This window comes from Malus domestica, chromosome 17, assembly GCF_042453785.1.
Source record: "Malus domestica chromosome 17, GDT2T_hap1".
In the NCBI taxonomy this organism is placed as follows: domain Eukaryota; kingdom Viridiplantae; phylum Streptophyta; class Magnoliopsida; order Rosales; family Rosaceae; genus Malus; species Malus domestica.
The window spans coordinates 27,407,309-27,479,397 of NC_091677.1; the positions used below are offsets into that span (position 1 = coordinate 27,407,309).

The window sequence follows — 72,089 nt, forward strand, 5'->3', positions numbered from 1 at the left end:
CGAGATCCAGCATGATCTCCGCAGACTCCTTCATGTATTTCCCAAAGGATAGTTTCCACCTCTACATGCGTAAGGCATCTTAGGTATGGTAGGTTAAAACCCCGCTTGTAGAGTTGGTCATTAATGATCAAGTAACGAGTAGCCTTGTATCGAATCTGCTTAGCTTGGACTTTGTCATTTGGAAGGGTGCTAGAGCAAGGAATCTATAAATTGGGGTAATCCAACTATCTCCTTGTTGTAAGTTACACACTTTCGCAGCCATGGTGCTTGGTGCTGCCAACAATTCGACCTGAATTTTTCTACCAATCTTGTCTTCCACTGCTTAGGCGAGGCGAGCCAAAGCATCTGCATGACTATTTACCGCTCGAGGAATTTGGGTGATCTGGTAGTGGAAGTGTTTGAGCAACAATTGTGTTTGTGCCAGATATGTTGTCATGGAGCTATCCTTAGTGTCAAAGTTGTTGGTGACCTGGTTAACTACCAATTGTAAGTCACTGAAGATATCAATTCGTTTAACCCCAAGGTGTTTGGCTAAACGTAAACCTTCTAGGAGGGCTTCATATTCGGCCTCATTGTTCGACGCCTTGAATTTGAAACGAAGAGCATACTCCATCACCACTTTGTCAGGGGTCATAAGGACTAGTCCTGCTCCACAACCCTGTTGGTTGGATGAGCCATCAATATATAAACTCCATGCTGGGGCTGTTGGTTCTATTTTCTGAGTTTCCGAAGGTAATTAAACCACTCATTTAGGCGTAGAAACAATGTCAACAGGATATGTGAAGTCAGCGATGAAGTTTGCCACTGCTTAGCCCTTCTCAGCTGGCTTTGGTTGGTAGCAGATGTCAAACTCACCCAATGCTATCGCCCATTTGATCATTCTCCCGGAAATGTCAGGACTTTGGAGTATCTGTCGAAAAGGATGATTGGTAAGCACGATGATGAAGTATGCTTGGAAGTAAGGGTGAAGTTTTCGAGCAGACATGACCAATGCTAGAGCCAATTTCTCAATGCTGGAGTATCGTGTCTCCGCATCTTGTAAGGCCTTGCTAGCGTAGTAGACAAGCCATTCGACATTACCATCATTTCGAATGAGAACGGAACGAACTGCTGAAGCCGATACCGACGATAGATAATGAGAGTGTCACCAACCTCAGGTTTGGAGAGCAAATGGGCTTTACTTATGTAGTCTTTGAGGTTCTTGAATGCCTCAGCACATTCATCAGTCCATGTAATGTACTTCTTACTTCCCTTAAGTGTTTTGAAAAAAGAAGCACATCTGTCGGTAGCCTTAGAGATGAACCTAGTTAAGGCTGCCACATTGCCAGTAAGGCTCTAGATGTCTTTTGAAGTTACCGGTTCCTTCATATCGAGGATTGCTTTGATCTTCTCAAGATTAGCCTCAATGCCTCGTTGGCTTATCATAAAGCCTAAGAATTTGCCAGAGCCTACGCCGAAGGCACATTTGTTGGGGTTCAACCTCATTCGATACCTCTTCAGAATGGTGAAAGTTTCAGATAGGTTGGTGATGTGTTGGTCAGCATGTTTGCTCTTGACTAGCATATCATCAACGTAAACTTCCATGTTTTTCCCAATTTGTTCGGCGAACATTGAATTGACCAGTCTCTCATGACTTTATAGTAATGTAGTCCCCTGTCAGTAGTGAAGGGTATGTGTTCTTGGTCCGGAGGGTTCATGATGATTTGGTTGTTTCTTGAGTAAGCATCCATGAAGCTCAGGAGTTCACACCCTGCTGTAGAGTCTATAAGTCTGTCTATGAGAGGAAGATGAAAGCTATTATTCGGGCATCCTTTGTTTAGTTCGATGTAATCGACACACATTCTCCACAAGACCTTTTGGAGCAGGTGACTTTCCTTGGTCGGATTCTTTTTAACAAGGACAACATTTGCTACCCATGTTGGATAATTGACTTCGCAGACGAAGCCTATGCCTTTGAGTTTTTCAACTTCTGCCTTCATTGTCTCATACCGTTCAGCGTCATAAGATCTTCGCTTCTGTCTCACTGGCTTGGTCTTGGGTCAATACTTAAGCAACGACAAATTATATCTGGCGAGATGCCTGGCATGTCCTCATATGACCAGGTGAAGTCCTCAGTGTTCTTTTGCAAAAAAGAGATTAATGCCAACCGAATTGGTGGTGACAAGGTGGTACCAATCTTCACCATGCGATCCGGATAATCTTTTGAGATAGAAACCTTCTCTAACTCTTCAGCGGGTTGTGCTTGCTGGGTGAAAAAGTCATCTCGAGGATCGTCGGGTTGACTGTTGCCACCGTGAAGATCCAAGTTGGCTTCGTCTGGGCTGGTCTTTATGACTTGGTCATGTATATAAAGGGGTTCCTTGGGCACATGCAAGTCCTGTTGCTTGATCGAAGTGTTGTAACATGATCGTGCACTTAGTTGATCTCCTTTGATGTAACCATTGCCATAGGGGGTTGGAAATTTCATCAACAACATATGTGTGGATACCATGGCCTTAAGATCATTGATGCATGTGCATCTGAAGATGACATTGTATGCCATTGGGCAATCAACCACCAGGAAGTTAGTGGTAATGGTAGCTGTGTAAGGGCATGTACCAATGGTGAAAGGTAAGTGTATGCTCCCCAAAGGTTGCACGATATCACCAGAGAAGCTTATCAGAAGGGAAATCGAGCGATCGAGCAAGTGTTCAGCTACATTAAGTGCCCTGAAAGCTTCAACAAACATGATATTGACCGAAGCCCCCATCTTTACCAGGATTCGTCATACTTCAAAGTTGGCTATGTGAGCTTCCATGATCAATAGGTCGTTGTGAGGGTAGATGATACCTCTTTCTTCCTCAGGGTAGAAACATATTGGATCTCAGTTAGGCTTTTGATACTTACCTCCCCTGTTGGAAGATTTAGATATGGGTGTGCCACCACTTATGGAATATATCACATTTACTTGGAGGGTAGATGATACCTCTTTCTTTCTCAGGGTAGAAACATATTGGATCCCAGTTAGGCTTTTGATACTTACCTACCCTGTTGGAAGATTTAGATATGGGTGTGCCACCACTTATGGAATATATCACATTTACTTGGCGTTGGTTACGGTTACCCCTTAGAGGGTGAAAGAGGAATTGATCAATTTTCCTTCACGTGCCAAAGCTTCAATATGATCACGAATGGTGATACACTTCTTACTATCATGGCCATTATGCTCGTGGTAGTAGCAAAACGTGACCGTGTTCTTCGTGGGCTTGTAATCCGGGTGCCTTGGTTTTGGCTTCGGTATCAAGTGTGCTATGCTGGGGTAAATGGCCACGCATATGGCATTCAAAGGTGTGTATGCCTCATACCTCGGGGTAGGGGATGTCCTGACACGTGCTTGACCCACTGTGTTGACTGCTTGGGGTCGGGGATTATCATGGCGATACCTTTGGTTATCGCGGTAGTGTCCCTTACTCCTTTTACTAAAATGAGATTGGTGAGGATGGAAATCTTTCCTTTTGCCCTGAGATTGATATGTATGTTGACTTGGCAAAGTATTAAGTAAGGCAGAGGGAGGCACCGCTGCCATTTGGAAGGTTGAAGTCTTCTCATTTGGTTGGATATGGCTTCCACTCCCTACTTGTTGATAAGAGGTGGTTGTGGGGGGTTTCCCTTGATATGTCTTTGCCTCAGCGGAAGCATGGTTGTAAGCCTGTGCCATTACCTCAGAGTAAGTCTTCCAAGTGTTGGCATTGATCATGTACTTAAAGAAACAATCACGTAGGTCTGCCGTGAAGGCCTTGAGGGCGGTTTTGTCATCTGCCTCAGTACAGCGAGAATACTCATGGCTGAAACAACCAGCATACTTTCGTAATGACTCGTCCGGCTTCTGGCGAATAGTGTACAAGTCATCTGCAGAATGCAAGCGATAGGTCTGGAAGATGTGTTGAAAGACAAGCAGTTTCCTTAATTACTCAAATGAGTCTACTGTCTCAGGTAAAAGACGACAATACCAGTTTAGAGTTCCGCCAGAGAGGGTGGAGGGGAAGAGAAGACATCACTCTTCGTCGGTGTGCATCCGATATGCCATGGTGGACTCAAAGAGGTTAAGGTGTTCAATTGGGTCCTCCATTCCAGTATAGAGTTGTGAACCAAGCTTTTGTTTTGTCTTCGCTTGAAGGGGGTGTCGAGGATCCTCCTTGTGAGAGGGCCATGCCTGGGTTGGTTCCAGTCAGGTATCTCAGCCTGACGTTCGGCCTTCAACTTATTTACTTCCTCAAGGAGCTGTAGGATAAGGGGGTCTTGAGTGGAGTCATGTACCACTGGGATTTTCTTTCGTAAGTCTCCATCGCCTTTTGGAAGTAGGAAAGTTTGAGTAAGGGCGTGTGATTTTTCCTTGGACTTGACATACTGACTTCTAGGGCGAGTCTGTCAGAATACCTCAGAGTCCCCTGTACCTTCATGTTCCTCTAGGACATGTCGTTCCTTCCCTAGATTGGCAGCTGGCTTAGGTCGTGGGAGGGGACCGAGTCTTTCAGAAACCCTTGGGTCATTGATCTTCGAGCATATGTGGAAGGGATTCTCTCGACGGTGCCTTAAGAAGTCTCGGCAGTCACGATAAACGGCTTTCGATCCTTCCAACCCTTCTGCAATGAGGTGTCTTCCTCCACTTCTCCTGCTTCGGGTCGAAGCAGCTGGGTTGAGAGAAGTCTCATGTTGATCTCACTCCTCATCAGGGATACCCATGTCGAAGAAAGATGACCTTCCGTGTTGGAGGGCACCAGATGATGGTTGATGTCCACAGGGGCAACAAGCTCGCGTGTTTAAGTACGCATAGTTTCATGGAGCGTCTCAAAGAGTTTCTCATACTACTCCTGGAGGACCTCATTCTTCATTGTTATCTTGTTGTTTTGAGCTTCTAGCTCATCTACTTTAGCTTGAAGAGCAACCCTCTTTCCTTCATTCTTTCATTGCTTTGCACTAGGTGCAAGATGGGTGTCATTCTGTGTGTTGTGGCTTCTTTCGCTCCCCATGTTGGAGAGGGATGCCTGGTCAAAAGAGAGTGTACGAATGGTGGAAACTAGTTTAACAAAGCTAAAGAGAGTGGGAATAAGTGTCGTTTCCCACAGACGGCGCCAAATGTTAATGCACAAAATTAGTGAGGACTTTGGTACAACAGAAAGTGTTAAGTTTATGACCTTCGCTAGATTGCTCCGGTCACTAGTGTGGATAATTATGTAAATGGATAGCGGCAGGGAAGTAAACACAAGATGTACGTGGTTCACCTAGATTGGCTACGTCCACGGAGTAGAGGAGTTCTCATTAATTATGAAGGGTTTACACAAGTACATAGGTTCAAGCTCTCCTTTTGTGAGTACTAGTGAATGATTGAGTACAAATGACATTAGGAAATATTGTGAGAGAATGATCTCTATTTATAGAAGAGAGTTTCTAGTTTCATTCTGACATTGACACATGTTGTGTTGTGATTGGCTTCTGATGTTGACACATGTCGTGCTATGATTGGCTTCTGATGTCGACACATGTCGCGCTGTGAATGGCCTCTTGGTTGGAGGGAAACTCTTTTGGATCCTTGACGGTATAACGTTGACCGGTACTCAGTAGTTTTGGGATTGGTCAAGTATGGTACAAACAAACTCCGTAGAACATGAAACTAGATAAAAATTGAAACATAACCATAATTTTGTAAATCATGTGATAAAAAAATTTAAAATTTCTAAAAGGTCTTGAGACTTACATTGTGGTTTGTGCTATTTTCCACACCAATGGACGTAATTGTGAAACGACATCATAAAGTAAGTCTGATGGGAGCTGGTAGACAATTGGTAAATGATTATTGCTTGCAAATGTAAAAGATTTTACCTATGAGGTCATAAAGTGAAGCATATAACTATAAACTTTGCAACACATCTTTGTATACCATATTTAAGTATAATTGTCAACATTGTTTTCTTCATTTGGTATTAAAATTTTTAAACCTTCTTTTAAAGTCACTCTAGACAATGCAACATACAATTGACCATGAGTAAAAACAGGCTCAGGAAGATACAATCCAACTTGTTTCAAATATTGACCTTGACTTTTGTTAATAGTCATTGCATAACATGGTGTAACAAGAAATTGACGCCTTTTAAAAATGAAAGGTCATTTAGTTTCAATTGTTGTGAGAGATTCTTGGTATAAAAACTTTGTGATCAATATTGTTTCCAGCAAGTATTTTAGCTTCAATAATTCTATCAAATAATTGAGTAACAATTAATCTAGTTCCATTGCACAAACCTGAAGACTGATTTAAATTTTGTAAGAGCATAATTGGCATCTCTATTTTTAAAATTAAATTATGTGCAAGTAAACCATTGAAGTTAAGTGAATTTGAAAACTCAGTAGGATACAATGTTTCAAGATTTTCAGTATTTCCATTTGAAGAACACAAAGAATCAAAACTTAGAAATGTATGTTGTTCTCCAGGTACTAAATTGATCACATAATTATTTTTATCTGTAACAGTTGTATTCCGAGGTGTTATAATAGCACGTTCCCTTAAATAAACAAAATTGTCAAAAGAATTTTCAAAATCAGGATAAGTTGTAAAAAATATTGAAGAAATTGGATCTGTGATACAATCAATTACTAAATCTTTTGGTATTTTCAAACCATTCTTTATCACCACCTAATAATCCCAATGATTTACATACAACATGATATAAAGAATGAACAACACCATTAACTGTTTTTATATCATCAAAATTTTGGGCATCCTTTTTTCCAAATTTAAACGCATTCTTAGATAATATAATTCACCATATGCAGGATGCACATATGCTATTCTACCAATTCATCCTCTTTATTTCCTAGGTTTCCATATTTTGTTTCGTGCATCAAACACAAATTTTGATGGAATTTGTGCATAAGTTAATGAACGTGCTTCACTATAAATTTTGTTTGTTTGAAACCAAGTTGTTAACATTGTATGTTCAAAATTTTTTTAGTTGATAATTAACTGCAATGATTGATCATCACTGAAAACTACATTTTGTTGTAATGATAAATGGACTGGTAATCTTTTAATACAAGGTTCTCTATTATGTATTGAATATTGAAACAATATCCAAATTGTTTCGTAAGGTGATATGTATCTACAATTTAGGTATGCTAATATTTCATCATTTGAATCTTGTTGGAGAAATAATCATGCTTTGTCCAAATCTTTATTTACATATTTGAACAAATACTTTATGAGCATTGATTGACAACAACTTTCAACATTTATATGGGCATTGTATCTCAAAAGCAATTCAGCATTATATGGAACAACAAAGCTATTATCAATTTTTACTCCAGTTTTTATAACATAGTTTGTATCATCATCGCGTTGTCAACAAATTGGGAAACCATTAGGCTCAAAAATTGTCTCATTTTTATGCGGTTTAGAAAAGTTTTTAGAGCATTTATTTTCCTGCTTGCAAGAAGACTTTTGATTAATGTCCACATGGACCATGAATCATAAATTGATTAATAATATCATAAAGCTCAGGATTCACTAATTTGTCTGGCAACTCAACTGAAATAATGAAATCTATATTCGATGAAACATAACACTTAAAAATTGATTTCAACCATATTAACATATGAGAATGAGGTAAACTTTGTTTTTGAAACTCAATCGTACAAACATCTGTTTCAAAAAAAAAAACAAAATTAAAGACAACATGCAAAAAAACCAAAAAATGTAAAAAGGTTAGTTCATTGAAAAAGAAAAGGAGAAAGTAAAATAAAAAGATAATAAGTTTTTGGAACTCACTTGCTTCAACTTCTCCAAAAGGTTGTCAAGATTTGATAAAATGTAGCATGTCATCAAATTTCATTTTAAATATTCTAAAAATTATATCAGGCATATCCTCAGGTTTAAATTCCTTTTTTTTTCTTTTTCAAATTCTCTTATAATTTCAGGCCATTTCACATTATAGGTAAATAAAATCAGGATGTCCATATTCTTTACAAATAGTCATAGAATCTTGATAGTTGTTAATCATGTATCTAGGACTTGCTGTATAAGAAGCAGGCAATACAATTTTTTGGCATTATTGTCACCCCTTGATGTAAATTCCTTTGCAAACTTCGCTTCTCAAATTTTTCTGATTTTGTCTAATGTAATCCAATCTATCTTCTTCAAGTGTTGCACAAGAGTCTACCAAATACTGTTGAAAAAGTCAACCACCTTTTAACAATGTAGTTAGAGATGGTTCTCACTCTTGAATTTGATAAGCTATATAGACTCTTATAGGTATTCTTTGTCTTTTTGTTTTTGGACCTTTATGATTTTCATTCCATTTTAAATCCAGTTTATACCCAACTTCACCATATGAAAAAAGATAGAATACTGAAATGCCATAAACTTTGGATTCAATTTTGTAATAGGTTTTAACCTTTCACTTCTAGAGTCTACAATGATATCTATGTTAGAATTAGAGAGGCCTATATCACTAACAATTAAACCACCCATTTCATCACTTGTTGGTTGGTCATATTGTTTGCTATCATTTGGCTGCCTTCCTAATAATGTCAACTTATAATAATGTCAACTTATAAGAAATGAGACCATCAGTTTCAAATTTATCTCTTGCCATCTGAAAAAGTATGACCAACTTATTTGATTCATCAAACATTTTAATCAAACCTTCTACAATTTTTGAATCAAGCTTTACATTCTTTCCATCACAATCAAAAGCATTTACACGATTTTGCACTTCATTATATGTATCATAAATATAGAACTGAGCAAATTTTGAAGATTCATTATCAGCATGGAGAAGAGATCCCATTAAATGACAAACTTGACCACTAATTTTAAAAATATAAGGGCTTGATCCATCATTGATTGAGTGATCAACTTTTGCTCGCATTGAGCTAAATAAAAACATAGAGTTGTACGCCCTGATATTTTCACGAAATGTTAAACTTTTTTTACTTCTAGTTGGATCAAGTAAACGGTCCAAAAAAACTGGTGTTGGTTTTGGAGTTGAAAACTTAATTTTTCCTTGCTCTTGTCAACCAAGATATAATCTTTTGGAACCCCTACAAAAAATAAACGGATGAAAAATAAATAAATATAATATGGCAATTAGTATGTAATAAACTAAATGTGAAACTTAAAACCCACCATAAAAAAAATAGAACCAAATTGACAACGCACCGTTTCTATTTTTTTGAAAATACGCTTGACCTTTGCTCATAAAGCTCTGATCATCACAATCAAAAGGTTGATGAATTCTGTTTTGAGCACTATTTGACAAATCAACAATTTTTTTCCCTTTTTGATTAGAAGTGTATTTTTTTAACTGCAGTTGTATTTATTCGTTGATCATTGTGAAGACATTGGGTAACACTATTTTGTAGAATATGTGCTTGCAGAACAGTGACAATTTTGCTTAATGTACTGTGCTCATAATTTTGGATATAACTGGATCTACAAGCCATTTTTGGTTGATGATTATATTCAAACATTGTATCATGCATTATCAGTGATGGTTTGTTTTCGTTTGATACCTTTATTTGTTTCATCATTTAGGCATTTAAGCCTTTTAATTTCTGCACACCAATATAAAGAAAGCTCTATTTAAGCATTTAAGCATTTAAATTTTTGTAACAAATTTAATTAAAAAATTCATAAATTAATTTAACAACTGATAAAAATGTGTATCTTCTTTGCTTTCATCCTTTTATCAACTAAAGAAATCATGAATTCATCAAATAGAAAACAAATACGATAATTGAAATTGATACCAAAACAGTAATCATATAAAAATGGTATGAATCCAAAATTGCATCTATGGATGCAAATTTCCACCGTCTTCTTCTTGGACAAAATTGCACCTACAAAACAATTAACATCTTTGGTCAAGGCCAAGAACCTCACCGCGCCCACAATGAATGGGGGGAGCTTTGGCCGAAGAACCTCCGATGCCAAAGTTAGAATTTAGAAAGAAAAAGTGTTTAGAGGATTTTTGGGAGTTTTGCAAGAGTATCAACTTAGCTTTTTAGAAGAAATAGGGTCATATATATAGGGAATGAGGTGTTATTTGGTGATTCAATTAGCAATTAATATATTAATTAGGTATAAATATATTAATTGGCTAATTATCATAATAAAAGACATGTTTTGGGAGTTTTTTGAAGGTTATGGAATGAGAATGGATGAGACAAATTTGAACTTGTTACCTATTTTGGGTACTCCTGATTTGGTTGGTGAATGATTCTCCACTACTCGGGTGTAGGAGACCTGGTATGCCTCGAGGGTAAATTTGTCATCTTCACCCAAAAATACACGTGTCGCTTTGTGATAATTTTTGGCTCCACAAATGCCCATACACATGCTAGGCTGCTCGTAGGAAAGTGCAGCAGGTGTAGAGATTTTCTTGCTCTAAGAAACTTAGGACTGCTTCCTGTTTTGATGTAGATTCCATCTTTAATATGAAATTAGTTCCTTCTAGGAAAAGGAAATAAATTTCTCTCAAAGCCTATTTAAGTCCACCTTAAGTGGGTTATTAAATCAACTTTGGAGAGTGATTTATTCTACCCAAGGTATTAAATATCGATAATATCGGGAGTCCAAAAACACGAAAATTTCGATGGAAATATCGGGATATTATCGATATCGATAAAAATTGAATAAAAACCACGGAAATTGTAAGAAAAACTTGGAAATTTTTATTGAAACTTTGCAGAATGTTTATTTAGTCAATTATCTATTTGTTTCTCACAAAAAATGGAAGGAAATGCATTGCATGATAGATATAACTGATTTAAGTTGATTATATAACGAGTTGGCAAACATTGTGAGTGTAGAAAATATGTAGTAATTAATGAAAGAAGTTTAAACACACCATAATCATTTATATATAATGAATTAGTACAATACTTTACACTTTATACATTGCATGGTAAGATACATGAGTGACTTAGCAAGGTCTAAAATATTGATGATATCGAAAATATCAGTAGTCCAAAAACACGGAAATTTCGATGGAAATATCGGGATATTATGGATATTTTAGACCATGATTCTACCCAACAAGAGAAAGAGAGCTTAGAGGATATTTGTTCCCCCTCCTTTAGCAATCTTCTACATCTTGCCCGTGCAAAGGATTGTCTTTCGTAGCTTTCTTCGTCTTCTCCATGCCGCACTAAAAAACTTAATTTATTCTTGTCTTCTTCTTAAGTGGTCTTGTCACGGGGCAGTCGTCGGGGTGATGCAGCACGTTGGCTGGTAGGGGCCAGGAGTCGTCTTGGCATGGGCCAAAGAGGTGATGTGGCATGGGCCATTGCTTGAGCAACTCGGCTTGATTATAGCCAAGGATTGGTTCGGCTTAGGGCAAGGAAGTGGTGTAGGATAGGCAATTGTTTGGGTTGCCACGTCTGGGGTGCCTGCTGAAAATGAGGAAACTGCTTGAGTTTGATTTTTCAACATTTGTTGCTTAGTTGATTTTCAAGCATTTGATGTTTTGAACTATGTGGCCTTCTTGCACTGGAGAGCTTACCCAGATGAGTGTTAGGGATTTAGTTTACCCTCTTACATTGGAGAGCAATTAGTTTACTTTCTCGCACTGGAGAGCAATTAGTTTATCCTTTCGCACTAGAGAGCAAACCCATATGGGTGTCGGGGAATTGGTTTACCCTCTTGCACTGGAGAGCAATTAGTTTATCCTCTTGCACTGGAAAGTGGACCATTTTGTGGCTTAGTTGGTGCGAGAAATTGCACAATCGCTTGGTCATGAGCCTTTCTACTTCTTCCTGAATTTTCCTTTGTTGGGGGTGGCAGAGCTCTCGACTGCCCCAAATCGTGATGTGTTGGTCTAAGCTGTTATTCCATATGTTCGGCTCGTCTATGCCGCGGCTGCGGTGGGTGTGGTATTTTCCTAGCAAGCGAGCGTGTAACTCATAGGCTGCTGGTTGGACTTGAGCCTGATTGAGTGACTGTTTCTTTCCATCTACTGTGCTACCTTCTCCGATGTAATGTAGATGATACTTCTTGTGGGCCTAGCCGTGAATGAATACTTCGCTTGGAAGGCTGCTCATGTTGATTATCGGAGTACGTCCTCAACCGTGAGTGTATGCTCATCCGTGGGCCTAGTCGATAGTGCACGCTCTTCCGCGCACTAAGACGAGAGTGTACGCTATCTCGGGGGCCCAATCGAGAGTGTACTCTGCCCAAACGCTTGGTTCGTGAATGGTCGAATGGCTGTTTACCGGGATGCTACTAGAGAGGTTTTTCATCTATCTTTGTCCTACTACTTTGGGACACCTTGTTTGGGGTACGTTGCATCTTGGTGCGCTACAAGAGCTGGTTCACCAAGGTCGTTTATTGTGCTAGGGTGCTTGTCAATTCTATGACTTGTCGAAACCAGTGTTGTTTACCATTTAGATTAGAATAGCTTAGAAGGAATGTGCCTCCTTAAGCAGTGGAAATGTGGTAAACTCCGAGAGCGAGATTTGAGTTGGGAAATGTCAAATCTACGAAGAAATGTGGTGAGAATGCCCCCGGTTTAATCGTAAGCCTAAAAATTTGAAACCAGGATGGTTGAACTAATCTTTGACTGATTTGGCTACGAGAGTGGGCTACTCGTCTGGAGTAGGCTGGGCCATGAGAGTAGGCTGCTCGGCTGGAGCAAGCTGGGCCATGGGAGTGGACTACTCGTCAGGAACAGGCTAGGCCACGAGAGTGGGCTGCTCGGTGGGAGCAGGCTGGGCCACGAAAGTGGGTTGCTCATTGGAAGCAGGCTGGGCCACGGGAGTGGGCTGCTCGTCGGGAGTAGGCTGGGCAATGGGAGTGGACTGCTCGTCGGGAGCAGGCTAGGCCACGAGAGTGGGTTGCTCGATGGGAGCAAGTTGGGCCATGTGAGTGGGCTGTTTGTCGGGAGCAAGTTGGTCCATGATAGTGGGCTGCTTGGTAGGAGCAGACTGGGCCACGAGAGTGGGCTGCTCGGTGGAAACAGGCTGGGCCATGGGAGTGGGCTGCTCGTCGGGAGCAGGTTAGGCCACGAGAGTGGGCTACTCAGTGAGAACAGGCTGGGCCACGAGAGTGGGCGACTCGTCGGGAGTAGGCTAGGCCACGGGAGTAGGCTAGGCCACGGGAGTGGGCTGCTCGCGAATGCGAGTCTTCAGCTCAGTTTGGCAACACATACGGCTCGTGTTGGGCATGGAATGACATGGCTCGGGCTGTGGTGGTGGAGTCATGGACCTTGTCGTGGGTGATTGCCATGGTGGCCACCGCAGTGGTTGCCATGGTTAAGCCTTGTGGTGGCGATGCCGCTCCCCCTAAGATCACATTTAGTCTTGTGGATCGCCGCGGTCCCATTTCTTGAATATTAGCACTTGTGGAATTTTCTAAATTTCTAGCCATTGTATTTCTCTTTCACGTTTTATCAAAGAATCTTTGCAAATAAAAATTTCTAATAATAAGAACGTACGAAAAATACAAATGGACTAGTAAATAGAGAAAAAACTTTTTTGTGCGAGAGTCTTCTACGAGTGTGAATCTCAACTCTCAATGAAAGCACCAATTTGTGGATGCAAATTTCTACCTTCTTCTTCTTGGACAAAATTGCACCTACAAAACAATCAACAACTTTGGTCAAGGCCAAAAACCTCACGCGCCCACGATGAATGGGGGGGGGCTTTGGCCGAATAACCTCCGATCCCAAAGTTAGAATTTAGAGAGAAAAAATGTTTAGAGGATTTTTGGGAGTTTTGCAAGAGTATCAACTTAGCTTTTTAGAAGAAATATGGTCATATATATAGGGAATGGGGTGTTATTTGGTGATTCAATTAGCAATTAATATATTAATTTGGCTAATTACCATAATAAAAGAAATGTTTTGGGAAGTTTTTGGAGGTTATGGAATGAGGATGGATGAGACAAATTTGAACTTGTTACCTATTTTGGGTACTCCTGAGTTGGTTGATGGATGATCCTCCACTGCTCGTTTGTAGGAGACCCGGTATGCCTCGAGGGTAAATTTATCATCTTCACCCAAAAATCTACGTGTCACTTTGTGATTATTTTTGGCTCTACATCATCTACTTATTTAATACTTATATTATCACCAAACTGTTTTCTGAATGATTTCTTCTTCATATAGATAGACATAGGATTTATGGAACAATTACTTAAAAATACAGTTTGTGGTTACGCTGGATCAATATTATCAACAATTATCCAGCAAACAACAAATACTGACTAGACTTATTATTGTTTGAGTTTGTTTATCTCGTTAAAAAAAAAAGTCTCATTTCTACATCTGAGTTAAACCCAACATTTAAAAGGAACGAAGGATTTGTGAAAACAAAGGGTGGGACAAAGACAGCAAAAGCACAAATTAGCAAAGCATCACAATGAAAACCAAAGGTAAAGTGAAGAAAAAGGTAGCTGAGATAGATAGATTAAGGATGAAAGACACGTTGCGAGCATGGGCAACCACAACTATATATAAAACATACTTGATAAAGCATGTAATCGCTTTAACAACATCATTATAAAAAAAATCCTTGGGCGGCAGCTAGAAGGGTGCGATGTTTCATTAGCGCATATAAGCCAAAAAATTTATCCGCTGTGATTATTTGTAACATCATCATTTATTTAGAATTCACAAATGCATGAAAAAAACTTATAGGAACATAAAGAAGACAAAAAAAAAAAAATCAATAAGAGCACTGAGATGCACAGACCAACAAAGAATCAATCAGATATAAGATGATGTTATGGATTTAGACAAAACTTATTACAAACAGTTGTTATCGATTTACTTCATACAATACATTCACAGTTATATTCACCAAAACGCATTATAAAATTAATTCTCAACAGTTATCATTGTTTAAACACCAACCTAATCGTAGCTATTACCTTTCTTGTCAAGTATCTCTATAAGTATTTTAACCATAGCTCCAAACAACAAACAAAGCAACTGAAAGAATCAAAGAAACAAAAAAACCACGCGATGACCTAAAACGAAACAAAGTTTGATGTATAATTTAAACAGTCCATAAAAGCCTTTAACAATTTTATATTTTACCAATACTTTTTCAATCAAATTTGTTTTCTGTTTAAGCTTAGCTACGTCATTTATCCATCTCTTGGAATGCATTTACAATCAGATTTGCCAAATGACACTATAAAATTAATTCTTAATACTCACCATACTGAATTATGATTTATAAAGGTCGTACCCAGTGCACAAGGCTCCCGCTTTACGCAGGGTCTGGGAGAGGTGAATGTCGGTTAGCCTTACCCCCATTTTATGGAGAGGCTACTCCCAAGTCTCGAACCGGAGACCTACCGCTCATGGGCGAAGGAACTTGTCATCCCACCAAGTGCGACCTCCACTTAATTATGATTTATGATTGGACAAAAATTTGATTGAACTACATTACTAAAATATCAATCCCTATAATTTGGATTGAAAACCTAAATTAGTATCATTGGGATAAGTTGACCAATGTGACAACCCGTCCCTACTTTTACAATTTTATTTTTAAATGAGTGAATTGATGAAAATGCGCTATTGGTGAGATTTTTTATTTTCGTTGACCGTTATTTAGTGACGCGTGTAAGTTACCAGTATTTAAAATAAAATAAAACAAAGGAAGAAGGATTGGGCAGAGCTGCCTAATCAGAAGAGAGAATGAAGGAGAAATCATGTCGATTGGGGAAAAACGAAACGAATCAGAGAACATAAAGGGGATGGACGAATTGAGGAAGGAGAGAAGGAGAGGATGGCCCAATCAGAAACAAGAGAAGGGGGAGAGGTGTGGCATACCGGATCTTATTGACCTGTACACCCCACCCTACTCCAACTCGTTTTCTGGCGACTTTCTGACACCATTTTCGTCGAATTTCCGGCGAGTTGAAGCTATCCAACACCATCACCAGACTCATCGATGCCCTTTCTTACCTTCCCATACAAACCCAATTGGGTTTGACCTCAGTTTTGTGATGAACATCACAAGTGGGTGCGACAGACATCCGACGACGATTCGTCAAGTTTGCTAGCTTCAGTGACAACCACCACCTTAATTCAGGTTCTCTCAACCTCAGGAACAAGGCCCAGACAAGATTGGGGGTGTTGGAGTTCGAATTGGGGACGAATCAAGGGACACCTATTTCTAAGGTTCCGACGGGTTCGTGGCGATTTGAGGCTTTTTTAGGCTAAATTGGACTTGGCCATAGGTATAATACTTTCTCTACACATTGAGATCTTCATTCCTATAAAATTTGAGAATTTTTGGAATTAGTTGAATTTTCTTGCGAGTCGGGACGGCTGGCTGCTACGTGCGGCGGTGCGTACGACGGCGTGTGGGCTGAGACCCCAATGTGCCCTTCCTAGAATAATTTAGATACCTTGAATCCATATGTGATGTCCGGGTTGAGGAAATCTCGTCATATGACTATAGTTTTGCTAGAGACCGCCACTTGATCATTATATAAATCAACGATCCGACCGTTGGATCGTCACCAAACGTTAATGTATTATAGAACGTAATATTTGAGGATATTAGAAACTTATGGATCGGGAATCCGACGTATAAATCTTCCCAAATTGGATTTGTAAGCTCGTAAAATAAAACGTCGGCCGTCACTTAATTTTAGCAATTGGCGAAGATCCAACCGTTGGATCGTTTTGAAACTTAAGAATGTTGTTCTAGAAGCTTATTGAAAATCTTGGAAAGTTACGGATTGGAAATATGAGATGTGGATCTTCTAAATCGAGTTACATAGGATTGTGGACCCTACAGTCTATCTTTGATCGACGGTTGACTTTGGTCAATGAGTTTCAAATCATTCTAGAACGTCCTTAGGGATGTGTTTTATGTAAGTTATGTGTTCTATTGATAAGAATTTTGAGACGTGATATGATATTTATTCGACGTGACAATCGTTTGTGACGCCTCGATATTCGTGCTAGAGAGTTGTAGTGCAAACTCCAGGTGAGTGGGTCTTTTCCTTTTTATAGTGTGTGTGTGTGTGTGTGTGTGTGTGTGTGTGTGTGTGTGTGTGTGTGTGATTGATAGTTTCCATTTATGCAATTGAAAAAGAATTCCTTATGTACGTCTGGATTTAACTAAAGTTTATAAGAATTAGCGAAATGAAGAGACTTATGAAATATGCTACAACCTACGGGGTGCACATGTATGGTATGATTATTGATGTCATAATTATGTTTACAACTATGAATGATAGTATGTTGATTAAAATTATTGAATGGTTATGGCATGCTTATATTCATACAGTATGCTCATCATTGCTACACCCAGGTGTTAGTGCTCAGCCAAAGGCCAGGCTAGTCTTTCACGTGTTGTTCACATCACCATCGCATGCTCGCCTTGGATCCAAGTAGGTGCTAGTCCTGTCGTACAGATTGCAATACGTAATTCCGACTCGTATGTAACAACGAATAGCGCTAGTTTTCACGTGATTGTAGCATTAAAGCGTATATTATATTACACCTAGTCTTGTCATACAGGTGACATTAAGTGACTTTGACTCGTGAATTAGCATAGATGGATGAGCAAATTAGTTTAGTCGTATAGGTCGCATTAGGCGACTTCGACTGGTGTGCTAGCATAGATGGATAAGCAAATTAGTTCAGTCGTACAGGTCGCATTAGGCGACTTCAACTGGTGTGCTAACATAGGTTGTTGAGCACCTGTTTTTACTTATATTACAGTTGAAATATTATGCAATAATGAGTTCTTGAAATTTTGCAAGCTACAATAAGTATTTTTATACTATACGTAATAAGTATATTATGGAAACTATACTTGTTTTACGGTGAGAGGTTACGATGTTTTCAGAAAAGTTTTTATAAAACTTTATTTTCAGGCCCACTTAGCCTTGTTTTTCGCTCCTCTAGGTTTTAGTAGTTGTGCTCTCATGTCGACAATGATTCTTGGAAAATCTTGGTATAGACGATTACCTTTGATAATATAATTCTCACATGTACTTATGCTCTGACATCACGTGTGAAATGAGTTCATTTCCGCTCACGGCGCACTCTTATATTTAGGCACATACTTAGGTTTAAATTTATTCACATTTTTCACATCATTGCACTTTATGACTTTGTCACCTTCCAGGTATCAGCCAGCACAGCTCAATTCAAAATCCTAATAGACATTCCGGGTCGAGATGTGTCAACCAACATCCATATAGGATAACAATCCAAGTAATATACTAAGTCGTGTTCAAAATCCTACTTACTTTGACTACCCCAGAGAAGAAAGTTTGGAGTTGGGACCGGGCCAGATATACACTGTATGCCAAATGTCATGCGCTTGTTGCATGGCAGCATTGAAATTAAACATCCGTAAGTTATAAAGACGGTCCACTTTTACCAGTCAATTGAACGGTTAATACAGAAACAGATACAGTTGTTGTGTAGTGGCGTTCCAAGCTATAATCCAACCAACGGGACGCCAACAGTTTATCAAACACCAAAATTAAATACCAATATTCTAATATCCCCATCAATTGAACAACAATTATCAATTCTAAATAAGCTTGTAATTCGATCAAACTTTCTATCAAAACAAAATTACACAAAATTAAATACAAAAAACAAAAACACAAACTGCACCGATCTGAATAAGAAATGCATACAGAACTGGAAAAAACTGAAGGCAAGGAGAGCATAACCAAACCAACAGTAATGCTCCAGCTTCTGCGAATTCTCAGACTTCTTAGTAGAGGAAGCCAAACGTTTTAGCTGGCAAATTCTCAACAAACCGCTACAAATCAACACAAAACAAATTGTTAGGGTTTCTTTCGAACGAACATAAATTCGAAACAGAAAATCACACACAGTTATTTTAGAATATACATAAGCTTAATACAATTTGTCAGACGATAATTTGAAGAAAGGACGCGCTCAGAGTTGGCTAACAATTTGTAAAAAAGCTGGTCCCTACTTCGAGACCGCCAGCAAATATAGAGACAAACACCCTGAAATTCTTGTGCCAACGATTGCAAGATGAGGATAAAATGTTCGAAACCTTTACTTTAAATTCTTGTGCCAACGATTGCAAATATAGCTTTACTCTAAAGGCCTTTTTTCATTAACCTTTACTTTCTTGTTGACGTGATTACTAGAGTTGAGCACTCTATGCATGATACTTATATTTAGGATAGGTCTTTACGTACTACTGCTAAAAATGCTTTTCTCTTTGATTATACAGGAACGATTGTACTCGAGCTTTCTCTCTTTGAATAAATTTATTTCTCCATAAAAAAATTAAAAAAAATGTTTAACAAAAATAAAACATTTTGCTTATTTAAAATAAAAAGATTTTTAGACAACAACTTCTATAATAATAATAAAAAAAAAAGCGGAGTTTAACCAGCCTTACACCCTATACCTCCACGATTGTTGTTGCTATCATCACCACCATAGTTGATGTTGTCGCCCCTACTACCTGTTGACTTGTTGTATTACTATTAGGATCCTACAATTGTGGGATTCCTACCATATTTAGTTTCCTAGTTTAGAATGTAATTATTCTTTCCTGATTTATGATAGGATTGTATATGGTTGTATATATACCTTTGAATATGATGAATACAATATCATTGAAAAGCATTCTTTCTTCTTGGTATCAGAGCCGAGTTGAAAAAGAGGGAAAGAACCGAACCCTAACTGAGTTTGTTGTGCCCAGCACAATTTCGATGTGCGTCTAATCCGAAGGTTTTTTGTCTACCCGTCCCTCATCAATTGCAACGAGCGACACTGAGTCGTTGCTGCCCAGTTTCTGTCAATTTATTCCCATGTCAATTGCAGCGAGCGACATCGAGTCGTTGCTGCCCAATTACTGTCCGCCAAAGTCAACACTTCAATGCTACCCAATTTTTTTTGTTGCTGTTCAGATTTGACGCTGCCCAGATTCCCCCCATAAAGCCGCAATTTTTTGTGCTACACCGACAAAAAAAAACCTATGGCTGAAGAAAAAGGGACCGGTTCAAAGATAGTTCCTGTTGCTGCTCCAATCATGGTGCAGTCTGAGAATTCAAGCTTTAATATTGGTATGGTATTGGATGAGAAGAACTATGATTTATGGGCTCCTCTCATTCAAATCCATATCGCTGGAAGGAAGAAGATGGGATATCTTCGTGGGTCTATCAAGGCACCTGACGAAGACAATCCTAGATATGATGATTGGTTCTCTGAAGATCAAAAAAATTAAGAGTTGGCTTCTGTCTTCAATGAAGCCCGAGATTATGAAACGGTACATTCGGTTGTCTACTTCGAAGGAAATTTGGGACTCTCTTAAGGCAGCCTACTTTGATGAGAATGATAAGGCTAGAATTTATTCGTTGAATCAGAAGGCATCACGTCTTCGTCAGAATGGCCGATCGTTGGCTACCAATTTTGGGGAGCTAACTGAGATTTTCCAAGAATTGGATCACTTTAATAAAGTATCCATGGAGTGCGAAAACAACATCAAAGTGTTTCACAAATCCATTGAGAGACAACGAGTCTATGTGTTTCTTGGTGGTCTTGATGATGTGTTTGATCAGGTTCGTGGAAAAGTGTTGAGGAAAGATCCCCCGGTCGGGCTTCAGGCTTCTTATGCATATGTTCGTCGAGAAGCCGATCGGAAGGAAGCAACGAAGACTGAGGTTGACAAGAGTGAACCTGCTACCATGGCAGCAAAGGCCCATGGATCATCCTCTTGGTCGAATCGAGACGGGTCACAAAACCGATCAGGACAAACCCGCCCAAGCCAGACAAGCAGGGATCGTCCCCAAGGTAAATGCCCACACTGTGGCATGACAAGACACTCTAAGAGTCAATGTTCTGAGCTGATTGGATATCCTGAGAATTGGGATAAGACCCGTGATCCTCGGTGCAACAAATCTCGAGCCTCCATTGCAGAAACCAAGAGTGATTCTGACCAGATAGTGGACAAGGCATCGGCCATGATTAATGCGGTAGGGGTGATGGTAAGGCACTAATTACCTCTACTTTTGTTATGACTTGTGATTCTAGACAGGTTCCATCACTAAAAACCTCCATACAAACCGTAGTCAATGTTGCTAATGGTAATGTCGTCCCTGTTATTGGGGAAGGCACTGTTTCCTTTTCTGATACCATGAAACTTGACACTGTTCTTGTGGTTCCCTCGTTGAATTATAATCTGTTGTATGTTGCCCAAATAACCCTTGCCTTACACTGTTTGGTTAATTTTTTGTGCCCTATTTTTATGTTTTTAAGGACATTCGGACGCGGAAGACGATTGGTTATGGTATTAGATGAGGGAAGTTGTATTACTTAGAGTTGATAACCAGTTGTTCTGGCCTGCTGACTCAAGCTCTTTCCGTTGATGATTCTCAAGGGGATATTAATAAAGTGTCGGACATCTGGATGTGGCACCGGCACCTTGGGCATGCTTCTTTTGGTTATTTGCATAAGTTATTTCCTAGTTTGTTTGTCAAGAATGATGTTTCTCAGTTTAAGTGTGATGTTTGTGAAATGGCTAAGAGCCATCGAACTTCATTTCCTTCAAGTTTAAACAAAAGCTTTGTTCCTTTTATACTTGTGCATTCTGATGTGTGGGGTCCGTTAAAAATAGCTACTCTTAGTGGTGCTCACTGGTTTGTCACTTTTATTGACGATTGTACAAGAATGACTTGGGTTAGTTTGTTAAAGTCGAAAGGTGAAGTTAGTTCGGCCTTTCAAAAGTTCCATAAAATGGTTGATGTGCAGTACAACAAGAATATCCAGGTTCTTAGAAGTGACAATGGTGGCGAATATGTTAATATGGAACTTCATTCCTTCCTTGAACTGCATGGTATCGTTCATCAGACCATGTGCCCGTATACTCCTCAACAGAATTGGGTTGCCGAACAAAAAAATAGACACTTGTTAGAAATGGTTCGTGCTTCGCTCATTGAAGCGCATCTACCTCTACATTATTGGGGTGAAGCTCTTACGTTCGCGGCCTATCTTATTAATCGTCTTCCTTCTCGTACCATCAACTTCAATACACCATTTCAGGCTCTCATGTCTCAGACAAGCTATCCATCATCGACTCCAAATCTTCTCCCACGGGTTTTAAGGTGTGTTGCTTTTGTTCACCTTCATTCTCCTCAACAGCATAATAAACTTGAGCCTCAAGCCCTTCGTTGTGTGTTCTTGGGTTATGCTACTACCCATAAAGGATATCAGTGTTATCATCCTCCAAGTAAGAAAATGTTTATCACTCAAGATGTTATTTTCCATGAGCAGGACATGTTTTTTGGATCCTCCGCGTCCTCACTTTAGGGGGCGTACCGAGAGAGTGAAGTTCTGACCCAAGATAGTGATGTTCTGACCTTTGATTATTTTCCCGTGGCTAGAAATTAGCTGCAAAAAGAGCAACCCTTGCAGTCTGCACAGTTGGAGCCCACGGCATCTGGAGAGCAGCAGCGCGAGCCTATGGCATTGGAAGGGCAGCAGCCCATGTTTGGTGATCAGTAAACAAATGTCAGTCAATGGCCCAGGCCCACTGAACAACAGTAATTAATTCAGGAGGAGGACCAACCCACGGGTTCCACAGGTTTTGGGCTTGAGAGTGAGCCCACGAGTTCCACAGGTTTTGGTCTTGAAAGTGAGCAGCAGCCTGTGGTTGTCAATATGACCGAGCAGCAACAGCCCATGTTTTTCAATGAGACTGAGCAGCGATTGTCACAAGATCCTTCTTAAGGTGTCATATCAGGTCAAGGCACAAATTCATATTCTATTAATTCTCATAACCAATCGTCTTCTACACTGGATGCACATCCACTTCGTCGCCTTCCAGAGCATGTTAACCGAGGTATTCCCAAACCCACTTATGAGGCAGATCCTGAGTGTAAACACAAGTATTCCGTGAGTGAACCAAATCCAAATTCAAGAGTGAGATATCCATTAAACAATTATGAGTCTACCTGTCACCTGTCAGAATCAAATAAGTCATTTGTATATCAATTATCTACTGTATCTATTCCTAACAGTGTGCAGGAGGCCTTAGCAGATTCTCACTAGAATGAATGAGGAATTGAGATCGTTGAAGAAGAATGCTACCTGGGAAATAACTGATTTACCAGCTAGAAAGAAACCTGTGGGATGCAAATGGGTATATACAGTGAAATATAAAGCAGATGGAACAGTGGATCGCTTTAAAGCAAGATTGGTGGCAAAGGGGTATACACAGAAATATGGCATCGACTACACTGATACGTTTGCACCAGTGGCGAAGATCAATACAGTCCGTGTTCTACTGTCCATAGCAACAAACCTAGATTGGCCTTTGCAACAATTCGACGTAAAAAATGCATTCCTTAATGGAGATCTAACCAAGGAGATTTACATGGACCTTCCACCAGGGTGTAATGATCTGGATATACAAAAACAAAAGGTATGTAAGCTCAGGAAATCATTGTATGGATTGAAGCAGTCTCTGAGAGCCTGGTTTGGTAGATTTACCAAGTCCATGAGAGCATTCGGTTATAGGTAAAGTAATTGGGATCACACGTTACTCCTGAAACGCCAGAACGGAAAGGTTACAGGTCTCATTGTATATATGGATGACATGGTGGTTACTGGTACCGGTTGAACAAGCAGTCTTGAAAAAATATTTATCCTCGGAATTCGAAATAAAAGATATGGGTTCTTTAAAATATTTCCTTGGGATTGAAGTGTCAAGATGCAAGTCCGGGATATTTCTATCACAGAGGAAGTATGTTCTTGACTTGTTAGAAGAAACCGGTATGTCAGGATGTAAGCCGGTAGCTACTCCGTTGGCCGAAGGGATGAAGTTGGGTATCGATCAAAACCAAGTACCGATTGAAAAAGGAAGGTACCAAAGGTTAGTAGGAAGATTGATGTACTTGGCCCATACTAGGCCAGATCTTGCTCATGCATTAAGTGTGGTTAGTCAATATATGCATAATCCCGGAGAACAACACATGAGTGTCGTTATGAGAATATTGAGTTACTTGAAAGGAAGTCCTGATAAAGGAATTTTGTTTCAAAAAAACGGACATTTCAGAATTGAGTGTTATACAGATGCTGACTGGGTAGGATCGACGAATGATAAGTGCTCGACATCTGGGTATTTCACCTTTGTTGGGGGAAATTTAGTAAAGTGGAGAAGCAAGAAGCAAAATGTTGTAGCACGGTCAAGCGCAGAAGTCGAATTCAGAGGTATGGCACTAGGTATTTGTGAAATCTTATGGCTTAAGTTTCTGTTACAAGACTTGGGGGTCAAACATGGTCAACCAATCCAGTTATTTTGTGACAATAAAGCTGCTCGTGATATTGCTCATAACCGAGTGCAACATGATAGGACCAAGCACGTAGAGGTAGACAGGTTCTTTATTAAAGAGAAGCTGGAAAGTAAAGTAATTGAGGTTCCTTCCATAGGAACTGAAGATCAAGTAGCATATATTCTCACTAAGGCTGTTTCTAGTGACAAGTTCTCGAGGTTTCTAGACAAGTTCGGCATGTGCAATATCTATGCACCAACTTGAGGGGGAGTGTTGACTTATTACTATTAGGATTCCTACCATATTTAGTTTCCTAGTTTAGAATGTAATTATTCTTTCCTGATTTATGATAGGATTGTATATGGTTGTATATATACATTTGAATATGATGAATACAATATCATTGAAAAACATTCTTTCTTCTCTACCATTGGTACCTTTACACCCCTACCTAGCACACCACAGTAGTTACCTAACACTTTTACATTTCTTTGTATACTAAAAAATATTGACACTCAACTGTTTTATTTTACAGTTGATTATTTTGAAAACGTTTACACTTGTTAAAGTAGATTCGATTAGGGTCTGATCCGATGTGAATCTAAAGTTTATCGCACATAAGCAGGCAAGTTAAATTTGATGATCCAAATATGATCCGAATCCATTACTCCGATTACAAACGGATCCGAATATTGATAAAGTTTGATTCGATTTGAATCCAACCCATAAACATGTCCAATATTGAAAATTAAAATTAAAATATAATTAAATACACACAATTTGTTTTTTCATTTAATAAAGCAGAAGACTAGGAATGAGCCCATAGTAAAGCCATTGATTGTTTTATGAGCAAACCTTGGCTGCTGCATATATAGTAGGAAGTCCTGCTATATAGACCATGTACATTTTAATATGAACAATATTTGCCTACACAAAGGAGTAGGAGTTCCTACTCAAAACTATTCGTTGTCAAATTATAAAACTCGGTGTTTATAATCAGAACCGTTCATATTATAAATCACTATATAAAAATCTCCTTAGTAAAAAATCAATTAAAACCAAGGTCGTTTAGTCATCGAACTGTATAAAAACAAATGAATAGAATTGGTAAAAGAATTATGAACCGTTTATGTGTGACAGCCCGTCCCGAAAGATATTCCTTGATTATGTGAAATGTCTAGAATACCCTTGGATGTTCAGTACATTGTGTGTGATGTTGTGGTTTGAGTTTGGGTTTTAGACTAATTTAATTAGTTCCTAAGTTTTTGGAACTTAAAATTAATGGTTGTTGTTTGTTGTTATTGGTTGCAAACTGGACCACACACATACACACCAAACCATTCCCAATCCCGTTGACCCTCTCTCTCTTCTCCCTCTCTGTTTTTCTCTATTTTCCGTACAATACGTATGGACAAACCTCAAACCAAGCAATTTCTTCACAGATCGAGGTTTTTGAAGTCATCTTTGTGTTCCTTGTGAGCTCAAGAACACATCTATACCATTTTTAGATCGTGAAGACCTCATTTTCCCGAGAACCCAGTTTTGGGTTACTGTTCATGCACTCGTGATTTCGAAGTTTTTAGGAGATTTTAAGCTGCCACGAAACTTTAGGACGTCTTCGTGAAACTCGGAGAAGAAAAAACGAAGTGAAGTGGACGTCGGGAAATTGAGTCTTACAAGTTTCAAGTTTGGCCGGAATATCGAGGATCCTCCGGCGAAATCCCGTGGAATTCAAGGCTTGAAAGTTGTAAGGATTTGTTATTCTAGTAATAAGCTTCATTTTGGTACAAATTTCATGAGTTTTGGTGGAAAAATGAGTGAAATATTGAAGTTTTAAAATTTCCTAGTTTCTGGCGATCGCAGCAGTAACCAGCACCAGACTTCGGCGAACCAAGGAAGAATGAGGAGAATATTCCATCAAAGTTGACGGAATATTCTGACGCCGTCAGGTAACTTTAACGGCATATCTGATTTTTTACTGAATATTCCCTAACGCCGTTAGGGAATCCGTTTGGTGAGCCAGGCACGTGAGCCGCGCGTCTGGCCAAGCCTTGGCCGGTGCGTGAGGGCGCGTGGGGTCATGAAATTTTTTTCTAAAAATATGGGGATGTTCCTGAGGTTGAGTAGGTCATGGTGGTATATTTAAATACCCCATTTGAGTATTGTATGAGAAGTTATTTCCTAGTTTTGTGTATGTGCTTTAAATAACGTTTATTTAGTTATTTTGCATATAGGTGAGACCTATCCTGAGGACGAGCACCATCAATCGAGGTTCGGGGGCTATGACCCTTCGACATGCCAGTTAGTGGGCTTTTGGTTTTCCATATATACCTATATACTTGAGATTTTCCCAGAAAATGAATTTGAATAATTATAGTTTTGAAATGCCATGCAAAGTATTTGCTTATTTTATTTATGCATTAGTAGTTGCATATATTTATGATTGGTGTTGCGGATGCACAGGTAAGTGCTAGGTAAGTTCATAAATTAAAGATGTGAAATTGCTTTAGTTATACGAGAGATGATGTGATGTATTGAGAGCTCATAAACCTACACCCCGGTGTTAGTGCTCCCGCCCAGAGTTAGAGCACAGTCTTTCACGTGATGTTTACCTCCCGCACTATATGCTCACCTTGGATCCAAGTTAGGTGCACAGGCTTGTGGTACAAACCACTTTAGGTGGTTCCAACTCGTAGGTGACCTGCGATTATTTGCACAGTCTTCATGTGATCGTAGCACTAGAGCATATTTATTTCACACCTAGTATTGTCGTACAGACCACTTTAAGTGGTTCCGACTCGTGTGCAAGAAATGGATTTGATTTAATATGATTGAGATTGATTATGAGCTATAGACTCAGCCGTACAGATTGAGTTATAGGGATTTAGCTGATGTGATATCTAGCACTGATATATTTTGTCTGGGCTACTTATGGCATTGCATTGAGATACTTTGGCATGATATATTTCTATGGGTTTTCATCCTGAGCATGATTTCTGTTATAGTATATATATTTTTCTAGGAAATTATATAGGTTTTATGGCGAGGGGTTAGAACGTTTGAGAAATGAAATGATTTTGAAAAGCTTTGTTTTTTCCCACTCACACTTTTTGTTTTGTACCCCTCCAGGTTTTAGGTAGAAGTGCCTTGGTGGCTCACGGGGATTTCAATGGTGGTTCTGACAGAACATCATAAATGTAGGATCACCCTTGAGTGTTGTAAATTAGTACTTGTCCTGCTTGACTGCACTTAGACTATTTATGCTCTGGTTGTGTATTTCATACTTAATCTCGTTCTAGCACCTTATCTTAACTAGTACTGCTAGTAGTTGGTTTTTATTTACCCGTATTTCTATATATCATTATTGATTCTGCACTGTGCACATGGTTACGTCACACTCACGTGACGGCCAGCATGCCATGATTTAGGTTGGGGTGTGTCATTATGTATTTGCTAAAATAGATTAACTAAACGACCTTAGTTTTAATTCATTTTTTACAAAGATGATATTTACAATGTGATATATAATATGAACGGTTCTAATCATAAACACAAAACTCTATGATTCGAATACGAAGAGTTTTGAGTAGAAGTTCTTACTCATCTTTAAGTAGCCAAATATTGTTATTTTAATATTGCATAAAAATTTTAGAAAAAAAGAAAATCATTGGATTAAACTGGTGAGCATCCATATGAGCTATTTAGCACGACTTCCTGCTATATGTGCAGCAGCCAAGCATTGTTCTTGTTTATTGTTCTCTCACGTCCCACACGCTAATCCACATAAATTTCATATTGCAAGAGAGAATCTTTTGGTGGGGTAATGCTAGGAAGACCATCAATTTAAACTATTTTTTTTAACTAGATAATGTGGTTATTGATGATGTGATTATTTTTAAGTGTTGATTAACATGTTTAATTCATATTAGTAAACATAACATAGTTTGTAAATTTGATATGAAAAATTGATCTATCTAGCAGTACTCATTTTGATAAAGACATAATACATCTAATTAGACAAACACTAACGAATCCTGACCATTGAAAGCTACTTTTCACGGTGGCCTATACATAATCTGACTATTAGTAATTGGTGTAGTGGTACTATGGTAATACTAGAAAGACCAGATTTCTAAACTAAAATTGGTAAACCAAATGATGTGAATATTGATGATTAGATAATTATTTAAGTATTAATAAACGTATTTATCTCTTATTACTAACAAATTGTTTAATTTGTAAATATAATTTAAAATTTTAATCTATCTAGCATTTTTTTATATTAAAACTAAAAAGTAGTAATTTAATTGGGATAACCCATGGTTTCATTTTATATGTGTTATAAAGTCTCATAAATTCTGGCAAGAACCAAAGTTCCAGATTTAATGTGGAACGACTTAGTATTTCTTCATTCATTCTCATCCAATTCAAAATGGGTTTTTGATTGTATAAGTTGATTTTTTGATCTTGCTGGAGTGAAAAAGGGGACGTTATTCTTGATTAAGCTCCCATAACGATAAAGGCCCGAGCTCGTGGCCATCGTAAGTTGTACGCACTTTGCCGGTGGTTGATATTAAAATAAAAAGATGCATGCAGGGATAGTGAGACCCACAAATAATCGTTTGTTTAAGTCAAAGGTGCCACTGTGAACGAATTCAATGAAATGGACAGTTGTACGATAAGCTTGTAAAGGCATGGTGGGGTCTACGAATAGCATCGTGCATCTGTACTTTGGTGTGTGGTGTGGCTTTGAAGTTACAACTTTAGATTTTGTGCCAGGGACGAGTTGGATAACTAATCAACGGTTGGTATTGTCCGTGAGTCACATAACAGGTATATTCTTCATTTCACGTATACATTGTCCTATTCCCTATTAATAAACTAATATTCTTCATTTAGTGTACAGCTACTTTTGTCCAAGACAGCTACTATTTTTAAGTGCTTTTATTTTGAAGTGCATTTTTGCTAATTATCATTTAGTGTGGTAGATATTTACTATTTTATTTATCACTGTTAAATAAGTTTGAATATTAAAATTTATGTCTATTTACTATACGAATCTTAAAATTCAAATTCATCTAACAATGATAAATAGAATGATGAACATACATCATACTAAATGATGATGATAAAAAATACTCCTTTTATTCGCTCGTTTCTATTTTTAGTTTTATTCGCTCGTTTCTATTTTTATTTTTATTCGCGAACCATGACAATGTGTGTGCTAGGGGGCATCAATTAGACTACTATCTATAGTGTATATGCTTCTTTTGAGGCAAAGAACTTAGGCCGTCTCTAGTTAAGGGATGTAGGTTATTTTAGCTTGAATTTGTGCAAAATATGTTATTAAGGCCATTTTTAATTAAAAACAAAGGTTAAATATAGCCTAATTCAGAACTATAACCATGCAAAAAAATTATTTTAAATTGAACATATTCATATAGTATCTCCAATTGAAGGGACTAAATATAACCCATTCAATAATTTATTATTTTAAGTTTCTACTTTAAATTTATTGGTTAATTTAATTAAATTACTATTATATGTTTTCAAACCTAGCCATTGAATTTAAATCAATTATTGTAATAGATGAGATGTGCCCCAAAAAACAGGCTAAGATGAGGCTACACTTGGCCAACCTGATGCCCTTTTGACCAATTAACCTTTGGTGGACTTCATAGAATTATAGCCCAATTATCCATTGGAGATAGATTTTTGGACAAATCAGACAATTTTTTTTGCTTTGGATCTCTAGCCTCTTCTATTGAAGATGACCTAACTAAGGGTCAAAATGAACATGCAAGAAAGAGTCCGAACTAAATTTAGTCATGGGCTGATTGCATACAACAAGCCCTCAAACCCTTGGTAGACCCAACATGTGCATCCCAAGCCACGAAGAAAAGATTTAACCCTGCATGAAGGAAAAATTTAACTGTACAAATATTCTTTAAAATTTAATTTTTTTTAGAAGACAAAATATAGCTAAGGGATAAATTTAGCCCTTCAAGACTAGAGTTGGCCTTACCCAGTAGCGGAGCCGATGAGGAGCATAAGGCAGATGAAATAAGGACCTTTAATCAATATTTGTTTTAATTGACACAAACTAAACTACATCATTCTGTTCTGTTTTAATTAAAAAATAAAAAATAACTTGAGCACGCTAACTTCTTTAACACGCTGAAGGCTTTGTCAAACGCACACAAGGCATTCTCCACGCCAGGCTCTATGACTCCTCCACCTCCATGACAGACTCCATATCCTTGATCCAATTCCAAGTTTCTCCACTGTTCGAGTTCGATCAGGCACACCCGCTGTAGTTGGTTGTACTCTTAGTTAATTTAGTTTGACTTTAGGAGTAATATGTAGTAATTATAATTTGCTTTATATGGTTCATGATCATCCAATTTAGATTGCTTGAATACTAAGCTTTAAATGAATATGATAATGAACTGAAGACTGAAGTGTCGAATTAAGTTCTTCTATTTTCTATTGAGTCTATGGTTGTTAATTTGATCAAACTTGTATTATGTTGACTCTTTGTCTTTTGTATTATTTAAAATAGTTATTGAGAGGTATTTTAAGAGTAATTCAACAGAAGATACTCTTTCACCCTCTACAACGAATATTCTTAAAAATTCAAATGAAAGTGACATAGAAAGTATACTGACAAATCTTTCTAGAAATCTTGGCCTTCAACTTCGAAAATCGGAATACGAAGAACTTTTCACATAGGGAGTTGTTTCAACCTCGAAGCCATCAATTCCACATATGTCATTTGCAGGAGTATAGCGAGTTATCATTTGCCGTAGTATGTAACAACCCATCCCGATTAAATTTACGAATTTTGGAACGAGGGCATTTTGGACATTTCACCCACCCACACGGTGGAAACCCTCGCACCAACCTCCTTTCTCCACCCCTAGCTACATCACCCACCCACATGGTGACAATGATGGTAGCACCACCACCATCACCCACCACCAGTGTCAACCTTCTCCCTTCCTCCTTCTATGGGAAGCACAGAGGCTACCTAGCCCCCTCCAGTGAGTTTGACGGCTTTGAGCCATTTCTCAGCCACGGATGGACCTGAAAAATGGTAAAATCCTAATCTACTCTTGGTAGTCTTCATTTTGGTGGGTAGATCGCATGCTAGGGTGGAGAATCAAAGTTGAATGGAGCTTGGGAAGCTTTGGCTTCCTCTTTCACGAATCTAGCCTGAAAACCGGGTCATTCTGACCCAAACCCAGAAACCCAATTATAACCTAGGCCTTTGGGCCGTGCAAACTAGGGCCTTCAGCCCACTAAACCCAGCCCAAGTCTAATAGCCCTAAAGCCCAAACCCAAGGCCTCCAGCTCTATCTGAACCCAAACCCAAACCTAAGCCAAGCCTAAGCTTGCAGCCCAGACCCATTAAACCCTTAGCCCAACCCATGTGGAACCAACCCAGATCCCAGGCTATGTATGGGTCAGCGCGTAGGCGCGAATAGGCGTCTGCCTTGGTCGGCGCGTGGAGTACACGCGCCTTCACCGAAGGTACTGTGCTCCGTCGCCATCCACGGTGACGTTGACGACTTTTCCTGCGAACTTTTCGGCAACCCAAAATGGCGTGTGTAGGGGTACGTGGCCACCACCCGGTGGCTGCGCGTGGGGGTACCCAAGGTCCCCCTATGTTTTTCGACATCCTGAATCTATTTATGACGTCTGTTTCCCGAAATTCAATCGTTTGAATAGAGTTTTATCAATTGGACCCTTTATGTGCTTAGGTGCATTTATTATGACGTTTCCGTCTTCGCTAGATTGTATGGCTCTTCGACGACGGAGTATCTGTGAGTGGGTCCCTTCAAAAATACATATTTTACTATTAGAAATGCATACATGAAAGTATGATTTAATGGCTACGTTTTATGAAACTTTTATGAGTAAATTGGTTTTATAATTTATGAAATATCATGCTTTATCGAACCGATGAAAATGGTGAAAGGTATAGAAAAGCGAAGCAAGAGGCGAAGAAAGCTGTCAGAGAAGCTAAGTTAGCGGCTTACGACGATATGTATAAACGACTAGATACCAAAGAAGGAGAGTTGGATATCTATAAACTATCTAGAGCAAGGGAAAAGAAGACAAGGGACCTAAACCAAGTGAGGTGCATCAAGGATGAGGATGGAAAGGTTCTTGCTACAGAGAACGCGGTTAAAGACAGATGGAGAGGTTATTTTCATAATCTTTTCAATGAAGGACATGAAATGAGTGCTTCTTTAGGGGAGTTGAGTAACTCAGAAGAGTGTAGAAACTACTCTTTTTATCGTCGAATCCGGAAGGAAGAAGTGGTTGTAGCTTTGAAGAAGATGAAGCATAAAAAAGCAATAGGCCCAGACGATATACCAATCGAAGTGTGGAAACTTTTGGGAGAGACAGGTATAACATGGCTCACTGACCTTTTCAATAGGATTTTGAAAACGAAGAAGATGCCAAATGAGTGGCGAACGAGCACTTTGGTGCCTATCTACAAGAATAAGGGCGACGTACAAAATTGCATGAACTATAGGGGTATTAAGCTAATGAGTCATACAATGAAGCTCTGGGAGAGAGTCATTGAGCATAGATTGAGGCAAGAGACACGGGTTTCGGACAACCAATTCGGGTTCATGCCAGGGCGCTCAACCATGGAGGCAATCTATCTCTTACGAAGATTGATGGAAAGATATAGAGATGGGAAAAAGGATTTACACATGGTCTTTATAGATTTGGAAAAAGCGTATGATAGGGTCCCAAGAGACATTCTTTGGAGGATTTTAGAGAAGAAAGGAGTACGAGTAGCATATATCCAAGCTATAAAGGATATGTATGAAGGAGCAAAGACTGCCGTAAGAACTCATGAAGGACAAACCGAAAGCTTTCCCATAACTGTAGGATTACATCAAGGCTCATCCTTAAGTCCTTACCTTTTTGTGTTGGTAATGGATGAGTTAACAAGACATATTCAAGATGATATTCCTTGGTGTATGCTTTTCGCAGACGATATAGTGTTGATAGATGAAACTCAGGAAGGGGTAAATGCAAAGCTTAACCTTTGGAGAGAAGTGTTGGAATCTAAAGGTCTTCGCCTAAGCCGATCAAAGACAGAATATATGGAGTGCAAGTTCAGTGCAAATGGAGGCCAAAACGAGTTAGGGGTGAGGATCGGAGATCAAGAAATACCAAAGAGCGATCGTTTTCGTTACCTAGGATCTATCTTGCAAAAGAACGGAGAATTAGATGGAGATCTCAACCATAGAATACAAGCTGGATGGATGAAGTGGAAGAGTGCATCCGGCGTGTTATGTGACCGCCGTATGCCACTGAAGCTCAAGGGAAAATTTTATAGGACGGCAATAAGGCCGGCGATGTTGTATGGCACAGAGTGTTGGGCGGTGAAACATCAACACGTACACAAAATGGGTGTAGCGGAGATGAGGATGCTTCGTTGGATGTGTGGGCACACAAGAAAGGATAAGATTAGGAATGAGGATATCCGGGGTAAAGTAGGAGTAGCCGAAATTGAAGGAAAGATGAGAGAAAATCGGTTACGGTGGTTTGGACATGTGCAAAGAAGGCCTACTGACGCTCCGATTAGAAGATGCGACGATGGGACAGAGGTTCAGGGCCGAAGGGGTAGAGGAAGACCTAGGAAAACTTTGGAAGAGACTCTAAGAAAAGACTTAGAGTACTTGGATCTAACGAAGGACATGACACAGGATCGAGCACAATGGCGTTCTAAGATTCATATAGCCGATCCCACTCATTGACTTGGATTTTCCAAGTCTCCAACCGAGAAGTTTTCCTCACTCGGAAAATTAAGGGAACACTACCCCAACCTACATGCTCCACTCAGAAAGCTTCAACATACAAGCTTCAACAAAAGAAAATTCAAAGAACTTAGCGAAGAAGGCTTTGGTGTATTTAACACAATACGTTGAAATGAAGGAAAGCTTATTTATTGATATCCCCGATAAGCTACAAATATGTACATATACATGAGTCAAAATAAACACACAAGAGGGAGCCTTCACAAAGGTTGCTTAGGAGAAGTCTCAGCAGTCGGTAGAGCCCCAGAAAGAGAAGGCACCGGAGGGGGATCATTTGGAGCCTCAGTACTGGACAGAACCCTAGAAGGAGGAGGCATCAGAGGTTGATCATTTGGAGCTTCATTACGCGGTACAGCCCCAGAAGACGAAGGCAATAAATGCCTTTGGAACAAACCTACAAATCTCTGATGATCAAGTAAAACCTGACCATCAGTTTCCTTCATCTGGTCAAGCTTCCTCTTCATGTTTGTAGCATAGTCATGTGCGAGCCGGTGCAACTGTTTATTCTCATGCTTGAGCCCTCTAATCTCCTGTTTGAGACTCATCACTTCAGCCGCCAATGATTCAACTTGGCGGGTTCGAGCAAATAGGCGTTGGGCCATATTAGACACAGAACCTGCACACTGAACACTGAGAGCCAGCGAATCCTTAACAGCTAACTCATCAGACCGTTTGGAAAATAGTCTGTTATCTTTGGGAGTGAGAAGGTTCCTGGCCACCACCGCAGCGGTCATATCATTCTTCATCACGGAATCCCCAACGGTAAGAGGACCAGTAGGGGAGACGAAGGATGGGCGCCATATGTTGTCTGGAGAAGGCGGGGCTGCCTCTTCAACAAGGTTCAAGTCAAAACGACGGTCGGAGGGGCCAGACATTTTCAAAGGTGTTGAAGAGAGAAGAGGTCGGACAAATCAAGATCTTAGAAGTGCAAGAATGAAGCTTCTACTGGTGGAGATTCAAGTGTGCTTTGGAACTTAATGCCAGCCCTTATAAAAATCTGCACTTGACGGAGCTTCAGAAATCGAAGAGGCGCCTGCTCAGAAATCGAAGAGGCGTTTGCTTTCTCAAAAGCTGGGCTGCTTAGAGATCACGAGGGTTGATCTCAGAAATCTAAGAGGCGTTTGCTTTCTCAAAAGTTGGGCTGCTCAAAGACCACGAAGGTTGGTCTCAGAAATTGAAGAGGCGCTCGCTTTCTCAAAAGCTGGGCTCCCCAGAGACCACGAGGGCCGATCTCAGAAATCGAAGAGGCACCTACTTTTCCAGCCTTGTCAGCACCTGTCACACGCACACTCAGCTTTGCGGAAATTATGGGCATTCTGTCGAAGACTTCTGGGGAAGTAGAAAACACATGAATCTTACTGTTCAATCACCCACTTCCCACACGCAACAATAGCTCATGGGTACCACAGAAAACTTTGCCAAAGTTCTCTGCCAAAGTTGAGCACGTGAAGCTTGCAGCTCCCACTACATCGCTCTGACCAAGAAGGGTAAAAGAATAGCAAAGAAACAGCACTAACAAAGTTTAGACCCATAAATTTTGAAGGTCTAGCTACCATATTATTACCCACAAGGGTAAAGGAACAGTACCACTGCTGGATAATTGGACAGTCCCTGTGTGTCAACCTCTGTGCTTCGTGGCAAGGTAGACTAGCAAACATGCCCAACCTTTACTCACATTCGAGAAAACACTCCCAATAAGATTGCTTGCTCCAAAATCGAAGAGGCACCGTCCTCCGAATCTCGAGAGCCAGACTCCCAACATGACTACTTTCTTAAAAATCGAAGAAAGGGTAAAGGAACAGTACCATTGCTGGATAATTGGAAAGTCCCTGTGTGTCAACCTCTGTGCTTCGTGGCAAGGTAGACTAGCAAACATGCCCAACCTTTACTCACATTCGAGAAAACACTCCCAACAAGATTGCTTGCTCCAAAATCGAAGAGGCACCGCCCTCCGAATCTCGAGAGCCAGACTCCCAACATGATTACTTTCTCAAAAATCGAAGAGACACTGCTCCCCGAATCTTCGAGAGCCAGACCCCCAGCGTGACTGCTTTCTCAAAAATCGATGAGGCATCGTTCTTCGAATCAATCGAAGAGGCGCTCGCTTTCTCAAAAGCTGGGCTGCTCAGAGACCACGAGGGCCGATCTCAGAAATCGAAGAGGCACCTACTTTTCTAGCCTTGTCAGCACCTGTCACACGCACACTCAGCTTTGCAGAAATTATGGGCATTCTGTCGAAGACTTCTGGTGAAGTAGAAAGCACATGAATCTTACTGTTCAATCACCCACTTCCCACACGCAACAATAGCTCATGGGTACCACAGATAACTTTGCCAAAGTTCTCTGCCAAAGTTGAGCACGTGAAGCTTGCAGCTCCCACTACATCGCTCTGACCAAGAAAGGTAAAAGAATAGCAAAGAAACAACACTAACAAAGTTTAGACACATAAATTTTGAAGGTCTAGCTACCATATTATTACCCACAAGGGTAAAGGAACAGTACCACTGCTGGATAATTGGAAACTCCCTGTGTGTCAACCTCTGTGCTTCGTGGCAAGGTAGACTAGCAAACATGCCCAACCTTTACTCACATTCGAGAAAACACTCCCAACAAGATTGCTTGCTCCAAAATCGAAGAGGCACCGTCCTCCGAATCTCGAGAGCCAGACTCCCAACATGACTACTTTCTCAAAATCGAAGAGAGGGTAAAGGAACAGTACCATTGCTGGATAATTGGAAAGTCCCTGTGTATCAACCTTTGTGCTTCGTGGCAAGGTAGACTAGCAAACATGCCCAACCTTTACTCACATTCGAGACAACACTCCCAACAAGATTGCTTGCTCCAAAATCGAAGAGGCACCGCCCTCCGAATCTCGAGAGCCAGACTCCCAACATGATTACTTCCTCAAAAATCGAAGAGACACTGCTCTCCGAATCTCGAGAGCCAGACCCCCAGCATGATTGCTTTCTCAAAAATCGAAGAGGCATCGTTCTCCGAATCTCGAGAGCCAGATACCACAGACCACTTTTTCAAAGTGCTCTAACAGAGTTAAAACATGTGAAACTGACAGCTCCCACTACCGTGCTATGACCAAGCAGGGTAAAGGAATAGCATTACTACTTGTTAGGGAGACTCCTATATATGTCAACCTCCATCCCCAACGGACAGGCAGACCTGCAAAAATGCTCAACCCTTCATCATATCTGAGAGGGCACTCCCAACGAAGCCTTTCGAAATATTCAGCTTTCTTTCCCCCCGATAATACCTCTGCAAACAAGCTATACTAGAGCAAGAATATCTCATATCATCAGGGTTAAAAGCAAGAGTATCTCATATCATGCTTTTTCCCTGTCTTTTCCTTTGGCCTTGTTTTTACCTGCAAGACAAGGAGAAAGAGAGCAATCAGTCAGCACTTGGAATCAAGCTTCCAGCCAAGAACTGACTGCCTGGAACCCCTTACCTGATTACTTACCTGGCATTGCTCTCGAGTACTCATCTTCAACATCTTATGTTTCCAGGGAAGATTCCGCATCTGCTTGAGGAACAGATAGGGCAAGTGCGAAGGATACAAGGAAGCATGTGGAGACAAGCGTAACAGCACACGTGCCGATACATCCATTACTCTGTCAAAAGCAAAAGTATCCCATATCAGCAGGGTGGAACGTACTCTAGATTTGATGGACTTGTTTTGACCCTCAAATTCTTCAGTCGGCCTTATACTCTGGAGGAAACCAGAAAACCCTCCAGCTCAGTTCAAGAATAAGCCTGTGGAAAGTTACTTCTTCAAAAGCAAAAGTATCTCATATCATCTCTTCTCATTTTTCTTCTCTTTATCCTTCATGCTGCTGCAAGACGGGGAGAAGGTGAACAATCAGTCGGAGCTCTGATTGCTTACCTTGTCTGTCACCTCTTTCAGCAGACCCCCTAGCTCGGCGACTTGGGGGACTCCTACTACATGGTTTGTATCGCGCTTGACCAAGCCTGAAACTACAAGTAAGCTTCAAGTGAAATTGATACATTACCTTGTGCATCTCCACCAGTTAAAGATACCACCCCTGGATGGAGGAAGAGTACTTCCAGAGAAGATGCCACATCTACCTATGAGACAGATAAGGCAAGTCAAGACGACTCCACACTCCGATACTTAGAAGTTTCGTGATTACGAGATCATTCTCCCACAATATTTCTTAATGTCATTTGTACTAAATCATTCACTTGTACTCACTAAAGGAGAGCTTGAACCTATGTACTTGTGTAAACCCTTCACAATTAATGAGAACTCTTCTATTCCGTGGACGTAGCCAATATGGGTGAACCACGTACATCTTGTGTTTGCTTTCCTATCTCTATCCATTTATATACTTATCCACACTAATGACCGGAGCAATCTAGCGAAGATCACAAAAAGCGACCGTTTTCGCTACCTAGGATCTATCTTGCAAGAGAACGGAGAATTAGATGGAGATCTCAACCATAGAATACGAGCTGGATGGATGAAGTGTTAGAATGCATCCGGCGTGTTGTGTGACTGTCGTAGGCCACTGAAGCTCAAGGGAAAATTTTATAGGACGGCAATAAGGCCAGCGATGTTGTATGGCACAGAATGTTGGGCGGTGAAGCATCAACACGTACACAAAATGGGTGTAGCGGAGATGAGGATGCTTCGTGGGATGTGTGGGCACACGAGAAAGGATAAGATTGGGAATGAGGATATCCGAGGTAAAGTAGGAGTAGCCGAAATTGTAGGAAAGATGAGAGAAAATCGGCTCCGGTGATTTGGACATGTGCAAAGAAGGCCGAATGACGCTCCGGTTCGAAGATGTGACTACGGGACAGAGGTTCAGGGCCGAAGGGGTAGAGGAAGACCTAGGAAAACTTTGGAAGAGACTCTAAGAAAAGACTTAGAGTACTTGGATCTAACGGAGGACATGACACAAAACCGAGCGCAATGGCGTTCTAGGATTCATATAGCCGACCCCACTTAGTGGGAAAAGGCTTTGTTGTTGTTGTTGTTGTTGTTGTTGTTGTAGTATATATGATTTATGACTATATACTATGAACATGTTTTATGATATGATGTTTGAGCTATTGAGCTCCGATGAGATATATTTCGGAAAGATTATGATTTTTGTGCTTATCTAGTGGTCACTATGTGCCTACGTGCGAATGATACAGTTATATTGGCTTCGGCCAAGCGTGTGTAGGTGGCTTCGGCCAAAAGATTTTTATATATGGCTTCGGCCGGGTGTGTGTAGGTGGCTTCGGCTGGAAGAGTTCTATATGCCTTCAGGCAAGAAATGATACCACTACTAAGCACGCTATATACATTATATGTTTAATGAAGGTTTTATGGCATGCTAGGGTTTTCGGAAAACCTATTACATATTATACTATTAAGTTTTTATAAAACCTTGGGGGTTAGTACGTTGATGAATAACTGCTTCAGTTTTACTTATATATCAACTTGGTCCACTCATGTTTTGTTTTGCGCCCCCCTCATAACTTAGAATTGAGGCGTACAATCCCGACGTCAAGGCACTTTTGCATCAGCATCTTCGAGTCCTCTTGGTGTAGGACCCATCCTTTTGTTCATTCAATTTTATATTATTCCTTTTTAGTGTCTCGGTTTAGTTGTATGTTCTGAACACGTTCCATAAATGCATATTCATTATAATTAAATTTACAAGTTTTATTTTTGTCGGTTAATTGTTCTTAGCTCTCATGCATCCTAATATGGCTTCATCACCTTCGGGTGTCGGCCAGCACGTGCCTACCCTGGTGTTGGGTGAATATCATGGTCCGGCGTGTCAAGTATAACGAGTTATACCTCTGACATGCATTTGCATAATGAATTTTCTAGATTGAAAGGAATTAGTGGTCTTGTACAGAAGTTGGTGGAGAAAAAGAGGGATAGACAGTAACCCTTAATGAACTTGCTCGTCAAATGAGTAGTAATTTTACCTATTGCGACTACTTCCATTGAAAGAGCTTTTTTGGTGATGAAGATTGTGAAGAATCCACTTCGTAATAAGATTGGAAATCAGTAGTTGAATGATAACTTGGTTGTCGCGAACAATTACAAATGAACAAACTATCTATTTCTGAAAGCTATTTTTTTATTTTATCGTTGTAAATTCTTGAGTCCGCCACTAACCTAATTATATTTAAAAAGTTCTTAATTATTAGAAAGTTAACAAAGAAACATAGGACCAAATTGATTAAACTGAATTCAAAAGAACAAATTAAAGTGTTTTGGGGCCAACATAAGAAACAAGATGTGTAATTTTCATAAAATATAAGAGACTATACAATTCTTCTGCTCAAACGTTATTGCATTGGGAAACTTAATTGGTTTTATAGTTCAGTCCAAGTAGCTAGCTAGTTGACAGGTTGGGCACTAGACTACAAGTTCCTCTTTGTCCCTTCTTTCCCACTGTTTCCAGGTTTAGATGACTGGACTTCCCTTTCTTTTTAAAATCCTAGAACGAATGATGCAAGGTTATGCAGCTCCTCCCATGCCAATCAAATACAAGTCAAAAGGGTGGAAGGTTGAGAACCAACCATACCCAATCTCAGTATATTCACTGGTCCACAAATCAATAAAGGTATTGAGGAAAGTTTTGAACCTATGATATGATATGATGCATTTCTACAGGTTACGGGTGCATGCACAAACCACAGCTGTGTAGTCCGCTTTATTTTATTTTATTTTGTAAACGAGGAGCGAACAAAGTATTTCTATTCTACAAGTTGAAACCTTTTCATAAAATATCGGTTATTAAAATTAAACTGTTTCTACATGTTCTATCATCCTTACTTTTTAATTGGTAGTCAGGAAAAATTTTGAAGTTCGGCACACAAACACGGCCCCGAATACAGAAAACACCACATACTTATACCTCACCTCCCCCTGTTTTGAGGCCCAGCACATCCCCCACCTTATCGCACTCTCTCTCACATTCACCCCACTCAGTTCCGTTCAGAAGAACCTCATTCCAGACTCATAAGACTCAACAAGCATTGACGCCCAATATCAAATGAAAATCACGCGCCCTTTAGAAGAATTAAACTTAAACCTTCATATACTGTATTCGCATGCAAGTTGAATGTTTCAGCTTTAACTCATTGGCGTGTTTGAAATCTATTTATGGTGGTTAAATTTTTGTATGACTTATCTCAAATCTTCATCACTTGAGAATAAAATCTCATCGCATAACTGAAGAAAAAAAAGTCGTTCACCCCTTCAAAATGCATGTATTTACCTTGCTCAGTAACCTCACAGCGTGTTCCAATACTCAAAAGTCCGATGAATTAGAAAGAAAAAAAAATTATTATACATGCACTATATACATCCATGCCAAGCCTCCAAAATTCTTGCAGCAGGACGTAGTTATAACACAAAATATTACATCAGAATGTCCAAATATATCAGAAAAAAAGGTTAAAACCTATTTCGGATGAGGGATCTGATCAGGTGGTTTTCCTAGATTGTAAACATTAACTCCACGTCGCTTCAAGGGAATACCCATATAGTTAATGGCAGTTAGGGTTTGCAACTTTCTTTTGTGAACATTCATTTTCCTCACCTTGCCAAGTCCAAACAATGTCCTTCAGTGCTGGCCTCACATCCTCCTCACAAAACTTAGTGTATTCAAGAGTGTCCCCAGCCAACTGTGAAAACTCTACCACCGCCACCTCCGCCGCCACCTGATACAACTCCGCTGTCACCGCCAACTTCCCTTTCCTCCCCTCCTTTTTCCCCTGCAACTTCACAGTAAACTCCTTTTCACATGCCAATCCGAAATTCAACCTTTCAGCTACCACCTGCAGCTTCGCCATGATTGTGGAGGCGGAGCACTTGGACGTAAACATGGACCCTGATTTCCTCTTGGTCTCAAACATGTTCGACAAGTCGAATCCCTCGGACATTGATGATATGAACTCGAATGCATTTAAAAATGGTGGAGTAGGAATATTACCGCTTCTTGTCCTACCCAAATTTCCAATTTTCTCGCCCTTTCCATTTTTATCATCTTCAATGGAATTTGAAGATGCAATTGACTTAGCAAAATTGGAACCCTTTCGAAACCAAGGGTTCCTCATTATTTGCTGAAAGGAAATCCTCTTTTCCGGGTCAACAACCAAAAGCTTTTTGATCAAACACCTTGCGTCCATAGAAATCCATGGCGGAAATTCATAATCTGCCTTGAAAACCTTGCTATAAGTTCTCATCAAGTTCTCATCCTGAAATGGTAAGTACCCGGCAAGAAAAACGAAGAGAACAACACCACAAGACCATATATCAGCCTTGGCTCCATCATATCCTTTTTTCCTCAAAATCTCAGGTGCCACGTAAGCCGGCGTGCCACATTGCGTGTGGAGCATACCATCACTCCAATGCTGCTCTGGCAACGCTGATAACCCGAAATCGGAGACTTTTAAGTCTCCATTTTCGTCCAAAAGAAGATTTTCAGGCTTCAGGTCACGATGTGATACACCACGACTATGGCAAAATTCAACAGCGCTTACGAGTTGTCGAAAGTACTTTCTTGCCATGTCCTCCTTGAGCTTTCCTTTAGATACCTTGGCAAACAGTTCACCTCCTTTTACATGCTCCATGACGAAGAAGATCTTTGTTTTTGTGGCCATGACTTCTTTTAATTGGACAATGTGGGGATGCCGGACTAAGTGCATGATATAAATTTCGCGCTTTATTTGCTCCATTAGGCCTTCTTTCTTGATGTGGTCTTTGTTTATCACTTTGATTGCTACATTTTCTTTCGTGGCGAGGTTTTTGCCATGGTAGACTTTGGCAAAGGTGCCTTGGCCTAGAAGCCTTCCCATCTCATACTTGTCAAATAGAATGTTTCTTGGTGACTTGGGACTCAACTGCTTTTGCTCCTTTCCCTGCATATTTTCAAATATGAATTTTCTATTGAGAATATAAACGAGAAAGAAATTTTAGTGACTCAGTTTATGCCACGAAACATTAGCGTATCATCCAGAGATGGCGAAGACCCCAGGTCCAGAAAAATGGAAGTGATTTTCCTGGTAAACGGTGAGGGATCGATGATTGGAAGAAAATAATTGAGAAACTGAATTTAGGAGAAGGGAAATTTTGTTAATGCTGAAAATGGTCAGAAGCCCAGTTTAGGAAATGTAGATTTGCACCTGAAAATCCAAAAAAAATATATATATAAAAACAACAACTGAGATAAAGGAAAGAAAAGACAAGAGATTTTTCCGGAAAAACGGTGCAATAATCGGAGGTAATTGTGGTTGTTGTTGGATGATTACAAAGGGTGGTGGATGAGGGAAGGTGGAACACTGGATGAGAAAACAAAGGAAAAAAATATTTGGCCAACAGATAATTGGAAATTAAATCTAACTTGGGTTGGAAACGTGTAAAGCATTTGGGGACTGAAGCCAATGCCTAAAAATAACTTGTGAAGTTTTTGATTGACTGTTTTTAGCTGTAGTGAAGCTTCATCTATGGATTTGTACAACTAGAGGCTAGAGCCCATTATTTGAATGAGCAAACTAACTACACATTCGTGAGGCTGTGCATATATACTACGATATATATTTAAGGAGTTGGAAAGAAAACTTGATTGCCATATATATGATGGCACACTGTATACTGCCATATATATTTTAGGAGTTGGAGATAAAAATTTGCATGTAACAGATTCATGTAAATCTTTCCGTTTCTTTCGCCAATGGAAGGCCAAAAAAGAACGTGAATGAGAGATAGGAAGAAAGTGAGTGCAAGAATCTGCGATAGCTAATGTTATATGCATGTTATATGCAAGCCAAGTCCAACACCATTGCCTCCAACAATTGTCGATGGAGAACTTCCTACAATATCGCTTTATATCGCTTTGGGATGTGATATCCACACACCCCATTTTACTTCTCACATACTTTTTTAATTTTCGGCCGTCGGATCGGATGAGTTGAAGAAGATCAACGGACAAAAATTATCAAGAGGTGTGTGAGAAGTAAAATGGGGTGTGTGGATAGCACACCCCTATCGCTTTATATATAGGAACGGTTTCATTGGGGACTTCTTGACACAGTGTCTCTGTATTATCATTTGGGACTGATAGACATATGAGTCTTTTAAGTGGTGAGATACTCTACCTGATCCCACCGTTTATCGCAGTATGGTCAGCGGGCTCTAATACCTCACTCGGCCTGACATCGCTTTTGCTGTTACTCAAGTGTGTCAATCTATATGTTGTCCTTGCACTTATCATCTTCAAAGTGTCAAATGCATTTATCGCTACATAAAAGGCACCAGACATACATACGCATGTGTGGATTATTGTGGGAAAGAGAAGTCATACTGGCAATGTGGTACTAAAACTACTATCAAACGCACTTAATTAAAACACTTGCATGAATTAGTAAGATGAAGGCTACAAATTAAGTGAACCCTAAGCATGACCAAAGCGGAGAAGCTGATGAGTAGATTTTATTTTATATATTTAACCCTATTTTTGGTATATTTTGGTTAATATTTTAAAAGAATTTAGATACTTTGAATTGTATTTTCAATATAGAACTTTTGACTTCTTCTGGAGAAAAACGTGGTCAAATGGATGAAATTTGGAGTAATTCCAGTTGGAGGACGTTCATGAGTTAGTTGGCTTGATCGTATCAAAATATCATATTTTTCCACTAGGCGGTGATTTCCTAGAAATAACATAAAGGAGCAGTGCGAGGTGCTGAAATAGTGATGTTTTGGGCTTAAATTGCGTTTTTGGAGTCCGATATGACATCTGATGGGTTCGTGGCCTTCTGGATATGTGTTCGGAACGTCCTGATCTATAAAACAAGCTATCATGGGCCGGATTTGGAAGATATTTGAGGCTAAAACGTGGCTGGACAAGTACTTGGCAGATTCTCCTAGTTTAATTAGGACTTTATTTTCTAAGATATTTTATTATTACTTTTATTTTCCTAGTTGGAATAAAGGACTTGGTTTCTAGGGTTTGTGCGAGAGCGAGAGGGGATTTTAAGGCTTTTGCCGTTCCTAGTTCTTGTTGGACGCTTCTTTTATTCATTTTGGAGACAGCAGAATTGCTAGGGCTCTTGAAGATTTTCTATTTCAAGGTGTTTTCATTCGTATTCATTCTAATGATATTTTCTTTTATTTTTATTATGAATATACGTGACTAATTCATTTGCTAGGGTTAGGCCATGAACCTTAGCATGAATATATAATTTTATTAATTTGCTTTGAATTATTAATCACCGCGATTAAAACTATATAGATATTTTAATGATTGATCACCATTAAGATATTTAGACAAGTGATTTGATGCAATTTCTGTTGAAACATCACCCTGAAATTGAGGAGGACTTCTTGTGATTAGTAATTGTAAGTTCACTTAAGGCGAACATCACGCTCTTAAGGGTTGCATAGTTTTTAAAAGGGTTTTCACAAAGCTTAATGAGTCTTGCATGTTTATATTTGATCTAAACATCACAGACGGATTTCATGTTAGATATACGATTTCGCTTGAACATCACAAGGAAAATATGCATTCGGAAAACCTAACCTTCAAAGCATGTATGTGGAAATTCATAAGTAATTGATAGGATTGCATAGGATTGTGATGGTGACGGCTAAACCCTAGATTTCTCTAAATTGTTAATTTTAAAAACGTTTTTCTTCTTTGCTGCCATTATTTCCAAATTTCCAATTTCTTTTATTGTTTATCTAATCTTTTCAAATTCATAAATCCCAAATCTTTGATAAAATTTGTTTTAATAATTAATTAAGGGTTAGTTTAATTACAAATTAGTCAAACAATCTTTGGGGATAACGACTTTGCATGAGCAGTAATATTACAATTACCTTGTATTCTTACAAGTATTTTCAATGATTTTAACCCTATTCGTGTAGGTACTAAAAATCCTATTAAAAGCAAGCCAAAAATCCATACGTGAAGTAATCATACCACCATATTGCTTTATGCAAGAGACCCAAAACCCGCAGCACTTTTCAGCCAAATCACGTATAAATGGATACAGTACTTTGATTTGGCATTATAAGAATCAAGCATTATTCAGTCCTATATAGAGTTCAAATGGATAGATCATATCACATTTTTGGGTTCTATTAATAAAGATAAAAAAACATATAAACTCACCAAACTACTAAAACAGCAAAGAAAATATAAATTTATTAGATGAAGTGGATAATCCTGAACAGCCTACGGTAAGAGCATGAAAGTCCGGATCCGGCTTCTTTGCCTTCCCACTTCTCATACACTCTCATCCCCTCCTATTTTGTGTGGCCAAGGTTAAATCACGTCAACATATTATATTGATTTTTTTATAGAGATAATAAGACAAAAAACAATAGTAATATAAAATGTTGACGTAGCTTAACCGTGACCGCACAAAATAGAAAGGGATGAGAGTGTATGGGAAGTGGGAGGGTAGAGAAGCCAAGTCCTGAAAGTCCTATAACAATCTGATTATGGGCTGTAAAGCAATATATTATGGGTTGTAAAGCAATATAAAGTATACAGATAAATGGAAGGGTGAGAGAAAGATAGATAAAGAATATTAATGATATATAGAAGCTGTTAACCTAGTAGAAAGTGTAAGGAGGAAGACTTTGATTCGGCCCACTAAACTTGACTTCTTTTCTTTCTTTTCTGGTTTATTTGCTTTGCTTTTGCTGCCCTCTTTAAAAGACATTTTTTCTATCTCCTCTCTATGCATAAAGATTCATCAATAAGTACAGGTGAAACCAACCAACGTCGTTAAGCTTCGCATTTGTATTTAGCTAGTCTATAATCATAATCATGGGTTTCAATGTATGAGATCTTGTAGCACTTACCAATGAGGTCCTATCGATTAGTATTACACAGAAGAAATCAATTATAGACACTAATATAATTAGATCTGCTCTTCATAGACAATTATTTGATGCAATTAGAATTGTTCACAACAATAAAATGATTATAAAAAAAAATCTACCCACCTCGCAGTATCACGCCCCCCCCCCCCCTTTGCCCCCACCCCCGCCCCCGCACCCGCCCCCGAAATTATTGGTGCGGCGGTTAGGCATCCTTAGACAAAAGAGTGGTCTTTTAGGATTGGTCTGTTGTGTGTCACCACAAGATTTATAACATACTTCAGTATGAGCATGAAACTTACTATACGTGTATGCAACCTTGGAACTTAGAAATGTTAGCAACTTTCATTTGGGATCTTCTCGTTCTACCTTCTCGACTACCTTTCTCATTTTACAATGTCGTTTGATGATCGAAACTGTCCACTTTCTATAAACTACCAATTATAGATCATCTATGCAAAAAATAAACTAAACCGAAATCAAGCCAAACCTAACCAACTATTCGTATGATGAGTTCAAAATGGTTTAGGCCCAGTTTGGTATTACTTTTATTTTTTTAAAACTAAGAACTACTTCAATTTAAAATTATACAATTAAAATAAATATAGGCTTATTATAAAAACAATGGCTTCTAGGCACAGTTTTTTAAAGCAATTTGTAGGTTGTTTTTAAAAGTTGCTTTTATAATAAACAAAGTTGAATATTTAATGATTATTATTCAATTCATGTATACCCTTATCAGGTTTTAAAAACAACATTATTTTGTTCTTCTATACACATTTTACCCCTTGGAGAGCAAAATGATCGTCAACACTTACCACTACAAATACTAACCTTACAACACCACCATTGTTGCCGCCTCCACCACCACCACCACCACAACCATAATCGCCACCAATACCACCACAATCATAACCCCATGATTGTCATTGCCACCACCATCGTTGCCGCCGCCACCCACATCGCTACTGCCGACACCGCCACCACCATTGTTGCCACCGCCACCACCACCACCACTAACTACAATTGCGACCGCAACGACAACAACAAACGTCAGCACTGCAACTGATGCTACCCCTACCACCATTGTTCCTCTACACCCTAAGACCAACTCCAGTGGTGGGCTAAAAGCCAAATTACCCCCCAAAATTTCCCCCCAAACCCAATCCAACCCAAGAGAAAATTTTGGGCTAAAAGCTAAATGCTAAATGCTAAATGCTAAACCAAGGACAGATTCTCCCCCCCCCCCCCCAAATTTAGCCCAGAAATCGGAATTAAAATTTTTCAATATTTATTAGAATTTAAATTTTTTTTTAGATTAAAATGTTCATAAAATTAATTTACGATAGTCTATATATTTATTTTTTTAATTTAATTTAACAAAAAAAAATAGCCTAAGTTCATTATTTAATAATCTCGGGCTAAAATTTTAGGCTAGAACGGTTGGAGCAGAAAAGCTATTTCTGGGCTAAAAACTAAATTTTTCAGGCTAAAATATTTGGCTTTTAGCCCAGCCATTGGAGATGGTCTAACTACTACACCTCACTATTGGCGCCACCACCACTTCCCTTGCCATTACTATCGTTGCTACCACCCCCTCTACCATGTCTAACTTTGTCAACATATGCCAATTAATTATATCACTTTTACAATAAAATTTACTAAACGCTTTTACATTTCTTTTCATACTCACAAAAATTTTAAAAATATAGTTTACTATTTACCAAACGCTCAACTATTTTATTTAATGTTTGGTTATTCTTAAAGTACAACAATACAATCCCTCCAAGCTCTTTAATGGGCTCCTCTGAAATTCCTATATGGGAGAAGGTCTAGCGAAAAATCCGGCCCGTATTTTTTATAGTTGGGCTGTCGACAATTGATCAAGTGAGGTGGTTTCTTCCAAATCCAAATAACTTTTCACTAGGCCTAGTGCATCCCTCGCTGATTAAGTCATGCGTTGAGCAAACTTGTTTATTTTGTTATTCACTCTATTTTGAAAATATTAGGCTATTACTCAACATTGGTATGCAAAAGCACTTGTGATATATGCATGTCACCAAATTTTTAGGGACAATTGAATTTTAAACCTTTCCAAGTTTGTATAATGATGGTTTTGTTTTGATATACAATGATATAGTATTAAAGGGTGAATGATTTGGATTGTGCTAGACCATGAACTAGTCATAATAATTTGGTATCGAACTTATCATAAACGAGATTCAAAGACCCACTAAATTACAATACTAAACGGCTTCCAAGTTTACAGTATTTGTTGATTTGATACATCATCTTTTAAATGTTGAAATGTTGGATCCAAAGTTATGTTTTAGTTGTAGTGTTAAACATCTGTTACTTAATTAGTTAATTGATCATTAATTGGTGTTATAAAAAACAAGAGTCCTATAAATGTGTTCCCTTTGTGTGTACTGTTGTTTGAATCGACCCACAATTAGCGAGCATAAAAGATTTAGTATTAAACTTGTCGACATCCACAAGAGTCCACTTAAGATTTTTTTTTATTTATAAATAATGAGAAAAAACAACATTTTTTAAACATAATATATTCCTTTAATTCATGGAATGAAACTAGTGAAAGAAAAATTGAAAAAGTTAAAGATTTATAATTTCTTTAAAAATATTTTCTTGCTTTAACTTAATTTTTCTACATAATAACCGTAATGCAATACTTCGATACAGATATCGAGGACCGTCTACATCAATTATCTTATAGTTTTCACGTGTGGACGACAATTAATCTGTATTTAGTCATTCTGAAGTCAATCTCTGTTTTCTGGAAGGAATATCGAACTTTTGGAAATTATCATAATTAATTAACATGCAGTTGAATCAAGCAAGAACAACTTTAAGAATTCTCAGTCTCACACACGTGCAAAGACGGAAGACCAGATTACGTGGTTCTGAAACTTCTTCCCAGCTATTCAAAATTAGAATTCGTACTTTTAGAATGGATGAAAATGTTTTTGTTGAAAATATTTCTGAAATCAATTCTTAGTTAAAATGTAAGTGAAATCTGAAAAAAAATACTTAAAGTGTTTTTTTGCAAGAAATACATAACTGGTGCTTCTTGAATGAAGCACTTCAAGTGCTTTCGGAATCTAAGAACATTTTCTCTAAAAATGTTTTCAGTTATTAAAAGCACTTCTAAACGAACCATTCATCAATTTGGTTGTACATATAAACTCATTAACTTAACGTAGACATGAAAAATCCCCTAAAATTCTTCAATGAGACTATGGTAGATTTAATGTTTGCAGGTTCAATGGATATCTTGACCGTTACGTACCAAATTGCCAAATAATACTAATCTTAGTCACCAAGATGCCCCTTGACTTTGACACTTAGCTACTTGCATGTCACTTGGGTTCGTGGTCCAAACATTCAGGCCATACGATTTAATTGATAACGATCTCCTATACATGATTCATTTGCAATTAAATATGTAATACCGGTGTTATGCATTCACAGTATGACACATTAATTATTTCATAATTTTGATGCTCTTAATAATAAAGAGTGTAAGTAGGATATCATGCTGCTTGTTATCATTAGAGTGTCGTGTTAGTAGCAAAAAAATATTGCATGTTTTAAACTTTTTTTATTTGTTTTTTCTTTTGATACAAGCAATAGTAAAAGGAGAAAAACAAATCTAAAGACATCGTATGTAAAAATAATTATTTTCGGCAACTTGGATTACAAGACTTTACCAATGCTTTAAACTTGGAATTACTATAAGTTAGCTATATATTATTGACCCAAAACTCGCTTTGACTACAAATTAGATATAGAAGAGACGACCCAAGCAAGCAAGTCCTGGAAGTCCCCACCAGACCCTAGCGAAAGGAATTTCTTTGGAAATGGATGTATCTGGAGAGTTTAGGATCTGGATTCAATGTCTTGATTTGTTTTGGCAATTTCTAATTTGACCCAGCCGTTTCCCCCACTCTCTCATCTACATTCTTAAACTGGTGCATTTTTTTATTCTTAAACTATACAGTGTACTCTTTTTTTTCAACTAATTATCTCACTTCAACATTTCACTATTTCAATTAAAATCCAATGAATCATCCCATGCAGGTTTTGTTGGAGAACAATTTAGAAACAAAAATAACAGAAATACAAAACTTGAAATACTATACTTTATTATTGAAATATACTTGAGATACAGAATGAAATAACAAAATAACTACAGAAAATAAAATAATACTAATTTGATTGAATCAAAGGTAGAGGCTAGCGAAATAGCTATGTCTTTCGAACAGTATTTTCGTCCCACTCTTGTGCTTGTGGTTCTACAACGTCTGCTCAACCAGGATAAAACTACCTAATTCTACAACCCGCTTTAGATTATAGAATTCTATCGAATTGTTTTGTGTGTGTTACTCTCTGAAAATTTTGTACGGAAGGAAAAGAGGAAAAAAAGATGATCCTACTTGGAAACCGTGATTGCAAGTATATAGGTTGTTTCACACCTTTTCAAATACATGTTCAGCGTATGTGAAAATACTTACCTCTTTCTAAGAGCTATGTCTCTTAATCAAAACGTTTTTTAATTAATAAATTAATTAAAAACTTAATCCGAATTTAAAATCAATGAATCTGATTAATTTTATATTCCAAGGCCCAAGGCCTTTGTCTTGATTAATTAATATTAATTGTATTAGGCTATATTATACAAACCTAATCCACAACCATAAGGCTCAAGCCTTCAATCATTTTCCAAATGGTCCAAATCCTAACTACTAGTATACAGGACTAGACCTATATAAAGGCCATTGAGAATTCAATGTTTCCCGATGTGGGACAATAAGAGTCCTAAAACTCCTACAATACCTCACATTTTGAGACGACTATTTGGTCCTAGAGAAGCTAAGATACGAGAGTAAACAATATATATGACATACATCAGAAGATGTGTCTTTTGGACTGGATTAAAATCTTGAACTGTTCATCTCCGCAGTAAACCAAGACAATAAGCAAAACATATGCCACACCAACACATCACAAATTCATTCATTTGTGTTCTTTTTGGTCCTGAACAAATCCTGGATTCATGAGAGCTTTTAGAGAATGTAGCCATGTAATTCTGATAAATGCTACCCCACATTTACTCTCATATAAGTGATATTGATTAAGAATAGGCTGCTACTATTCCACTTGATTTACAAGTATCAGTATCATTAAACTAAAGTATCCTACACCCATCAGCAGTCACCACACTTCTTCCATCATAGGAATGGGTATGTAAGTGTGTTTTTTCTTTAAATCTAGCCAAACCAGTTTGCATATTAAACCAAGACCATGGGATCTCCAATAAGCTAGGTTAGGTTTCCGTTTGGCAATTTCATTTTACTCTATTGGCTTTAAACTCATTCCCCTCGATGTACGCTTAACTTGCTCTCTAGACAAACCTTTAGTAAGCGGATCCGCAATATTATCCTTTGACTTAAGATAGTCAATAGAAATTATACCACTAAAGAGCCATTGCTTTATTGTATTATGCATTCGTCTAATTTGTCTAGACTTCCCATTGTATACACTATTTTTAGCTCGATATTGTGCAGCTAAACCATCACAGTGTATACATATTGCCGTTATAGGGTTAGGCCATATGGGAACATCTTCCAAAAAATCTCTTAGCCACTCATCTTCTTCTCCAGCCTTATCGAGAGCTATAAATTATGATTCATCGTTGATCGGGCTATGCACGTTTGTTTGGAAGATTTCCAAGATATTGCTGCTCCTCCGAAAGTAAACACATATCCACTTGTGGTTTTCGTATCAGTACTATCGAATATCCAATTCGCATCAGTAAATCCTTCAAGCACAGGAGGATACCTCGTATAATGCAATTCATACTTCATTGTATGCTTAAGTATCTCAATACTCGAATTAAAGCTTCCCAATGATCATGCCCAGGATTGCATGTATATCTACTCAGTCTACTCACTGAGTATGTTATATCAGGCTTTATACAGTTCATAATGTACATAAGGCTTCCAATAACTTGTGAATATTCACGTTGAGATATAGCATCACCACTATTTTTCTTTAGTTTGCTATTGGCATCAAAAGGAGTAATTGCATCTTTACTTTTCAAATGACCATACTTTCTAAGTGTAGCTTCTATATAATGGGATTGTGTGAGAGTATAACCTTCTTGGTTTCTTTTGATTTTTATACCAAGAATCATATCAGCTAGACCAAGATCTTTCATATCGAAACTTGATTTCAATATCTTCTTGGTCCAATTTATTATCTCTTTGTTAGTTCTCATTATAAGCATATCATCTTCATATAAACACAACATAACACAAGCATTATTTTGAGTTTTTGTGTATACACAATTATCACACTCATTTATCTTAAACCCATGTGTGATCATAATATGGTCAAAATTTTCATGCCATTGCTTTGGAGCTTGTTTAAGCCCATATAATGATTTCACAAGTTTACAAACTTTGTGTTCTTGACCTTTAACCACAAACCCCTCGGGTTGTTCCATATATATTTCCTCATCTAAGTCTCAATTTAAGAATGCAGTCTTTACATCCATTTGATGTATTTCCATGTTATGGAGTGTAGCTACAACAATCAACAGTCTTATTGCCGTAATTCTCATTACAGGTGAGTATGTATCAAAGAAATCCAAACCAGGTTTTTGACGGTATCCTTTAGCTACCAAACGAGCCTTATATTTGTCAATTGTACCATGTGGTTTTAATTTCTTCATAAAGATCCATTTGTACCCAATTGGCTTATTGCCAGGGGGCAGATTGACTAATTTCCATGTATGATTTTGCATAATGGAATCTACCTCGCTATTAACTACATCCTTCCAAAATGGAGCTTCAGAAGTGGTCATGGTCTCCTTAAATGATTGAGGTTTTTTCTCAATTAACAAGGTCACAAAATCAGGCCCAAAATCCTTTCGAATTTTTGTCCTTTTACTCCTTCTAGGTTCAAGTTCTTCTTCTTCTTGAACTCTAGACGAGGATGAACCATCATCATGTTCTCTAGGTTCGTCATTAACCTCAGATACATCATCATGTAATCTCTTTTTCAAGAAATTAGACTTGCCCATTTTGTATGGAAATATATCCTAAAAAATTATTGCATTTGTAGATTCTATAATAGTATTGACATGTATATCGCTGACTTTAGAATGAAAAACTAAGAATCTATAAGCCGAACTATTAGATGCAAAACCAATAAAAACACAATCTATAGTTTTAGGCCCTAATTTTGTTCTCTTTGGCAATGGGACTTGTACTTTTGCCAGGCAACCCCACACTTTAAGCAATTTAAATGTTGGGGGTTCTTCCTTTCCATAATTCATATGGTGATTCCTTTCTTGTTTTAGGTGGAATGCGATTCAAAATTTTATTTGCAATAAGTAAAGCTTCACCCCACAAATTGTGTGGAAGCCCAGAGCTATTCAACATGGAATTGATCATGTCTTTAAAAGTCCTATTTCTCCGTTCGGCAACATCGTTTTGTTGTGGTGTATAGGGGGCTGTTGTTTAATGAATTATGCCATGTGTGGCACAAAATTCAGCAAAGGCATGAGACTCATATTCTCCTCCCCTATCGAACCTTAAGACTTTAATCTTCTTGTTAAGTTGATTCTCAACTTCTGCCTTATATGTCTTAAACATATCCAAGGTCTCATCTTTACTATGAAGTAAATAAACGTAACAATACTTACTGAAGTCATCTATAAATGTTACATAAATAGTTCTTTCCACCACAAGTTGGATATGATCTAAAATCACACAAGTCATTATGAATTAAATCTAATAAATCATTGGATTTTTCATGCACTGATTTAAAGCTTTAACTTGCAAATTTGGATTCTGTACAAGTGTCACATTTAACATTATCTAAATAATCAAGTTTGGGCAGCAAACCTATATTATGCATTCTAAAAAGAGAACGAAAATTTACATGTCCTAGCCTAGAGTGCCATAAATTAGACGAATCAACAATCTAAACAAAAACATTATTTATTTCATTCATAACATTAGCAAGTACATTTAGTTTGAATAATCCATCAGCAAGGTAACCCTTCCTTACCAACATTCCCCTTTAGTTAATAAAAACTTATTGGACTCAAAAACTAGTTTGAATCCCTTGTTACTAAGGATAGGACCATAAACAAGATTCTTCCTTATATTGGGGACATGCAGCACATCAAAGAGGGTTAATTCCTTTCCAAAAGTGAATTTTAGAACACATTTCCCTATTCCAACCACAACAGATGCAGAAGCATTTTCCATGAACGACTGCTCGTTCCTCTCGACTTTCTGGTATGAAGAGAACATATTTCTATCACCACATACATGGTGAGTTACACTGGTATCTATCAACCAATCAGTGTGGTCAGATGCAAGGTTGATTTCAGAAATCATTGCAGCCAATGCATCCACATCATTTTCAATCAGGTTTGCGCGGTTGTTGTTGCCTTGATTTCCAGGACCTTGATCCCTTCGATGGCAACATTCTTGAGTCATATGGCCTTGTTTTCCACAAACCCAACAACTTCCCTTAATTTTCTTGAAGTCTTTGCTTTTCACACCAAGGACAAAGTTCTTTTCTTTCTTCTTAATGTTCTAGAATTTTGGCCTTTGCTTTGATGAACTTCTTTCAACAACATTTACCTTGGTTTCCATACTCGAAACTAGGCCCCTCTCATTCTTTCTATTATCTTCCTCAATTCTCAGCCTTACAATGAAATCCTCGAGGGTCATCTCCTTACGTTTGTGCTTGAGAAATTTTTTGAACTCCTTCCAAGAATGTGGCAGTTTCTCTATAAAAGACGCCACTTGAAAAGACTCATTGATCACCATCCCTTCAACATGAATGTCATGGATGATTTTCTGGAGATCTTCAATTTGAGAGACAACGGACTTGGAATCTACCATTTTGTAGTCCAAAAATTTTCCCACGATAAATTTCTCAAGTGAGTCCCAAAGTTCCTTAGCTGTTTTGCATACCACATAGACATCATACAACGAATCATATAATGCATTGAGAATATAATTTCTGCAGAGGAAATCATTATGATTCCAGGCATCTATAGTTGTCAAAGTTTCTATAGAGCATGTATTATCTCTTTCCGCACTAGGCACAGTCTCACACATAACATGAACCAGATTCAGAGTTGTCAAATAAAACAGCATTTTCTGCTGCCATCTTTTGAAGTCTCCACCCTTAAATTTCTCAGGCTTTTCAGAATGAGGTTTAGTTCCTAATTGTTACATACCATTCGAAGATTGTTGGAGAACAATTTAGAAACAAAAAATAACAGAAATACAGAACTTGAAATACTTATACTTTATTACTAAAATATACTTGCCATACAAAAGGAAATAACAAAATAAATACAGAAAACAAAATAATACTAACTTGATTGAACCAAAGGTAGAGGCTAGTGCAATAGCTATGTCCTTCAAACAGTATTACCGTCTCACTTTTGTGCTTGTGGTTCTACAACATTTGCTCGACCAAGATACAATTACCTAATTCTACAACCCACATTGGATTATAGAATTCTAGCGAATTGTTTTATGTGTTTACTCTCTGGAAATTTTGTACGAAAGGAGAAAAGGAAGAAAAGATGATCCTACTTGGAAACAGTGATTGCAAAGATATAGGTTGTTTCACACCTTTTCAAATACATGTTCAACGTATTTGAAAATACACAACTCTTTCTAAGAGCTGTGTCTCTTAATCAAAACATTTTTTAATTAATAAATTAATTAAAAACTTAATCTGAATTTAAAATTAATGAATCTGATTAATTTTAAATTCCAAGGCCCAAGACCCTTGTCTTGATTAATTAATATTTATTGTATTAGGCTATATTATACAAACCTAATCCACACCCAAGCCTTCAATCTTTTTCCAAATGGTCCAAATCCTAACTACTAGTATAAAGGACTAGACCTATATAAAGGCCATTGGGAATTCAATATTTCCCGATGTGGGACAATAAGAGTCTCAAAACTCCTACAAGTTTTTCATGCAAGTCTTACTTGAAATCTCTCATTTTGGACGCTTGACTAATATACAACTTATTAACTTTCATTCAATAAGGTTCTAAAAGGCGCTAGTCTAGCGTCTAGGTATTGTTTTTATTTTTAATTAAATTTATTACGTACATATAAATAAATACATATTTATACTTAAAAAAAATACATTAGTGTATTGGATATATAAATTGCAAAACAAAATGACAAATAAATTATAAAGTACTAGAACATATTGAAAATAAGGATAACAAACATGTAATGAGTGTTCATTCAATATCCAACAAGTCACTTACGATTTAATTAAAAAAAAAAAGCTTAATGGAAGTTATATATTTTATGTCTAAATGAGAATCGCAATTTAGGCGGTCTAGGCGGATGCTTATGCAAGTTTACGCGTCTTTTATTATTATTTTTAAACTTCTAAAGATTAATCGTGACAATATTCAACCGCCTACCACCCAGGCAGAGTCCTTTTACATTGACATTCAAGCCTTTCCTTCATTTTAACTATTTAGACTTTTATTAATCTATGATCCTTTGCAACAACTTTCTTTGCGACAAATCTTTTTAGGAATGTCCCATGTAATATTATTTGCAAAAATATTTCCAATTCATTGAGACATTAATTTGAAATTCTTTTTTCTTGTAAAATAATATTTCCAGTTCGTGTTTTTTCTTGTAGAAATTTTTGTGTTTATACTCTTTTAAAGGGTTAAAACGAGTACCGTTGAGTGACCTGAACCAAACCATTAGTTTAATGAGTTACTAACGGGTTCATCCATTGTCAATCCGGACCCTTTAAGGCTCAAACTATAAAATTTAATTTTTTGTGTTGGAGAATAGGACCTCATATCAGACATATGACGTAATAACACAATTGATATATGAGATTTTCCACCCTTAAGATTACCGAGACCTTTTGACGGTGTTTCTAATGGACTAAATGAGCCAAAAGGTTTTAATGTTTCTTGATCGTGTATGATTTTGTCCAGTCTTAGTTACTTTTTTTTTAGGAGAAACGATTCGTCTTTGAGAACATCCCGAATTTAATCCGGATGTTCCTTGAATCGAAAAGAATCTAAACCATGTAAAAACAAAACCATTCTAGCTAATATGTGTGCTACTGTATTAGCAGAACTTTGGGGCATGTGAGACTTGCGCAATATCAAAGGAGCAAAGCTACTGTTGTCGTCCGTAATAGGACTAAGCAGGGAAACATCACGCTGGAGTGAATCCAAACACACAAACTAGACTAAGTTACTCACTTTCAACCAAAATGTTGGAAAAGCGATGCTCCACCGCCCACCGCCCACGCCAAACGGACCCCTTTTCTTGTTGCCAAAATGTCCACATGCACGGTCTGGGTGGGACATGTGAGGAAACCGTCGCACAGAAGGTCCAACGAAACCACCAATCTCAGTTACTTAAATTTGGACTAAGGCCATCTCCAACAGAATATAAGATACTAATATGCAGAAACCTATGAAATGTTGTTGCTGTAAACTGTAATTGAGCTAACAAAATTAAAAGAAATGCAACACAAAGAAATGATTGGTCTGGTTAACCCATATATTATTAGGGATGTTTCAATTGAGGATTGTGCTTCTTGACTGCTTAATAAAATACCGTAAACCTAATTATGCAAAGAAGAAAAAAAGATTAGTAAAAAGTGCTTAATAAAAAGTTCCCCAAAGTTCCCCACGCCATCAAATTATTCAGTTCACACTTTAATCCGCGTGCATTTGTATCATCAATAATCTAATTTATTTTATTTATCTTTTCTTTGAACTAAAGTACTGTATATGATGTCAAACCAAAACGTGTACATGTGATTCATTTCCTTTTAAATTGAAAGATGTGTTCCACATTTCTCTTGTAGTCCCTAGCCAATTCCTGCTCAGAAGACTTTGGTTAATTTATATTTAGTTTATTTTTTTATTCCTTTTAATATTTGCGTTCTTGGAGTAAATTAGACAATGCATACTCTCACTACAAGCACTGTTCCTATTCCGGCTACAATATATTATCGAGGCAATTCAATCAAGTTTTTGGTAATTTAATCATGTTTTTGAATTGGACATTCTTTCCAATTGTACAAAGATGGAACAAAAAATATAAAGGACCGGCCGGACATCACTAAAGAAAAGGGAATGCATTGCATGCGTTTGTATTTTATGGAAAATAATAGAATATTATCAACCATACCACAAAGAACAAAAAGAAATTATGGGATATCGACATGTAGGCTTTGTAGTTCTATTTGGAAAATGACGAATTCGGGGGACCATCTTTGTTGTGATCTGGCAATTCCATGCATCTACCAGGTGAAGCTGATCTCATGCATGGCGTCGAATGCGAACACTGTGAATCCTAAAGGAGAGGAAGCATCCAAATTTATCTTTTCTCGTATGAATCTCCGCCAAACAATTGGTCCCCAATTTATTGAAGATGACTTTGGATATTTGTGAGGATCCCGGAGATCTGTGAATCATGTCTGTTTATCGTACATTGTGAGGTCAGAAATCATTTTAAATATTTTTATTTAAAAATAAACATAAACATTACTTGACAAAAACTGATCGCACGATATACGATTAACAAACACCATTCACGGATCCTCAAGATCCTCACCAAAAGAATCTGGAGAGGATCGTGTTGGTATTTGTACTTCTCTTTAATATGAGTAGGAAAATGATGAGTTCAGTTCCTAAACATAGTTTTATTTTTTATACAAGCGATATTCTACATTGATTTATATTAAAAGGATAGAGAGGGTTGTACGCAAGTCATAATGAGTTTAAAAGGAAGACCTTAATTATTAAAACAATCCTCCACTTACGATTCCTAATTATGCGTACTTGAGTCATTTTGTTTGTTGATTTAATTAAACACCATAAAGTGAAAACCCTAATTCCTAACCCTAAACCTATTAAAGCAATTCAAAATCAGATAGTCAAATTAAAATATTAATCTTATTGTGAAACTAATTTTAAAGTTGGGTGAGAGAGAGAGAGGGAGGGGAGAAAGAAAAGGGCTTAGGTGTATGAGAAATCGTGTCTTCACTTCCTAGTCTTGTACCTTTGTTTATACTAATCATGATGAATTTTCTAGCCTTACAAGTCATACAAAGCATATGAGCATTTGATCTCCAAATCCTATAGAGATTCTACTTTAAGTTTACACAATCATATTTCTAATTAATAAAATTATTTACAACAATCCCCTTAAGTGTGTACAACTTATGAAGTAGTTGCATCGAGTATTCATAATTAGAAGATGGCGGTTGTCGTCATGAGTTATCAGCATGTACAAATCGTTGCTAATATGACTCTCTTGATAGGGCGCATATAAAAATAAAATATTTACAAAATCTTGCTATAGTAAACCTAGTGGGACAAACCCATGGTCTAAGGAGAAAAGTGAGTTAATGCAGAATGTCGATGTTTCACATCTTCAGAATGATTATTAACATACACAAGGGCATGACGAACCCAAAGTAGGTGCCTCATCAAAATCTCGTCAGGTTTGCAAAAATTCAGTAGGAAAAATGCTTCTAATCATAGGGATAAGAGTACATTAAGGTAATGTGAGTATTCATTAGGATACTCTCCCTAAGTTTGACAAAACTCCTAAAGAGAACTACGAATGTAAATTTGAAAGTTTAAGATCCAATTTCATGGACAAGCTTCTGAAGGTAGACTTTGCAGTGAATTCGTGAATAGGTCGGCAAGATTGTCCTGTGATTGGATCTACTTGATTATGACTTTTTATGCTCTTGTTGATGATGAGTGAAGAAAAACTTCAGGGCAATATGTTTGGTATTGTCACCTTTGATGTTCCCTTTATGTAACTGATCAATACACGCAACCATGTCTTCATGAATCATTGTTGTAACATAAACGATGGGAAAACCTACATACGGTTCTTATGTGGTCAATCATGCCCCTCAACCTTCACGTGATGCTTCGTGTAGGGCTAGAATCTCAACGTTACTCGAACATGTAGTAACCAAGTCATGTTTGGTTGATCTCCAAGATCTTAGTTACATGTATCATTTGCCACATCATGTATAAGTGTGGTAAAAAAAAATGAGTTTTCCCTAATATTAGTCTTAGTATTATTGATAAATTGTGTGCAAGCCTCAATTTAGGTTTAGCATAGCTTCTCTCAAAATTTTAAGACCGCCCTGGGTATGAGTAGGGGCGGCCAGTGTTTGGTGCGGTTCGATTTTGAGTAAAAGTGAAACTAAAATTTATTGTGGTTCAGTTTAGTTTGACAGTTGGAACCGAAGTGAAAACAAACCATTCGGTTTTGGTTTGGGCCTAACTTATAGGCCTATTAAAAATTGGGCTTAAGTCACAAGCCTGTTTCGGTTTGGGGTTTCCAATTTTTTTTAGGGTTAATCTCAGTTTACTATCCTCAAATTTCGTGATTTTCAACATTTAGGACATAAAGTTTTTTTCAACCTAGAGTCATACATAAAGTGTTAATTTTGGGATAGTCTCATACATCTGTTAAGTTTTCCGTTAGAATTTCTGTTAACTGATGACGTGAAACCCACGTGGAAAATTACTGGGTGCCACGTGTTAATATAGGCCCACTTCAATATTAAAAAAATACAAAAAAAAAAAAAAAAAAAAAGCCGTACCCACATTTTCCCCTACAGCATTTCCCTCTCTTCTCTCTTCTGCACCTGCACCACCCTCCATTCTCTCCTTTGCAACCCAACCAACAACTTAGTTTCTTCTTTATCTTCCGGGTAATGATCAACCAACACCTGTTTGGGCATCGAGATCTTCGATTGGAACTTGTCGCCTAACTGACGCGGCTTCAATTCAAAGGCGGCGAAGACGTCGAGCATGGAGACACGATTATGGAGGCGCTCGATGGACTAGGGCGAGTTAAGAATGAGCGTTTGTGGATACTGGGATGAGTATTCCTTGATATGTTAGTTCCAAGGGGGCCATAGATCTTGTGGATGATGCAATTAAAGGGGCCTTGCTCAATCAGGGTCTTGGAGGTGGTTGTGGAATCGGGGATTGAAATGGGGACGAAATTGATGCCGTATATGGAGGCATGGTGGAGGAAAGAAGGCTGGATGAAGGTTTGCTCTTTTTTGGGTGCGAAGGCATACCCGATGCGGTAGCACCCATATCCACTCTCTCCGCATAGAAGAGGTAGGTGTGAGTTCCAGAGGAGATGAGGGATGGTGGGTGGTGCGGGTTGTAGAGGAGAGAAGGAAGGGTGGTGCAGGTGCAGAAGAGAGAAGAGAAGGAAGGGGTGAGGGTTGCAAAAAAGAGAAGGGATAGAGAGAGTTGGGGGGGGGGGGTGGGTACAGATGGTTTTATTTTTATTTTTTTGTGTTTTTGTATTTTGTTTTTAATATTGAAGTGGGCCCATATTGACACGTGGCGCCCAATAATTGTTCACGTGGACGCCACATCATCAGTTAACAGAAGTTCTAACGGAAAACTTAACAGATGTATGAGACTGTTCCAAAATTAACACCTTAGGTATGACTCTGTGACGAAAAAACTTCATATACTAAATGTTGAAAACCACGAAACTTGAGGGTAGTGTACTGAGATTAACCTTTTTATTTAATTTTTTTTATATAGTTTTTTTTCCCAGTTTGTTTTGGTCCTTATACTAGAGAGAAGAACAGTTTACAGTAAGTAAAACCAAAATTGATAACCCCAGGCTCTTATTAGAATGATTAAAAATGAGGATGTTGTAGATGCGAACTTGGAAGGTGTTCTTTTTATATTGATTTCATTACTTTCCAAAATGGCAAGGTGAAGTCCTTGATAGTTCCGTGGGGTGGCAATCTTGGTGCCCACTCGGTTGGGTCATTTGTTCCGTTGCATGGTGGCTTTTTTTTTTTTTTTTTTTATATTTATTTTATGGGATGCTTTTAGTCCTAATTTTCTTTTTAATATTTTTGTTGAAAATGTAAAAAATTTTATATTTTTTTAGTATAACGATAGATTTTATCCTAAGGGAAGAAGAAGTTTGGTTAAGCTACATCGTGGACAACCTAATTTGATATCAAATTCACCATCAACGGGAATCGAACATAAGATTTCCTACTTATAATTGAAGAAGAATATCATTAGACCGTAATACTGAATGAAGTAAACATTGCTATTAAAATTTAATAAAGTCCATCTTTCGACTAAAAAACCACTTCACATTAAAAAAATAAAAAAGTAAAGTTAAGAAAAGAAATTTTGTAAGGAATCTCAGAAGAAACCCAATACATCGGTTTTCACTTTAGGCGCAATGCCATATGGCCGACTTGAGTAGTGACAAAGTTACAACATTCTCCATAGTCAATGTCAAGGTCAATATATCTGTAAACTTCTTTGTCTCTTTGTTTCTGTTTATTTAAATTCTAAATAATTTTAGAACAATAACAGAAGTAATTACTTTTTGACATTGATTGCAGATTTTTTTTTATAAGAATGATTTTGGATGCGGTCCTTATATTTATAAATATTTTTTTATCGAAACTTTGTTAGTTTTCAGTTTTTTATTAGAGTTTCTAAAAATAATACAATAATATATTTCTATATAGGTTATTGTAATTTTTAAATTAAAATTGATATTGTAGTTATTTATAGTAATGAGATTTTAAATAAAATTCATGATTTGTAGGATTGAAAATATTAAAAATAAATTATATTTATATAAAAAAATATAATTTTTTTAATGACGTGATTTGTCATTAAGATAAATTATATGTAGATAAAACCCATGATTTGCCATTACTTATATTAATGACATTTTACATACAAAAAGTTGGTAATTTTTATACGGTACATTTTACATACAAAAAGTTGGTTCACTTTATACAAAAATGGTGGTACATTTTATGTGAAAAAATGGCCAACATGATCCTTTTTGGGTCTTATTTGTGAGGATCATGGAAATTCGTGGATCATGTCCATCCATCGTACATTGTGCAGTCAGTTTTGTCAGACACTGTTTGTGTTTAATTTTAAATAAAAAAATTTAAAATGATTTCTGACAGCATGATGTACTATTAATGGACACGATCTACGGTTCCCCATGATCCTCACAAAGAAGATCCGACTAGGATCCGGATTTAGTTCATTATATATATAAACAATGGGTATGTTTTATATATATAAAAAAAAATGGGTACATTTTAGATTAAAAAAATGAACAGGTCTTATATTAAAAAATGGGTACATTTTACATAAGGAAAGTGTACTCACAAAAACAAAAATTGGTACATTTTACATATAACAAAGTGATACATTTTTAAAGACAAATGGGTACATTATTAATGAATTATTGGTACAAATAAAAGGTTAAAAAAATGAGTACAAATAAAAGTTTGAAAAATATGGACACAACAAGAAATTAATATGTGGGTACAAACTAAAATTGAAAAAAAAAATTGGTACAATTTAAAAAAGGGTTGCAAATTAAAAAGGGTACAAGCTAAAAACAAAAATATATGATACAAAATTTAGCCGTAAATATATATATGTATGTGTATATATATATATATATCAAATGTAACATTTTTGGCATTAAATGAATATATTTAGCAATAAAATTTAATTATCTTGACATGTAAAATATTTTATTATTGAAATAATTAATGACGTTTATTAAAACCAAAGGACCTTGATAAAAAAAATTGAAAATGATTAAGGTTTTAATCAATGGAGTTTAAAAAAAAAGGAATGAGAACCTAATTATATCTTTTTATAATGAAGATACATTGATTATAAAAACACAACAATAACATAATGATGGATCAGGATCCTCTCATGAGCAGATGGAGAGGATCCCCTTGACCAAACCCATCGGGCCGTTCATTTTTTATCCAACTGCTATAATTATTATAACTTTTAGAGGGGCACCCTATTTGTAACCGTTGGATAAAAAATGAACGGCCTGATGGGCCTGGTCAGGAGGATCCTCTCCATTTGCTTAGGAGAGGATCCTGGTCCCATAATGATCACACAACAAATACATAACAATATTTGATCCGTTCTGCAACTAAATATTAAATACTGATCACTCCTACTAATTGTCCATATTTTTATGCTATTTTATAAACTTATGTAACTTATATGTCCCTATTTTTCACGACTTCGTTTCTTTCTTCGTTTCTGTGTACCAATCCACGGTATAATTTGGTGGGATCCAATGTACTTTTAGTGGTTTAGCCTCCCTTCCCTACCCTACCAGTTCTGCAAGTTGAACTGGGGCAGTACGTAAGTGCGTAAGTCTAAAACATGTGCTTACAAGTAAGACCACAACATTTTGAATTCCGACAATATATCCGAATTCTTGAAAATAACTGGATATGGACGTATGTGAAAAAAAAAAAACCATTCATGAATGAAAACACGCGTGGACAATTTTTACGAGTTTAATTCAATGGACTGACTGCTCCTATCAAACCCTAATTTTATTCATCAGATTCTTGTTATATTAAATATAGAAATGTAGAGAATAATCTGAAAGATGACTTTGAGGTACGACTTGAATCGTTTCCTTAAAATGTTATTTGCCTCCACTCGAATGAGTTTGCTAAAGGATTCTTGGCAAATCAATTCCAAGATACAACAAAGTATGAAATATTTGATTAGCAAAACCGAATTGTATTCTCTTAGAAATAATTAGAAAGAAATTATATGAACGTGATGGAGTGAGTAGAGAGCAAGGAATGTAGAAATAAATTTTTGAAAATTGTGTATGAAACATTATACCACAATAGGTATTTATAGGCATTAAGCACTCATTCGTCAAGTCCTTTCATTTTAGTTGAAGATATACAACCCTTCTTAATATTGTTGATCCCATAGACATGTCTTCTATTTAGAATTTTCAGAAAATAATTTTGACTTATTACATCTTTTAATTTTACTCATATAATTTGAGTAAGCATTATGTCTTTTCACCAAAAATTGTAACCATTCAACAAAATATACGAAGGTTGAATGAAATCCAACCTTCCCGTTCGTAGGCTTCCTGCGCACCACAGCAGCAGCCTTTCCCTATTATACATAGACATATGCTGCACAATGCAGCACCAAGTCTATACATTATTATACACACACACACACACACACACACAAAATAATAATAATAATTTATATATGTATTATTGAAATCTCTAACAATCCTTCCCAATTTCAATAATATGATAAATAATATACTAACAATCCTCTCTTTATAATTAATCACAAGCATACCGATATAACCATGCATACAATAAAGGTGTCTTTCGAATTAAACCTTTAATTAGTGTAAGTAATTCAAAGTTATAACGAATGTGATGGTGACCTAAGTTTAAACCACATATTCTTATGTTAAAACCGAAATCACTACACACATAACTATATCTTATTTCCTTAAAGAAATTCCTGAACCAATTAAGCACTATTATGGCATTGTGCTTCATCCTGGTTTCATAAACATTTACAAGAGAAAACCCAACTCTTGGTAGAAGCGGCACCAATTCTTATGTTCATATAGGTGAGGTTCCTTCCCATGTCCCTGCTACTATAGACATAACTACAAATAACCTCATTAAGAGATAAAACTCATCCTCCTAAACGTAGCAGTGCACTAATCATACTGGAATGAGCTATATAATAATTTTCAGTGCTTTCACAACCACTTAACAATAACTTGTTATTACCCATTAAACTTTTAAACTAGTGATGTTCTAGACAAAGTCGGGTTACCATTATTGGTGGCTAAATTTCAGTAAAGGGTTTTAGCCCCATTCCACTAAATGTACTAACTACCAAAGCTCTTGAAAGTGCTTTCATTAACGGATCCGCCAAGTTATTACTTGATTTAACATAAACAATATTAATAACTCCATCAGTTATTAATTGCTTGACATATTCATGTCTCAAGCTAATATGTCTAGACTTTCCATTGTATACCTTATTGTATGCTCTAGACAAAGTAGCCTCACTATCACAGTATAAAGAAATGGATGGCATTGGTTGTGGCCACAACTCTATTTCCAATAACAAATTTCTAATCCATTCCGTTTCTTTACATGCTGCTGCTAATGTTATAAATTCAGATTCAATAGTTGAATGTGCTATACATGTTTGTTTCTTCGAAGCCCAAGAAATTGCTCCTCCGGCAATTGTAAAAATCCACCCTAATGTAGATTTATTATCATTAGCACTTGTTATCCAACTTGCATCTGAATATCCTTCAAGTACTGTTGGAAACTCAGAGTAAGTTATATTCAGGTTAATAGTTCTTTTAAGATAACAAAAAATTCTATTTATTGTTTTCCAATGAGCAGTACCCGGATGACTAGTGTATCTAAAAATTTTACTTACTGCAAATGCGATATCTGGTCTGGTACAATGCATGGCATACATTAAACTTCCGATTACACTAGCATATTCAAGCTGTGCAACAGACCTACCAGAATTATTAAGCAAAGTTTTACTAGGGTCATAAAGGGTATTTGCTTCTTTTATTTGTAGATGCTTAAACTTAAGAAGCAATTTTTTTTATATAATGTGACTAACACAAAGCGTAACCCCCACTATACTTCTTTACTTTAATTCCCAAGATAGTATCTACTTCATTCAAGTCCTTCATCTTGAATTTTGAATTTAGATACTCTTTAGTTTCAGATACACCTTTCATGTTTGTACAAAAGATTAGCAAGTCGTCGGCATATAAACATATAACAACATCATAATCATTTGTGAATTTAGAGTATATGCATTTATCAGCACTGTTATGTCTAAATCCATATGATAAAATAACAAAATCAAACTTTTCATGCCATTGTTTTGGTGCATGCTTCAATCCATATAATGACTTTTCTAATTTACAAACCTTCTTTTCATTCCCAGAGAGAACAAACCATTCTGGTTGTTCTATATAGACTTCTTCATCTAAATCACCATTTAAAAATGCCGTTTTCACATCCATTTGATGCACATGCAAATTATATAAAGATGTCAATGCAAACAATATTCTAATTAATGTGAGCCTAGCTACTGGTGTATATGTATCGAAATAGTTTATTCTCTTTTTCTGCTTAAAACCTTTGGCAACTAGTTTGGCTTTAAATGTTTGAATAGACCCATTTGTATTGTATTTTCTTCTAAATACCCACTTACAACCTATTGATTTTGATCATTGCGGCAAGTCTACTAAAACTCATGTCTGATTAGATATTAATGATTCAAATTCATCATCTATAGCCTCTTTCCAAAAGGCTGCATCTCTTGAAGTCAATGTTTCGCTTAGACTTTTAGAATCATCCTCAACATTCAACAATATGGGTATTTTCTTAAGAACCTTTGTTCTATTTCCTTCGATTAAAAATACAATAGATTGAGATGAAATAAAATCAGAGTTTAGAGTCTTTTCTTTTCTTACCCTTTGGCTTTTCCTTGGTTCATTGACAGTTTCATACTGTTTTCTTTTCTCACATTGAGAATGACTAGTAGATGGATTAGAGAAATGTGTTTGATTATTCTCTGTTCCAGACATTGAGTAGTCATTATAGAATTTATTTTCTATAAATTCGACATCTCTAGACTCAACTATTGTGTTCGAGTCTAAATTAAACAACCTATATGCCTTTGAATTTTCTGCATATCCTACAAATATGCTTTTAATTCCTCTTGGACGCAACTTAGATCTTTTAGGATCGAGTGCCTTATAAAAAGCTACACAACCCTATACTCTCAAATATGGCAAATTTGGTTTTCTTCCTTTTCAAATTTCATATGGTGACACATGTGTCTTCATAGATGTAATTCTATTGTGTATATGACATGCAGTAAACAATGCTTCACTCCATAAATATTTTGGAGTATTAGCATTAATCATTATAGAATTAATCATTTCAGTGAGTGTTATATTTTTTTCTTTCTGCCCAACCATTTTGTTGTGGTGTATAAGGTGCAGTTCTTTGATGTACAACACCATGCTCTTCATAAAAATATCAAATTCATGTGAAAAATATTCACCACCTCTATCACTACGAAAACATTTAATTTTTCTTCCCTTTTGGTTTTCAACTTCAGCCTTATAGCGCTTAAAACACTCAAAAGCTTCATCTTTATTAGACAATAAATAAACATAAGTAAACTTAGAACAATCATCTATAAATGTGATAAAATATCTTTTTCCTCCTCTTGTTAAAACACCATTAAATTCACATATGTTAGAATGTATTAAGTCTAATAAATTTGTATTTCTTTCGGTAGTTGGAAAAGGTTTCTTAGTCATTTTCGCTTGAATACATGTTTCACATTTTTCATTATAATCATTATTGCAAGAAATTAAACCAAGTGTGCGCATGTATTTTAAAAATCTAAACTTTATATGTGCTAAATGTAAATGCCATAAATGAGAGGAAAAATCAACAATATAAGCAGAAGAATTCATTTTATTATTAATACTTAGTTTGAACATCCCATCACAAGAATGCCCCTTCCCAACAAACATCCCATTTTTCGACATTATTAACTTGTCGGACTCTAGAACAGTCTTTATACCGTTCTTACATAATAAATTTGCAGACACAAGATTCTTTCCAATTTCTGAAACATGCAATACATTAAGCAACGTCAATTTCTTCCCAGAAGTAAATTGAAGTTCAACGGTTCCTTTTCCTAGAACTTTGGCGGAATTATGATTCCCCATTAAAACTTCTTGATTGTCCGTTGATGCTTCATATGTCTTGAATTGTGCCTTGTCATTGCATACATGTATAGTAGCCCATGAGTCAAGCCATCAATCAGAGGATTTTATTGTTGCTGCCATATTCAGTTTGGTAATCATACCAATATGCATCATTGATACCATTACAACAATGTTATCAATTCCAGAGTTTTCCACCATATTTGTGCTATTGGTCTTATTGACATATTCCTCACTTGCTTTCCTGTGTCTACAATCACGAATGTAATGACCTTTCTTTCCACAATGGTAACAGACACCATTTACATTCTTTTGATTGTTGTTAGAATTGGTCTTCTTAAACTTCCCTTTGTCAATTTTGACTTTGAAGTTCTTTTTATACTTGTTTCCTTCGACAATGTGAACTTTAGAGAAATCTTGATTTGTAAAATTCTTATTACGATTTCGAGTTTCCTCTTCAATTTGAATATTCTTTTGCAAATCCTCCAAACTAATATCTTCCACCATGTGTAGAAGTTTCTTTCTATAGTTATTCCATGTTTAGGGTAATTTTGCCATAATAGCCCAAACTATCATAGAATCCGGAATAACTATTTTAAGTTCACGAAGCTTTGAGACCAAAACCAATAATTCATGAACTTGGTCTATGATGAGTTTGTTATCAAACATAGTGAATTCATAATATTTGAACATTAAAAATTTATCGGTACCTCTTTTTTTTTTTTTTTGTACTTGTGTTCAAGTGCTTCCCAAATTTCCTTTGGAGATTGAATGTGTGCATACATGTCATATAAACGATCAGATAATGTGCCTAAGATGTGTCCTTAACATACCAATTCATCTTCTTCACGCTTCTTTCGATCGGCAACTATATTGTCCGAGTCTTTGTCACTTGGTTCACAAATAGGCTTCAATTTCGGGTCCAACACATATATGACATTTAGAACAGTAAGCATGAAACGCATTTTGTCCTTCCATCGGGTGAAATTTGATCCATCAAATTTGTCTAACTTGTAGACATCTTGATTGATAATCTTCAAAGTCATGTTATCAGATTTGTTATCCATGACGAAAATAACACTTTAAGATTGTTATATTAAATATAGAAATATAGAGAATAATCCGAAAGATGACTTTGAGGTACGACTTGAATCATTTCCTTAAAGTGTTATTTGCTCCCAATCGAATGAGTTTGCTAAAGGGTTCTTGGAAAACACTTCCAGGATACAACAAAGTATGAAATATTCGATTAGCAAAACCGAATTGTATTCCCTTAGAAATAACAAGAAAGAAATTGTATGAATGTGATGGAGTGAGTAGAGAGCAAGGAATGTAGAAATAAATTTTTGAAAATTGCGTATGAAACATTATGCCACAATAGGTATTTATAGGCATTAAGCACCCATTCATCGAGTCCTTTCATTTTAGTTGAAGATATACAACCATTCTTAATATTGTTGATCCTAAAGAGATATCTTCTATTTAGAATTTTCATAAAATAATTTTGACTTATTACATCTTTTAATTTTACTCATATAATTTGAGTAAGCATCATGTCTTTTAACTAATAGTTATAACCATTCAACAAAATATACGAAGGTTAAACGAAATCCAACCTTGCCGTCCGTAGGTTTCCTGCGCACCATAGCAGCAGCCTTTCCCTATCATACATAGACATATGCTGCACAATGCAGCACCAAGTCTATACATTATTATATATACACACACACACAACAACAACAACAACAACAACAACAACAACAACAAAGCCTTTTCCCACTAAGTGGGGTCGGCTATATGAATCCTAGAACGCCATTGCGCTCGGTTTTGTGTCATGTCCTCCGTTAGAACCAAGTACTCTAAGTCTTTTCTTAGAGTCTCTTCCAAAGTTTTCCTAGGTCTTCCTCCACCTCTTTGGCCCTGAACCTCTGTCCCGTAGTCACATCTTCGAACCGGAGCGTCAGTAGGCCTTCTTTGCACATGTCCAAATTACCGGAACCGATTTTCTCTCATCTTTCCTTCAATTTCGGCCACTCCTACTTTACCTCGAATATCCTCATTTCCAATCTTATCATTTCTTGTGTGCCCACACATCCCACGAAGCATCCTCGTCTCCGCCACACCCATTTTGTGTACGTGTTGATGCTTCACCGCCCAACATTCTGTGCCATACAACATCGCTGGCCTTATTGCCGTCCTATAAAATTTTCCCTTGAGCTTCAGTGGCCTACGACGGTCCCACAACCCGCCGGATGCACTCTTACACTTCATCTATCCAACTTCTATTCTATGGTTGAGATCTCTCTCTAATTCTCCGTTCTCTTGCACGATATATCCTAGGTAGCGAAAAC

General features: G+C 37.4%; 2 protein-coding genes across 2 annotated transcripts; both read right to left on the reverse strand.

Annotated features, from left to right (window-relative positions):
• Positions 1-41,411: 41,411 nt before the first annotated feature.
• LOC103438781 (CBL-interacting serine/threonine-protein kinase 5) lies at positions 41,412-43,295 on the reverse strand. Its single transcript, XM_008377332.3, has one exon. The coding sequence runs from the start codon at positions 43,030-43,032 to the stop codon at positions 41,653-41,655; it is 1,380 nt and encodes a 459-aa protein (XP_008375554.1). The 5' UTR covers positions 43,033-43,295; the 3' UTR covers positions 41,412-41,652.
• A 12,334-nt stretch (positions 43,296-55,629) lies between these two features.
• Positions 55,630-56,199, reverse strand: LOC139193442 (uncharacterized). The gene has a single exon (XM_070816464.1). The coding sequence runs from the start codon at positions 56,197-56,199 to the stop codon at positions 55,630-55,632; it is 570 nt and encodes a 189-aa protein (XP_070672565.1).
• Positions 56,200-72,089: the final 15,890 nt, after the last annotated feature.

Coding starts and splice junctions, on each gene's coding strand:
- LOC103438781 (XM_008377332.3), bottom strand. CDS start 43,032: ATGCAGGGAAAGGAGCAAAAGCAGTTGAGTCCCAAGTCACCAAGAAAC.
- LOC139193442 (XM_070816464.1), bottom strand. CDS start 56,199: ATGCTGTTTTATTTGACAACTCTGAATCTGGTTCATGTTATGTGTGAG.